The 69540-nt window shown below is 50.5% G+C and overlaps 3 protein-coding genes, 1 long non-coding RNA gene and 1 other non-coding gene across 10 annotated transcripts in view; 4 read left to right on the top strand and 1 right to left on the bottom strand.

The window, feature by feature from the left end:
* Positions 1-6044, top strand: part of Chi3l1 (chitinase 3 like 1) — a 7525-nt gene extending 1481 nt beyond the window's left edge. For all 3 annotated transcript variants that reach the window (XM_055598115.1, XM_055598113.1, XM_055598114.1), the window contains exons 3-10: positions 1-113; positions 598-654; positions 1530-1680; positions 2703-2824; positions 3824-3947; positions 4450-4632; positions 5141-5257; positions 5441-6044. The exon at positions 1-113 is cut by the window's left edge and continues 89 nt beyond it. In XM_055598115.1, coding sequence (XP_055454090.1) covers positions 1-113; positions 598-654; positions 1530-1680; positions 2703-2824; positions 3824-3947; positions 4450-4632; positions 5141-5257; positions 5441-5581 — 1008 coding nt within the window. In that variant the 3' untranslated portion in view covers positions 5582-6044. The remainder of the gene's footprint in view (positions 114-597; positions 655-1529; positions 1681-2702; positions 2825-3823; positions 3948-4449; positions 4633-5140; positions 5258-5440) is intronic.
* Positions 6045-9627: 3583 nt separating this feature from the next.
* On the top strand, positions 9628-16197 carry Mybph (myosin binding protein H). The gene is made up of 9 exons (XM_055598153.1): positions 9628-9847; positions 9930-10064; positions 10728-10895; positions 13150-13238; positions 13535-13730; positions 13894-14033; positions 14526-14685; positions 15695-15831; positions 15948-16197. Exons 1-9 carry the CDS (start codon positions 9628-9630, stop codon positions 16191-16193), a joined length of 1491 nt encoding a protein of 496 aa, XP_055454128.1. The 3' UTR covers positions 16194-16197.
* Positions 16198-17331: 1134 nt separating this feature from the next.
* Adora1 (adenosine A1 receptor) lies at positions 17332-49528 on the bottom strand. 3 transcript variants are annotated; one of them, XM_055598156.1, is made up of 3 exons: positions 49512-49528; positions 47740-48198; positions 17332-19503 (listed from the first exon to the last, which is right to left on the bottom strand). In XM_055598156.1, the coding sequence occupies exons 2-3, from the start codon at positions 48078-48080 to the stop codon at positions 18864-18866; spliced, it is 981 nt and encodes a 326-aa protein (XP_055454131.1). In that variant the 5' UTR covers positions 48081-48198; positions 49512-49528; the 3' UTR covers positions 17332-18863. The 3 variants fall into 3 exon arrangements, with proteins under 3 accessions (XP_055454131.1, XP_055454132.1, XP_055454130.1); XM_055598157.1 differs by lacking the exon at positions 49512-49528 and adding an exon at positions 48946-49161 and having other exon boundaries at positions 47740-48171; XM_055598155.1 differs by lacking the exon at positions 49512-49528 and adding an exon at positions 48946-49161.
* Positions 49529-51412: 1884 nt separating this feature from the next.
* LOC129669721 (uncharacterized) lies at positions 51413-56732 on the top strand. Of its 2 annotated transcripts, XR_008719073.1 has the most exons (4): positions 51413-51518; positions 52538-52628; positions 52917-53023; positions 55918-56732. It is a non-coding gene; the product is annotated as an uncharacterized LOC129669721 (long non-coding RNA). The 2 variants fall into 2 exon arrangements; XR_008719072.1 differs by having other exon boundaries at positions 52917-56732.
* A 10398-nt stretch (positions 56733-67130) lies between these two features.
* Positions 67131-67271, top strand: LOC129669837 (small nucleolar RNA SNORA48). Its single transcript, XR_008719087.1, has one exon. It is a non-coding gene; the product is annotated as a small nucleolar RNA SNORA48 (small nucleolar RNA).
* Positions 67272-69540: the final 2269 nt, after the last annotated feature.

Genomic DNA, 69540 nt, shown 5'->3' on the forward strand with positions numbered 1-69540 from the left:
TTCCTATGCACCCACATCATCTACAGCTTTGCCAACATCAGCAACAATGAGATTGACACATGGGAATGGAATGACGTAACGCTCTATGGCACACTGAATTCACTTAAAACCAGGTTGGGTCACACGCTGACCAGGAAAGGGGAGAAGGGACAGGTTTCTGGGCTGGTCCTAGAGTAGGACAGCTTGGTCCTAGAGTAGGACAGCTTGGTCCAGACGAGCAGTGGCCCGAGGACCCTCCCGGGGGAGGATAGCCAGAGAACCTTGCCTTCAGTGAGAGGATATCCTGGGTGGCTGTGGGCTGTGTTGAGATGGTGACAAGGTGACAGGAAGCATTGCCCTAGGCCCAGGGAAGGGGCCTCTCTCATCCCCACAGAAGCTCTGTGGAGCATGGTGCCACTTGGGAGCCCCGTCTCCCTCCTTGGCTTCCGCACTGTGGGGAACCTCAGAGTCAGCATCATGGAGGCTGTGCTGCCTGGCACACCAGTGTCAGGGGCAGGCACCTGCAAACAAGAATCCTTGTACGGTCTGCAGGCATGGGGTCCCCAGCCCTGTGGCAGCTTCACTCCACCCCTGCTCTCCCCCTGTCCTGCTCCACAGAAACCCCAACCTGAAGACCCTTTTGTCTGTTGGAGGATGGACCTTTGGCTCAGAAAGGTAGGATTCATTGCTGGGGCAGGATGGAGCAGAGTCGAGGCTTGCCAGACTAGCAGAGCACAGAGGCCTCTGGAGTGGTTGCCTTGCAATGTTTGAAAAACCAGGGCCAGAGAGGAGCTTTTCAAAAATCATAAGGTAGATATTTGATTCCCCCAATGCTTTATTTATTTGTTTGTTTGTTTGTTTGTTTATTTATTTTCTGAAAAACAGTCTTGATAAGTTGCCAGGTTTGCCTTGAATTTACTATGTAGTCCAGGCTAGCCTCAAATTTTGGGCAGTTCTCCTGTCTTAAGCCCCACTACCCCAAAAGGGCTGGGATTATAGGCATCTGCCAGTATGCCCAACTCTTCCAGAGTTCTTTTTACTACATCTCAGGTATGAAAACAACGGCCTGGTTACTGCCCTAAAGGCTGGGAGGGGTAGGAAGGAAGCACTGGAGGGGGTGGGCTGAGACTGTTAAAGAGGCCTTGGAGTAGTCAGAGCAGAGCCAGGGCAGCAGGCTGGAGTGGCCATAACAGCTCCAGCTTATTGGGCGCTCACTGTGCTGGAGCCCTGTTCCTTTAGGGGCTGCATGACCACCAGGAGTCTTCCCTGCTGTTATCTTCCCCACAACACCACGTGTTACTGTTACTATTTTACAGACAGGAAGGGGCAAGTCAGGATGTACCCTCCTCAAAACAGCAGGCCAGTCTGGGACACTAGGACTGCCTGTCCTCCCCCAACTTTCTAAGTTCCCAGACTGGGTGCTGTTGGTAGAAGGCTTTCCTAGATCTGTCAGTTTAGGTCCCCTGATCCCAAGCCCTGGAAACCCCGTTGTAGGGCCAGGGTCCCTGGCACAAGAGTGCCAAGCTCTCTGTGGGGTGATTCTGTTCTAGATTTTCCAGGATTGCCTCCAATACTAATATGCGCAGCACTTTCGTCAAGTCAGTAGCCCCATTTCTGCGGACCCATGGCTTTGACGGGCTGGATATCGCCTGGCTCTATCCCGGCCCAAAAGACAAGCAGCATCTTACCACCCTCATCAAGGTGCTTGGAAGACGGCAGAGGTGGGGAGGAGAGCGTCATCATGTGGGCCAGTGAAGCTCGCTTCACCCAGGAACCTCCCAGGAATGAGCATGAGGGCTTCAGCGCTTGCTATAACCATTGTGGGAGGTGGGGCAGCATCCTGAAAGGCCAAAGCTTGTGGCTGAGCAGGTCACCCATTCTACATTACCTACTGCCCGCTTAACGAGGTGTCCGTTGTTATTGTTCAGTCCCAAACTGATGCCACCAGCTCTCCAACATGTGCTATGTACTTAGCTCAATCTGAGGGCCCAAGCATCTCTAGAGTCAGAGAGATGGTGTAGAAGAATTGTCTACAGTGCCATGGTGGATCTCCTTGAACTTGTAATTTCATGTAAAACCAAGTGCAGACTAAAAGGCACATGTCTTCCAAGGTCATCACCTGCCATATGATGACCCCTCCAGGACAGAGAGTCATTAACTGCTAATGGGTATGCATGGGACTTCAGAATAATGTTGGGCCAAACTGTATTGTGTATGCATATATGTATGCACGTTTGAGTGTGTGGGGGGTGGATGTGCACATATAAGGGTGCATGCACATATGTGCAAGATATGTGTGGAGGCCAACCTCCGGTGTCATTCCTCAGGCACTATCCACCTTGTTTTGCTCTTTTGAGATAAAGGTTCTCTTTGGCCTGGAACTTACCCAATAGACTAGGCTGGCTGGCCAGTGAACCCCAGGAATCTCTCCGCCTCTGCTTCCCCAGTGATGGAATTACAAGCATGCACCATTATGCCTGGCTTCGTATTCTCATCATACAGGTTCTGGGGTCAAACTCAGGTCCCTAGACTTGACAGACTAAGCTATTCCCCAGCCCTCAGATCATCCTTAGTGAAAGCACGAGGTGTCCTGAGGATGGGGCTGCGGCAGACCACTCACTCTGCCTGAGTCCCAGGCAGGACAGTGATCACAGCAGATGCGAAGTTCAGCAAGGTGGTCACGTGCCTGGCCCTTCTTGCTTACCTGCCTTCCTCCCAACCAGGAACTAAGGGCGGAATTCACAAAGGAAGTCCAACCTGGAACAGAGAAACTCCTGCTCAGCGCAGCTGTGTCTGCAGGGAAGGTGGCCCTTGACAATGGCTATGACATCGCCCAGATATCCCAGTGAGTCCCCTGCCATGGCAGCCCCTCAGGAGCCTCCACAGGCCACACTTTTCCCACCTTGCCCTAGCATCTCATGAAGACTCAGGAGTTCCAACTTTGGCAAGTCTCCCCCATCTCTGACCCAGTTTCCCATTGGTTAAATGGGCCACAATGAGCCCTCTGCTTCCTCTTAATTTGGAATGATATGGGTTTGGAAGAGGTAGTAGAAAGAATTATACACTGTGCCACCATTCCAGGGTGCTCTCTCCCTTCTCCTTACACGTGACTTCAAACAACCAATATCCAAGTGGCATCTCTTCCAAGGGCACAGGCAAGTCCATGTGAAACCCAGGAGGAAGGAGCAAGGATGTTCACTCTCCTCTGGAACCTTAGGGGCATAGCTAATCTGCTGCTTTCAGTGGTGGATGGGAAAGAGGTGGCACACTCTTTTGTGCTGACTCTGGAAAGCTCAGACCCCTCCTTATGTCTCCAGTGCCTTCCGTGTAGGACTGCTGAGCACTCCCTCCCCATGAGCGAATGTGGGCCGAGCCAGCCTTTGGCGCTGCTCCTTCCACACTCTGTCAATGGTACTTTTAACTGGCTTTTGCCAAGACCAGTGTGCCAGGAGTGGAGGGTGAAGTGAGGCAGAGAGCTCCTGTGAATGTGTGTATGCCCGTGTGTATTCGTGTGTGTTCATCTGTTCCCGAATGTGTGTGTGCACTTGTGCATGTGTGTATGTGTTCGTACGTGTGCGTGGTGTGTGTGTGTGTGTGTGTGTGTGTGTGTGCACGTGTGTGCTGGGAGCCTCACAGATTAGCCCATTCTCACCCTGAAGGTACCAACAAGAGCCACCTGGGTGTGGCTCGAGAGAAATAGGCCAGTAGTCAGGATAGCAGTCTTTGAAGCTACTGGGCTTTGGGTCAATGCTCTGTTTCTCAGATGCCGGCTTTCCACATCCCGCTGGTCATGGCTGTGAAATCAAGGTTGTCTCTAATTTCCCACCTCACCTCCTTTTCTCAGACACCTGGATTTTATTAATCTCATGACCTACGATTTCCATGGAGCCTGGCGCCAAGCCACAGGACATCACAGCCCCCTCTTCCGAGGCCAAGCGGACAATAGAAATGACAGATTCAGCAATGTGGTGGGTTCCTGGGAGGACCGTGGGAGGGGGTGCCAAAGCCCTCTTCCCCGCCGGGGTACCTGTGCTCACCCTTCTCTTTTTTGGTGCGTTTCTTATAAAATAAGTTATAAAAGTCATTTCACAGATTGAGAAACTGAGGAAAGTCTTGCAGCACATAGACTGAGTGGTGGCAGGAGTGGGCAGAGTGAAGAGAGGCTGGGGATGAGGGGAGTCTAGCTTTAGCCTGTCATTTACTCGCTGTGCATCCTGAGCCAGGCAGCTAATTTCTGTGTCTGTCACACATTAATAACCCCTTCTTGTGCCTACAAGGAGCTTTTCAAGAACGAACCTTTAAAAGTCGTTTGTAACTGGCATTATCGGTTCCCAGAGGGGTGGGGATTCCCAGTCGCACCATATAACTGTCAGTGCACCGTCAAGGCAGCAGTATTAACTGTACAACCCTATGTGCACACTAACGGCTCTATGTGCTGGCTAACGTCCTGCTCTCTCCGCCCTAACCCAGGACTACGCTGTGGGGTACATGCTAAGACTGGGAGCCCCGGCCAGCAAGCTAGTGATGGGGATCCCCACCTTTGGGAAGAGTTTCACCCTGGCCTCTTCTGAGACGAGGGTAGGAGCACCAATCTCTGGGCCAGGATTACCAGGCCCGTTCACCAAGGAAGAAGGGACCCTTGCCTACTATGAGGTAATGATGTTTCTTCTCAGGATACCCCTGGGAAGAGGGACCTCCCTCACCACACACACTTTCTCCTTTGGGAATAAAAACATGCTCATTTGCCTGAGTGTTCCCTAGGAAGAGGAATGGGGAGCTTAAGCCTTTTATTCCTGAAAGCCTCCAGCAGGCACCAAGCTCCTAGATTCCTCTGGCCTCAGACCTGGGGCCTTCATTCCAGTCCAGGAAAAGCAATAGTCAAGAGTCTCTGTGGATGTTTCATCTAGGCCTCTGATGCTCCAAGTGGTCTGGAAGTCAGCTCAACTTCCTCACATCCCTGTTTAAGATGGAGGAGGCTGTCAGATCTCTAAAGCCCTTGAGCAATAGCAGTTGAACTCTGGGGATATTTGCATCTATTTTTTTAGAAATTTGCATGAAGCCTGCAGCCTGTAGCTTCAGAAGAGGGAAGCTACAGACTGAAGGATGACTTCTAGTGGCCTGACAAGCCTCCCATGCCACCCTGCCCTGTTCTCTTTCTCAGATCTGTGACTTCCTCAGAGGAGCTGAAGTACATAGGATCCTTGGCCAGCAGGTTCCCTATGCTACCAAGGGCAACCAGTGGGTGGGGTATGATGACCAGGAGAGTGTCAAAAACAAGGTAGGTTTCCCCGAAGCCACACCTCAGAACAAAGAAAGCCAGTTCCAAAGCAGCTAGACTTGATCTCCTGCCTTGAGGCTGAGCTTGGATGTGTGGTGTACCCTGGGGAAAGGCCCCAGAGCACAGTTTCCCCACAGCTCACCCAGAGAGCCAACTCTACCTGTTCTGGACCTTCTCCACCAGGTGCAGTACCTGAAAAGCAAGCAGCTGGCAGGAGCCATGGTATGGGCACTGGATTTGGATGACTTCAGAGGCTCCTTCTGTGGGCAGAACCTACGCTTCCCGCTCACCAATGCCATCAAGGAGGCACTTGCTACGGCTTAGCTGTTCCTTTCCCACATGGAACCCCACACCCTCTGGCCAGAAGTCACTGGTCACCTGCAATGCTACGTCCTGCCCAGCTGAGCCCTGTGTAGGGGCCAGGGTATTGAGATTTGGACTTAGCCTTGATGAACAAAGAAGTAGGGTGGGACTGTGGGGTTGTGAGAGTCACAGTGTGAGGTATAGATTCAGTAAATCCTTGCTAATGAAGGGAAATTCTCAGATTCTTAAGCCCAGCACAAAAGAATTTCTTCAACTACCTTTCCCCCCAGCTCTCCTGACCAAAGGACACTGTTTTGGCAAGTTATGCCATCAAGTAGACAAACATCTTACAAGATGCAGTGGCTATACTAATTATACTCTCTGCAAAGCCCAACTTGAACCCTTTACTTAAGAATATAATCGTGTCTCTAACCCACTTCCCTTTCCCTAATTCCACAGCTGCTCAATAAAGCTCAGGAGCTTACCAGTGTGTTGTACTGGCTGCAGTCTCTATGGGTACGCTGGACCGTGCACTCATCTCCCCTATCTTTCCTGGATCCCTCTCTCCAAGACATGGGGATCAGAGCTTATAGTAGGGAGGTCTTGATGCCCCGAGCTGGACTCTGAGGAGCCTCAGTGGAAAGTGGGATCCTTAGATTGGGTGGAAACTTAAGCTTTGCCTAAGCATGACTGACTGCAATCCAGATGTGGAAGCCATTGTCTAGCAGACTTCCAAACTACAGCCCTTATGGAAAGAGACTATTGCAGGGTCTGGAAAGAAAACTATTAACCCAGTCCATTTCTTCTGACCCTCTAGAATAGGGTTCTCAAGCTGTGGGTCTCAACCTTTGGGGGGGTCAAATACCAGATATCCTACATATCAGATATTTACACTATGACTCATAACGGTAGCAAAATTACAGGTATAAAGTAGCAACAAAATAATTTTCTGGTTGGGGTCACCACAACATAAGAACCTGTATTAAAGGTCGCAGCGCTGGGAAGGTAGAGAACCCCTGCTCTAAAAGGTGGTAAAGATACTCCAGGATAGGGTTAGAAAGCCCAGGGACCCAGCATATTAGACCAGAAAGGAAGCGCCCTATCATGCACCCTTCCTGCTATCCAGGGCTAAGGTCTCTCTGGCCTCATACTCCTAAGTGACCCATAGTTTGCTATCTTAAAGGCAGTCTGGATCTTAAACCCAACTGCTGGATTGAAAGCTGTCAACAGTCTGGTGCTGTCCTTGCACACAGCTCTGTCCTTGTGCTCACTCCCCCTTCTCACTGTTCCCTCAGCTCCTGAAGAGATCAAAGCTTTGCTGTTCAATCTGGCCTGAGACTGCAGGGGAGGAAGATGGGAGAGTATTGGCTCAAAAGAGCAGCCAGTTTTACAGCCTTTGTGCGGAGGGAGCCATTCCCTCAGGGTCCTGTGAGTTCCCAGGAGCCCAGACATGAATCTATTCAGGGAGCCTGGAGAAGATGCATTCTAAACGTACTGGGATTTTATCTGTGGCTCCTTGAGAGCCCAGACATGAACCTATTCAGGGAGTCTGGAGAAGATGCATTCTAAACGTACTGGGATTTTATCTGTGGCTCCTTGACATTTGGATTATCTGCCTTGGGCTAATCATTAGTTGGCTAGATGCCAGTAACTCTGTGTTGACTTCTAAAGAGACCAAGCCAATCCTGCTACCCTGAAATCTGAACCAGCTGGAGCCAGGCACATGCAGCTGATTCCAAGGTTACCACTCTGCTAAAGGCAGGGTGCTGGGCCAGAGTCTTAGGGGTAGAGGATACCTGGCATTTCATGCTAGCTAGTGGGCCAAGCAGTCTCCTGCCCATTGTCCACCCTACCACACAAGGTCTTTAAAATCTCAGGGCTGTGAGCTCTCCTAGGAAGCGCCCCTGCCCCCAGAGACCCCCCTTCTCCCAGTTTGGGACAGGTTCTCAGGGCTGGCTCAGGGTCCTGCAGAGTTAGTCGAGTTAGTCACATTCGCTTATAGCTACAGAGTCAGAAGCCAGTGTGGAGATCAGTTCTCCCTACCCAGCACAACACTGAGCCACCTCACAGAGGACATGGACACCCAGGCAGAGCTGGACCCAGAGGCTCCTCTGGCCCTTCACTGACACTCCACGCAAAAAACAGTTGGGACTGAGAGACAGCCATACTGCTGTGCTCCTGTCCTCAAGAAGGGGGAGAGCCAGAGTGCTATCGACAGCCCAGAATAAATTAGACGTTCATTAATTCCTGAATTGTAGAATACACCATGCCTGCTTAAGAGAGTGCAAGGGATGTTCATCTCATGTAAGAGCTTCTACAGACTGAAGGGGAGACTTCAATGAGACTCTGAAACCTCTACTCTCACATGCATCCTGTCCCCTCACCCAGAGGCTGTCATTTTAGGCTACGCTTGGCCTTACCCTCCTTTTATTTGGCTTACCATCTGTAAATGCACTTTGGAGATGAGAATTCATGTGGCTCTGGGTTTGGATTTCAAGGACGAAACAATCATGGTGTTTCTGTGATTCGCCCTTTGGTCTGTGAGGTCATTTGGCTTCTGTTTTAGAACGACATAAACACTCAGGTGTTTACCCATCCCCTGTACAAAGACAGTCTCCTGAGCCTTGCACTGCTACAAGTGACACGTCCACAAATAGTCTCAACGTGTGTCTTGGGAGTCCGAACGCCGGGTGCCCAGAGCCACCGCTTAGGCACACTGTCATTGCCACCAGTTCCCTGATGAATTGTTTCAAAGCTCCGATCCACACTCCCACCCACAGAAAAATTTGACTGTTCTTCCTACTCCTGACACTCGGTACTTTCTGGATTTCAAATTATTACCAATCTTAACCTCTTCTTGAATAAATAGATCAGTGACTAGGAATTTGGCTCAACCTGCCTCATTCCCCACACTAGGAAAGTCTGTGCCTAGGTTCCTTTTTGAAGAGGTTTAGGAGATTCAAGTTTGCCGGTCTTATCCTCAAGGGTGAGGGTTCTCGGTAAGCTATGGGAAACTGAGTTCTGGGCATTAGTGAAAACAGAGGCTTTCCAGTCTTCCCACAGGAGATGGGGTGGGGAGAGTTGGCCCCTGCTGTGGTTGGAATGTTCCCTCTAAAGTTCCTCTAAGTCACTAACAGTATAAAGACATGGGGACTTTTATAAAAGTGATTAGGCCACAGTATACTTCCCTTGTAAGTTGTTTAATATCATTATTAAGGGAATGTGTTCATTAGTTCCAGAGTGGGAACTAGATAGAAAGCAAGTGTTGAGTCCATTTTCCTGTCTGGCGAGCCCATTCTCTGTGTTCTGACACACAAAGCTCTTCACTGGATGCAGGGGCCATGGTCTTAGACTTCTCAACCTCCAGAGCCTTGAGAAAAACCACCCTCCATTGTCTATAATCCACACAGCCTGTGGCATGATATTCCAGCAGCTGAAAACTAACCAAGATGGTCCCCTTTCCTAGGATTCACACTGGCCTTGGGCCAGCCTCACCTGAGCATCTCCCTTCTCACCTCTGTGGGGTCCTTGGCCTCTCACAGTATACATGAGAGTCCCCAGAGACTATGAGATCAAGGCAGAGTGAGAAGATAAAAGTGGGGGTGCTCCTGGGAAAATATGGTTCAAGTATTCTTAATTCCAGGCTCCACTCCCACGAGACTCAGGCCCGAGGGGGCCCTGAGAAGACCAGACTCATGGAATTGACTTTATCCTCTTTTCCAGATGGAAGGTCTCATTATTCAACCTCTGAGGGGCCCTGTGATGTCCCAGCTCACCTATCTATGCCCTCCCTGATCTGGGCACTGGCTCCCTGGCTGTGAGGTCTAGCTGGGGTGATGGCGAGGTAGCAAACTCCTCAAGGGGCCCTTGTGGTTCCTCCCCCAGAGCTATTCCTGGCGTGGGTGCTCCCTGCCCCCCTGTCCCCCTGCCTGACCTGACCCCACAGCTGGGAATGGTTTGCTGGGGGTGGGGCAGCCCCTGCCTATATAAGCCTGGACCTAGCCTGGAGGGCCAGACCTGCTGCTGACCCTTAAACACTCCTGCCTGACCCCTCAGCCAGCTCAGAAATGACAGGAAAAACTGCCTCTGAGGCTTCTGCCTCAGAGGAGACAGTGCCTGAGCCAGCCAAGGCACCCACAGAGCTCTCTGGAGAGGTGGCAGCATCAGAGTCCACTGGGCAAGAGCAGGCTTCAGAGCCACAGAAGCCTGGATCTCAGGCACAGGACCCTGCAGTCCCTGAAGCCCCCGCCATACCAGCCACCACTAAGCCTGAACCTCCACATGAAGGTGACTAGAGGGCGTCCAGGTGGAGAAGGGAGGCAGGTATGCGGGGGGCTCTCCATCTCACCCTGCTCTCCCCCACCCTCAGATGGCCCCAGTGCCCCACTGCGGCTGACCCTGGAGGACGTGAGCCACAATTCCTTGACTGTAAGCTGGGAGCCCCCCGAGAAGCTGGGGAAACTGGGGCTTCAAGGCTATGTGTTGGAGTTCTGCCGCCAGGGAGGTGAGCGCAAAGGGCTGAGTCCAGCTTCCGCCCTGCTGAGGGGGGCTAGAGCAGCATGGACAAGCACAGTCCCTGAGATGGGTCAGTCCAAGGCATAGGAAGGCAGAAGGAGCAAGCAGTGGCTATAGCTGCCTGGCTACCACCGCCTGCTCCATAGGGACCTCTGAAGACACAGAGACTTCCACCTCTTGGGAGGCCTCCCACCCTCCAGCTCCAGGAAGCCTCTGAGGACTAGAGGGGTGGGGAACCCTGATCTGACAAGAAGGAGATTCTATAGCTCAGAGGACTTTTTCAGGGGTCATTAACTCAGTAGGCAGAACGTGGGGATGATACAAAGGAGGGGACTGTGACAGGAAAGAGTGAGGACAGTTAGGAGAAGTGTAACCTCCCCACACCGACAGCCTCTGTCTGCCCCCATCTTGCTGTGTGTCATTTGGTGAATGTACCCAGCCTTCTCTGCCTTCTGCATCCCTAGCTCTAGCCACCAGCCCAGAGCTCTAGCGCCAGCCATCTTTGGAGTTACAAAGTCAGGGAAGGGGGCATGAGAGACTATTACCCAATAGCGAGGTCAGCTTCTGTAAGTCTCCCTTTAAAAGGGACCCCCCCATGAGAAGATTGCCCCTGCCACATCACTCAGACCCAGGCATTCCCCACTGCCCTCAGCCTCAGAATGGGTGCCTGTGAATCCCCGGCCTGTGATGGTGACCCAGCAGACGGTTCGAAACCTGGCCCTTGGAGACAAGTTCTTCGTGCGTGTGACTGCAGTGAGCTCTGCGGGGGCAGGCCCCCCAGCCGTGCTGGACCAGCCCATCCACATCCAAGAGATCATTGGTAAAGACCCTCCTCGCCTCTCGATCACAGACTGGATGTAATAGGGAAACTGAGGCCATGGTCAATGGAACCAAGGCAGCCATTTCTCCCCTCTCACACTCACATGCACAAGCCACATGCTAACGTGTCTTGCCTTGTGAAAGCTTCAGGTTCTTCAACAGCAAGAAGAAGGTCAAGGGAGCCACTTCCCTGAATGGTCCAGCCCCCCAACCATCAGGGAGCAGCTTCCCGCTGCCCAGGGATGAAGCTCAGGGCTCCCAGTGCTAGAAGCCATCCATTCTTACTTCTTCCTAATCCTAATCTCTAAAGCCATGGAAGTCCATTTTCTATTTTCTCAAACCTGGGTTCCAGGCTCTCTAGAGAATCTGGAACACAGGGGAGGCCTGCTTGCCCCCTGTACCCTGGCTCTAAGGGAAAGAAAAATGGGCTGTGCAAAGGGACCATGACGGCTCCTTCATCCCAAGGGCAGTGCCCCTGTGAGGACCCAGAGGCCAGCTGCTGTCCCTGTTGCTAATATTTCTATTTGCAGGGTGTACTAGACTTCGCCCTTCCCTGATTCCGCTCCCAAAGCTGATCAAGTTTCAGATTGTTAATGACAGTGAGTCATTTGGTCTGATCTCAGGTCTCTGGGGACAGTGCAGGGCCCCAGGGTGAAGAGAGACATGGGCAAGCAGATGGTCTGAGGCCTTCTCCATCTTCCTTCTTGTTTCTTGAGGGATGGATGGAGGTCGGAGATAAAACCCTATTTTTTCTAGTCAAGGCCTCTAGGAAGAGAGGGCATCTCAGCCATAGGAGGAGTCAAATTTGGATTCAAGGAAATATGCTGCTTTACAGTCTAAAGACACAGGAGACCAGAACCAAAGGCTGCCATAGCTTATCCAACCTGGAAGATCCCAAGGAGCCCAGGCACTCCCACAGAGTCACGCAGTCTTTCAGTAGTCTCAGATGCCCACACAGGACTGTTCTTAGACACGGAGCTGTTGGACATCTGCTCTGGTGGTTTTCAAAAGCCAGGATATTATCTGGGTGAGATAGCACCCCCCCCACACACACACACATAAGCAGCAGAATGTCTGTGCTGACTCCGGCCTGGTTGGCAGAGTCCCAGACCCTCCCCTGGGGCCCCGAGAAGCTCAGCCTCTGAGATGCCTCTGAGCCTTGGTGTTGAAGAAGCAAGCCAGACTCCTCACCTACTTTGCCATTAAAATTCCTCTGGCAGGAGAGAAGGGGATTTCCTGGAGAGAAAGTGGGGAGGAGGCTATGAACGGGCTATGAACAGCCAGACCTCTCATGGGCTGGGCAGGGCAGGGCAGGGTATGGGCCTTGTCCAGGATCCTTGGTCTGCTCAGCTGTCCCTTCCTTGGCCACCTGGAGCTGCCAGGCATTCCTAGCCTCCTGGAGCTGTCCCTGGAGCATTCCAAACCATGATCTCCCCAGCCAAGTGCCTGCTCAGCTAATCCTTGGAGACACAGTGTTCCTTCTCACCACATCTCCCGACATGCCTCTGGCCAACTGCTGCCACCTGTTTGCCGCTTAGGAGGCTTAGGCTCAGTCCCCACACCATCCCCCAGGGACAGGAGTGGCAGCTGCTGCAGTTTCCCTTGGAATGTCCAGTAGCACCTGATTAGGCCATAGGCAGGAATGGGTTCCCTAACAGAGTAGGAGGCTGACCTAAGACTTCGGGAAGGACTTGCCACCATGACACTGGAAGACTGAAAGGCCAACAGAGGAAGAAGTTTGTGTATCTGCTCTAGCTTCTGTACAAAGAGCCTGAGCTTCCAGGCAGGCCTGGAGGTGGAGGCTTGAGCCAGTGAGGTTTCACATTCTCAGAAAGTCCTGGGCTCCTGGGGTGCATGCACTGAATCAGCAGTATAGCTCACTGCTCCCCTCTCCAGCCACACCTGGTGACAGGTGCAGAGCCTGTCTGCCTCCAGGGGGAGACAGTGAGCCATCCAGGCCCATCTGGAGCTTGAGAATGCCTGGACCTCAAGGCAAATCCCAGCCTGGCAGGGTTCAGGTGCCAAGGGAGTGCCAGAGATACCAACCTGTTCACACTGTATAGTCCCTGACCTCTCTAGAGCTTACTCTGAGCGCTCAGTTCCCCAAGGGCCTTAAGGGATTTGGGTCTGTTGATCTCAGCATTGAAGGTTGTGCCCTCCCAAAGAAGAGGCAGCCCAGCTAGTGGGGATATAGTAGGTAGGAGCTGCCCGTCTAGCCAGGCACTCACACTTGCTTTCCCTTTCTCCTGCCTTAGAAGCCCCCAAGATCCGTGTTCCCCGACACCTTCGTCAGACCTACATCCGCCATGTGGGAGAGCCGGTCAACCTGCAAATTCCCTTCCAGGTAGGCGTGCCTCACTGGTAAGAGCCTGATGCATAGGGGAGACTTGGCAATGTCAGGATTCTCCAGGATTCTCACTGGAGACTCACAGGGGACCCATACTGATGGCTGCCTCTTCCCCAGTTTTGCACACAGCTCAGCCGTGAGTAGACAGATAGGCAGCTCCCAGATAGGCAGGCCACACACCGAGGACACGGCTCGGGGCAGCAACTGTGGGAACAGGAGGGCAGGAATGCCAGGCACAGCTGGAGTGGGGTGCTCATACAGATCTGTACTCACCCCAAGCCTGTCTTTGTCAGGGAAAGCCCAAGCCTCAGGCCTCTTGGACCCACAACGGCCAGGCCCTGGACAGCCAGAGAGTAAACGTGCGCAGTGGGGACCAGGACTCCATCCTCTTTATTCGCTCAGCTCAGCGAGCAGACTCGGGCCACTATGAGCTCACGGTGCACCTGGAAGGCTTGGAAGCCAAGGCCAGCATTGACATCTTGGTGATTGGTACAAGGGCAAAGGGGGAAAAGGCTGTCTCAAAACCATTGTGTCACCCCCCACCTCCCACCCCGGAACTGTGTGTGAGGGTGTCATGGCAAGGGCCAAATCTTGGGTGTGGAGGCTGCAGGAGGCCTGCCTGCCCTCACTTCCCTTCATAACCTGCTCCTAGAGAAGCCTGGGCCCCCGAGCAGCATCAAGCTACTGGACGTCTGGGGTTGCAATGCTGCCCTCGAGTGGACTCCACCTCAGGACACAGGCAACACAGAGCTCCTGGGCTACACCGTGCAGAAGGCAGACAAAAAGACAGGGGTGAGGCTGGCTGGGATAGGGAAAGAAGTGGTCCAAGCCAAAAAGGTCCATCCCGCTAAGAGGCTCTGGATGGAAGGCCAGGCCAGCCACCGCTGACTGACTCCATGTGCGGCTGTGGGCAGCCTCTGCCCTCCCTCTACCTCAGTCTGCATGGTGCACTGCACTAGGCTGCTTTGGAGCTATCTTGTTATGAATATAAACCATCTGGGAATCTAAGTGCAGGTTCTGAAACAGGTGGTTGGGGCAGGGAGCTGGGAGACCAAATGTCTAAATAGTGCCCAGGTGATGAGGCTGCACACTGCCAGCCACAGAGTCGAGGTTCCTGTGAGCGCCCTAGGAGGTCCTTCTCCCACTTCCTCAGGCCCAGTGCTGGATGGCTCAGCTTCCCAAAGCTGGGACATGCAGTGCATCCCCGTCCCCAAGGGAGATTACAGTAAGCAGGAATGACAGACTGGGTAAGAGCCCAGTGTAACCCAGCCAAGGTCCCTGCAGCAATGGTTCACGGTGCTGGAGCGCTACCACCCCACCACCTGCACCGTCTCAGACCTCATCATCGGCAACTCCTACTCCTTTCGGGTCTTCTCGGAAAACCTGTGTGGCCTCAGCGAGTTAGCCACCACTACCAAGGAGCTGGCTCACATCCAGAAAACAGGTAAGCGGCTTTGAGCCTGGGCAGAAAACCGAATCGGGATTGGTGTGCCAACATCTGTCTCCACTTCCTCTTCCGTGTCCCCACATCCCTGTCAGCTTCTCCCTAGACACCGCTCGCTGGAACATTTTCTGCCTTTCCCCCACCCCACCCCCACCCCCACTCGACAGCTCTGTGTGTGGGTACACACTGACATGGGGTGAGTGTAAACAGCCGGTATGACTGATCGGTTTCAGCAAACATCAGAGCAAAGCCATGCAAATGAGCAGTGCCCCGCACGTGGCTGATAACATTACAGTGGCCATGGGGTCTCCGGCACAGTGCCCCCCAGGCGTAAAGGGGAAGGTGTACATGCTAGGTAGACTGGCAGTTTATAAAGACAGAGACCTCCCCACACAAAGACCTGCTGTGGTATTTACTGTCCCATCAGGCATCTGAGCGGTGGGGTCAAATATGAAACCCCAGGACCTCAACCCCTGCCTATCCCAGATCCTCTCCATGCCACACACACACACACACACACACACACACACACACACACACACAGACCCTGGAAGCCACACTCTTAACCATTATTCATTTAAATTACATTTATTGGTGTGTGAGTGTGTATTCACACGCACGCGTGCATGTGAAAGTCTAAGGACGACTTGTCAGTTCTCTCCTACCATGTGAGTCCCGGGATTGAACTCATGGTGTCGAGCTTGGTGGCAATGGCTCTTACCCGCTGAGCATCTCACTCTCCAGGGAAGCCACACTCTTTAACATCAGCCAGTGTGGCACAGCCATAAGAATTTTGTGTTTCAAAAAGGAAAGCCATCCAGGTCTCAAAGACAGAGATGGAATGGGATGCCCCTTCTGCCACACTCCTCTGTGGCTCTGGTATTCTCACCCACTCCCCTTTCTCTGGTGTTCCACGTTGGCCAGGCTGAGCATCCCAGAGTGTGGGCTTGAGGCCAGTCTTATGAAGCCCCCTGCACTCCTCTAACTTCAGTGTCCCCCCTGAACCCAGATATTACTGCCAAACCTAGAGAGTTTGTTGAGCGAGACTTCTCGGAAGCACCCTCATTCACCCAGCCCTTGGCTGACCACACCTCCACGCCTGGCTATAGCACCCAACTATTCTGCAGCGTCCGAGCGTCGCCTAAGGTGAGCGGTCCTGGGCTGGCGAGGCGGGTAGAGGTTGCGGGGTTGAAACTTTCTCTTGAAAGCTGGTTCCAACCCGTGTTCTTACGTCATTATCCCTCATCTGACCTTACCTCCAGCCCAAGATCATCTGGATGAAAAACAAGATGGACATCCAGGGTGACCCCAAGTACCGCGCAGTTTCTGAGCAAGGGGTCTGCACCCTGGAGATCCGGAAACCCAGCCCCTTTGATTCTGGGGTCTATACTTGCAAGGCCATCAATGTACTAGGGGAGGCCTCTGTGGATTGTCGGTTGGAGGTCAAAGGTGAGAGTCTGAAGGTTGCCATAGTGGACAGGGCAAGTCCCTCTTTGGAGATGGACTAGATGTGGCTTGGAGTGAAAACTGGAGCAGGAGACAAGGGCTAGAAAGGGGCCAAGGACACTTTGTGTGACTTCCTAAGTGGGAAGATGCCCTAGTTGGGAACTGGAGCCCTCGGGCTCATTGACCTTGAACCTCTCCATTCCCTCCTGTCTTCCCCAAGCTCTAACCTGTAGATCTCTTTCAGCCTCTGCCACACACTGAAGAGCAACATGGGCAGAGACTGGGTCTAGGAGACAGGTGAGTGTCTGAACCCACTCCTTCAGCTGCCAGTCAGAGCACAATGCAAAGAGAAGATTGGGAAGGGAGAATCTGCCTCCCGGGCACAAAATGTCACTGGAAAGGGGTGGGTAGTGAGGGAAGGCAGTAGGCAGACCTGGGTGAAATTTTGCAGCTAAAGATAACTAGCATGTGAGTTGAGTTTGGTAAAGATGGTGCTGGGCTGTGCTGTGCTGTTGAGGTCCAGAGGGAAGGGAAGGGTCACAGGACAGGTCTAGTCTTGGCTTTGAGTGACTGTAAACATAGACATTCTCTTTGCACCTTTTTCGTCATCAGAAAAGGAAGGACTCAGCCCCTGCCCTGCCTTCATCATTTGGTGGTTCTGAGGCTCTGGGTAAACTAGGAAGTCTCTAGAGCTGCATTAGGCAGAACTCAGCCTTGGGAATTGAGCCTGAGGAAGGACAAAGAAGGGTGAAGGTGGCCCTCTACCCGACTCCCCAACATCTCTTCTGGCAGCTTGGTCACATAGAAGGTTTCAGAAGAACATCCTCTGCCAGGTCCTGCAGACCCCAGATGTCCCTCCTCAGATACCCAAGACCAAGATACCATAGGAACAGCTAATGGAGAGGCCTCTGGTGCCTGGAGGTCTCCCTCTACCAGAGTCTGGAGTCCAGACCCAGGAGTGGGCCTGGCAGGCCCCAGGTCAGGCCTCCTGGGTACAAGGGTCCCAAAGATGTAGAGACTGGCACCCCCTGCAGAGTTGTACACGGGGTGAGAAGCATTCAAATAAAGGTATGTGGTGTTATAGCCTGGGGCCTCTGTGGCTGTGACTGTCATGATGGATGGGAAGAGACTCGTCACTCTGAAGAGGAGACACTATCAAAATTAGGAGAGCGCCAGCAGGAAGGGTCTCATGACGACACGGGCATTTTTTAGACATGTGAGTGCTCTGGATCTCACTCTCTGATTCACAGTGTGCCACCCTAAATGTGTAACTATAGCAACAGACACACTATCTAGGGAGCCTTCCTTGTTCCATCTGCCTGCACTCCCCTCTCCCAGCTTCTCCCGCACCCCAGCCATTACACCATCGTCTCTGCTGAGGTGGTCTGGTTGCCCTCTGACAGCGCTGGGGTAGCGCCAGCATTGCATGCTCCACAGGGGTTCACAGTCTTTTATTAGACATGGGGGCCTCCTTGAGGGCCAGAGCCGCCCTACCTCCAACTGAGGAAAGAGCCTGCAGTCCAGACTTGGAGTCAATGTTTACACTCAGAACCTGTCACCCTCCCCTGCCTGCTGTCCACACAGGGAAGAAATCCAGGCTCAGCGGGGTATGGATGGGTCCTGAGACCCTCAAAAGCCTACAGCCTTTGAAGACCCTAAAAACTGAGCTAAATCCGCCTCTACCCCCCCTCCCCAGGAGCGTTTTGGATATTTAATTGCCAGCAAGGCAATCCCTCACACTAAAGACAGAGGTCTCCTTTGGTCTGGTCTGGCTCCACAGCAGGAGTGCCTGTGGTCACCTGGGATGCTTTCCTCTCCCTCCTCCCCACTCAGGCAGAATGCTCCCAGGGGTTGTCCTGTCTGGAGCACTCTTCTGGGGCCCAGAAGCAGAGATGGTGTCGCTCAGAAGAGTCCAGGCCTGTCTCTGAGAGTTGGTAAAGTGTGGCGGCCCAGACAGAAAGTTACCTCCGAGACTCCTAGGAAGTTCAGGGCAAATGGGGCTCGGTGCTGCCCCCTGCTGGCTATTGGAGGCCAGCACTTACTGCACCATGCTTGTTCCCAAAGGCTTAAAAAGGCCTGCTGGAGTCCCGGACTATGAATACAGCAAATGTGAGAGAGGATCCCTGGACCCATTCTTTCTGCCTCTCCCAAGTATAACCCCAAGCTTCTCAGGGTAAGGAGTGCAGGCATCACAGCACCTGCATGGATAGGAGCACAAAAATCCTTGGAGGTGGGGCTGAAGTCTTCTTCCCTGTGATTTGCTCTCATTTCCTACAGAACAGGAGAGAAAGCAAAGCCAGGATATACCCATTTCTTCCTATCCCCCTGCCTCCGAGGGGGTCTTATACTCTCCTTAAGGTTGGTCCTTTGGCCACTATTATCTAATAGCTGGCTCCTCCATCTGACAGTAGGTGCAGAATATTCTAGCCCTGAATCTCTGTACTGCTCAGAGAACAGCCAGGAATGGGGCACTCAAGACACCCCTGTCACGGCACCCAGGTCCCTGCCATAGTCTGTCCCACTTCCAAGCCTCCTCCAGATCCCCAAGGTACAGGGAAGCTGGCTCCTGGGAGAAGGGACCCTCCTCTAAGGCACCTCCTCAGATCCTCCGGTGCCCACATTCCACAGCCCAGCTGGGGGAGCTGAGGAGAAACAGTGGGACAGTGGGGACATGGGAACAGAGAGCTGAACAGAGAGCCACCGGGTGTGGCCTGGAGGGAGCAAGCAAGAGTCTAGTCATCGGCTTTCTCCTCTGGGATGTCGTCATCAATGGGAGGCTTGGGCTGGCACCGGAAATGGTCATTCCAAATCTTCAGAAAGGTGACCCGAAACTTGTGGATCCGGAAGGCATAGACGATGGGGTTCATGGCCGAGTTGCCGTGCGTGAGGAAGATGGCGATGTAGATAAGGATGCTGGGTTTCTGGCAGGTGGGGCAGAAGAGCGTGATACAGTTCAAGATGTGCAGTGGCAGCCAGCTGAGGGCAAACAGGAAGAGGATGAGGGCCAGCGACTTGGCAATCTTCAGCTCCTTCCCATAGTACTTCTGTGGGTCCCCTGAGGAGGCCGACACTTTTTTGTTAAGCTGCTTGCGGATCAGGTAGAAGACTTCCAGATAGATGAGGACCATAAGGAGCAGCGGCGGCAGCACCCAGACGAAGAAGTTGAAGTAGACCATGTACTCCATGCTGATAACCTTCTCGAACTCACACTTGATCACAGGCTCGCCCACACTACCATTAGCTGTCCAGGCTTGCTCTACCACACTCAGGTTGTTCCAGCCGAACATGGGCGTCAGGCCCACCACAAGGGAGAGAATCCAGCAGCCGGCTATGGCCACTGCTGCCCGCCGCTGGGTCACCACTGTCTTGTACCTGCGGGGAAGAGCACGAATGAGAAGCGGCCTCATGACCGTATGTGGGCCCCTCCTCCAAGGCTCACCTGCCCCTGCGGGGCTCTAAGAGGAAGCTTCTCCACATCCAAGGCCCTCTGTGTGTGTGTGTGTGTGTGTCTGTCTGTCTGTCTGTCTTTAGTCCAAGGACCTAGGATCTAAAATTAGCCCAGAGTTTGTAAAGTCACCTCATTTCTCCTCCAACAGAGGGAAGAAATCCTGACTAGTGATAAATATAATAACAGATGCCAGTCAGTGGTGGCACATGGCTTTAATCCCAGCACTTGGGAGGCAGAGGCAGGAGGATCCCTGAGTTTAAGGCAAGCCTGGTCCAGAGAGTGAGTTCCAGGACACCCAGGGCAACATAGAGATCCTGTCTCAAAGAAACCAAGAAAGAAAGAAAGAAAGAAAGAAAGAAAGAAAGAAAGAAAGAAAGAAAGAAAGAAAGAAAGAAAGAAGCAAATGGCTCAAATGCAACTCACTCATTGTGCCTTACTGGTTTTTCACTGTTGGGTTGTAACAGCCCTGGGGGTGTCAGTATAAGGACAGCCCACTAGACAGAGGTTGGAAATGGTTAAGAAGCCTTCCTAAGGCCATGCAGAAGCTAACAGCGCTGCCCTGAGCTCCCCGACTGTCTCCATTTGCCCAAAGAGTCAGATGATGAACAAACTGAGAGAGTCCCAAGAAGCATTTCCACACCAGGCCCACTTCTGGTCCTGCTCTGTTAGCCATGAGCATCTCATCTCCTGCCTCCTTGGCTTCCCATTCCCCTTCTAGTCATTACACAGGCTGATGTCAAGGACCCAGTTAGCAATGCTCGACTAATTGGGAGGATTCTCAGGGAAGAAAGCCTGTTTTTTTTTTTTTTTTTTTGGTTTTTGTTTTGTTTTTTTTTTTTTTTTTTTTTGTTTTTGTTTTTTTTTGCTGAGCATCTGCTATTACTTCCTACTTCTCCCATCCACTCACTGGCACACTCGCACTGATGCCGTTCTCCGAGGATCCTCATCAAGGCTTTCTGTGAAACGCACTGTTCTCTGTGCTAGGAACAAGTCATACACTTCTGCCTCTACATAGCTCATATTTGTTTATCCTTTTAAAAATGTGATTGATTTATTTTTTCTTTTACCCTCATTGATGTTTTGCCTGCATGCCTATCTGTGTGAGGGCGCTGAACCCCCTAGAACTATCTCTCCATCCCCTGCTCAAATATTTTTAAGTTTTTATTATACTGTGTGTGTGTGTGTGTGTGTGTGTGTGTGTGTGTGTGTGTGTGTGTGTGTGTATGCTCCTGTGGAGGTTAGAGAACAGTTTGGGAGAACCAGTTCTCTCTTTTCACCGTGTGGGTCCCAGGGATTATTGTCAGGCATGGCAGCAAGTGGCTTCCTTTATCCACTGAGCCATCCTGCCAGCCCTATGTAGTTCATATTTTGGGTGAAGTGACAATAACACAAAAGCAAGGAAATAAGGGTACTACATCACGATGTGCCCTTCAAAGCAAAATGATGCCAAGAGTTAGAATTTTCCATGGTTTCCAACTCTGTAGACACAGAAGACATACACATTTGGAATGACTCACAGCAGACAAGGCTGCCTACCAGCCAGAGGTGACAGCGTCTCTTGCCACGGAAGGTTGAGGGTTTTAATAATATCGCTGGGGGCTTCCCACTTCCCTTAAAGTCACACTACCCAGCAGCCGGCCATAGTGTGCTCTGCCTGCACTCTAGTGTTGAAGAGAATACCAAAGGCTAGGGCTTGCCCAGCTCTGTGCCAAGGAGCTGGCAGAGTGGCTGCAGCTTGCACAATTGTTATTTTCCAATGCAGCAACTGAGAGGGATAGGGTGGCCTCTTGAGCACTGGGCTGCAGAGGGAGGGCCGCAAGTGTTTTCCTCTGTCCTGTGCTGGGGAGATCCACAGATTTCTCTTTCTTAGCCCCAGTTCTTCTGGACCCATAAGCATCCACTGACACCCACCTGCTTCCACGGGCTACGAAGATGGAGGATAACTAAGAGAAGCAGATGGTCCTGTGAAAGGCCAGCACTAGAAGGGCTTTTGGAACCTCATATTTTCTCCCTTCACCCCAACAAAGAAGGGGAGGGCTCCAGCCAACCCTAACACCTTTAAAGCCCTGGCCGCCCCCGCTTCTGTGATAATAAGATTCCTGCATTCCCAAACTATCAAAAAGCCACAGAGCTGGCTCGCTCCCTGGTGCCTCAGTCTGCCACTGCAGTGGAAGCCATTCTCCTCTTTCATATCTGCGGCAGCACAGCCAGGCTGCCGAATCCTTTGTAGTCAAAAGAACTGAATGCAGGCACAGAGTCTGCAGCTTTGCTAACTCACTTCCTCCTTTCTGCTTCATAGGGTAAGGATGATTGGTATAAAAATGAGATAATATATGTTCAAATACTCTGCAAATACTTTCTGAATACTCCACAGCCTGAGCTCTTACCCCATCAAGCTCCTAGACAAACACAAGCCTGCAACTTCCCAGTGCCTCTAGGAGCTCAGCAAACACAGTCCTAGTGCTATTCAAACAGCTCCCCCAGGTTGGGCCCACGGGCATCTTCAAGCGCCCACCCCCTCCATGGCCTTCCCGAACACAGGAAAGCAAATTCTGGGCAAGAATTTCTAGAAAAGAACACAGAAAGGGCAGACCACCGTATGGGGTACCATCCTGACCCCCTTCCGGTGGAAGGTGGTCAAGCAAGGTGAACCTCCTCCAGAGTAGAGGGGCTGCAGACAGAGCAGGAAGGGTGGGGTCAAAGGTTTCTCTCCCAAGCACTGCACATCGAATCTTTCCTTCATATCTTTCTTATAGTCTGTAAAGCCATTTCACAGCCAGATCTCAGGGGAACTCTCTAGCCATGCTGTGTGGGCGTGCAGTACGTAACAGAACGGCAGTAATACAGATAAGAATGTCTATTTGCCCACATCTCCTACTTTGAAGCCCTTCAGGACCCAAGATAACTGGGTCAGTTAGATGCAGATGGAGGCAGATTCAGAATACCCTTTGCTTTAACATGGGAAAGACTGTATCTTTTTAAGAAGGACACCACCCAAAAATGGAAGATGAACCAGGTGACCTCAAGTGCTGAGAGTGGGGTCTAACCCAAGACCCACATGTGGACACTGAGGACAGAGGAGATGGACACTGACAGTGTCCCAGATGGAAGAGAGTACGCCTGGAAAGGGGCCTCCTCCCCCTCTGCCCCTTACCCTTCTTGACTGCCCAAAAGCCCCTGGGGTTAGAGCTTTCCTGGGGCTCCTCCAGCACCGGGTCCCAGCCGACCCTGCAGCACAGGGTATCGGCTCTCATCTGTTTTTCTTGCTATTTTCTCCTTGGTGGGAAAAACTAGACCCAGGACCTTGGCTGAGGTGGGGCAGGCTCTCTGGGGCCAGGGGAGACACTCATATCTCCTTCTTCCTGGGAATAGGGAGCTGATGCATGGGGCATGGCCATGGAAGATGTCTCCCATGCTTGGGGAAATCTCTCTTAAGTCCAGACCCAAGTCCTCGCCACACCCGGGGGCTGTTTTGGGGAGTCTTCAGTCTCAGACAGTGGGAATGTGAAAACAGTAGGGCAACAGCCCCCTAAAGATTTAATAGAAGTTGCAGCAATGGTGGCCTAATCTTCTATGATTCCAGCCTTTGCAGGGAGATGCAGAAGGATCAAGGTCATTCTCAGGTACATGAGAAGCATGGGCAAGCCTGTGCTACATGAGATCCTGTCTCAAAAAAATTTTTTTTAAAAAACAAGATTTAACGGAAGGCTTTGAGCTGAGTATGGTGACACACAGCTGTACTGCTGACTCTTGGAAGTAGAGGCAGAAGGATCATGAGTTCACGGCCAGCCTGGGCTATGTAGTGAGATCCTACTTTACTATCGACCCCAAATGTAACTCACATCACGGCTCCATTCTTCTACATGTAGGTTCTGGGGATCAAAGTTAGATCTTTGGGCTTGGTAGCAGGAGCCATCCTCTTTACTCTCTCTCTCTCTCTCTCTCTCTCTCTCCCTCTCTCTCTCTCTCTCAGCCACGTCACAGGTACTCAGCATGGTATCTTTAAAAGCCAAGACAGTACTAGCACCATAGCATGTGTTAGTGGGCATCTCTTTGTCAATGGCAATAATGTGAAAATACTAAATACCTGGAGTAATGGGCTGGGGACAACTGAGATGGAGAGGGAGGACTCAGGAAGGAAGTAGAAGGCTGCCGGGGAGCTCGCAGTGTGAGGTGGAGAGCTTCACACATCTGGGTCCAAACAGGGCAGGACAAGAGGAAGCCGTGCTCCTTCCCTGGACAGCCGTCAGGGCTGCCACGTAACAGGAAGCTGAGGGAGGGGTACCCAGAAATAACACGTGGCAGGTGTGGATAGGACCAGTTCCGTTGCTGCTTGGAGCTGACCTTCCCTGCTGTCTTCTAAGCGCCGAATACCTTTGCTGACAGCTTCCACCCCTCTTTGCCAGGCCCTAAGTACTATGGCTATCCCCATTTGGTGACTGCATTAACTGAGACTCTCTAAGATCGGGACACATGTCCAAGGCCTCCCAGCCTGGGAGGAGCAGAGATGTGTCTACATCGAAAGCCTATGCTACATCAGCTGGGCCTCTCTGGGAGGAAAAAGCTGAATGGGTGTGTAGCATGGAGCCCAGGAGACCAGAAAGGAGCCCTGAAAGCTAGAACTGAGCAGGAAGAGCCTTTAACTGAGACAAAGAGCTGAGCTGAGAGCCAAATGATCACCAGCAAGTTATCCAGGCAAAGATCTGGACCAGTGCCTCCAAGATAGAAGGTACTGTGAGCATGGAGGCTAGGACAGCCTAAGGAACAGAGAGAGTTCTGCACGGGTAAGTCATAGGAGAGAAGAAGCTGGCTAGTTCAGTGGAGATCAGGCCAGGGGCTGTCACCTAGGGCCCTAGTAAAGGCTCTAAGGTTTATTCTGAGCGCAGGGAGACCTTTTTCTGCAAAGGAATGGCATAATCCATCTTGGGTTTTAAATGATAATACACAGTGCTGAGTTAAAGTATGTAGTGGCAGGAACCAAGGAAAAACAAGAAAACTGACATGGCTACCAGTTCCACCATGCAGGCAGGTGATGGTAGACACAGTGTGACGGGGGGGGGGGGGGGGCAAAGGGTGTGGCTTTAGCATGGCCTTGGGTGAAGACCGACAAGACATGCCGCTACGTGTGAATGTCTGTGTGGAGGAAGGAATCAAGATGACTCCGAATTTCATCCTGACCAAGTTGGGTAACTGGCCACTATCTTTCAAGCGCCCCTGACCCTCTCACCTTGCACTGAACCCCACAGAGCTCATCTGAACTATCAGGAACACTCATTGTTTGCATATCTGGGACACCCTATCAGTTCAGGGTCTTTGCACTTCCTGCTCATCTGTGAGTTGGGGGGGGCTCTTTCTCCCCCATCAGGTCTCAGATAAGATGTTATCTCCTCAGAAAAGAATCCAGATTTATCCTGGGGAAAAGAATGGTCCCCACACCCTGGAGGTTCTTATATTGAATTATCCTGATGGAAACATCACTGTCTGGCTTTATTTGGGTATTGATAGTATATGTGTGTCCCTCTAGTACTATGCAAAGGTCCCTTAGGAGGGAGCCTTCTCCAGCTCACACTGCACCCCAGTACCCAGAACAGTGCTCAGTGACCATGTGTTGAATGGACAAATAAGTACATGGGAAAACAGATTCATGAATGAATCCATGCATCATTTAATCCAGAATGACCATCTGAGAAGCCACCAGGTGACACATCCTAGGGAGCTAGAAATGAGGACACAAATGTCGGGTGCTCAGTTAGAAAGTTAGCAGGAAGCCAGGTGTGGTGGTGCACCCACCTGCAATCCCAGAACTTGGGAGGCAGAGGCAGAACTCTGTGAATTTGAGGCTAGCCTGGTCTACATAGGGAGTTCCAGAACAGTGGGAACTACATAGTGAGACCCTTTCTACACAAAAAAGTAAGCAAGTAAACAAGCAAACAAATAAATACAAAGTGAGAAAGTCAATTGGCTAGGCAGCCCAGAGGAGGACCACAGAGGAAAATGTCCTGGCTTGTTTCCTGCTGCACTGAGCCTAGAGGTCTGGGGCCCAATCAGACAATCACTGACTGCCTACCTAGGCCCCACGACATAAGGGCCTCTGGTAAGAGAAGTAAGTAGGTGGTACCAGTCAGCCACCCACACACCCTGACAGCTTGGAGTCCAACGCTGCCCCTATGTACGTCGAAGAGCAAGTTCAGGGCCTTCCAGTGTGCAGTATAGTGCGGCAGTGGCCAGCTAAGACCCACTCAGAGCCCTCCAGCGCCGGCTCCTCATGGGTCCTTTGCCTTTCACTGTTCTCTCTCATGGATGAGATCACTTCCCCTTGGAGGCTGTAGGCGCAGCAGGTGGCCTCCTCCAACCACAGCACCAGAGGACTGTGAATGGGCGCCTTTAGGAATATATTTTAGGTTGATACAGAGAATACGAATAAAAAAAGCTCACAGTGCCATCAGAGAAAGAACCCAGCATGAGACCTAGGCAGGCCAAGATGTTGACGGAGAGGAGAATGGGGAAAGGAGAGAGCCCAGGGCTGTAAAGAATCCCCTTTGAGTGGCCAGTCGGGAAGGTGAGAAAGACCTTGCTGTCACTGCAGAAAGACAGGAGCACCCTGGTCCTGAAGCTGTCCTGGGCTTTCCGTCCTGGTTTTGCCCTGCTCTGTGGTCGTGGCTGACCCCTGGTCCTGAACAAGCTAAGCTGGGCCTCAGGAACAGTGACATGCTAGAGAGCCCGACAGGGAGCAGGGAGCCAGCCTCTTCCTTCATCCTAGCCTGTGGACCTCAGGCAATGCTTTCATCATTTTTTTGGCTCTGCCTCTCTCAATACAGGCCCACCACTGTCCAGCTCCCTTCCTGTCAGCCCTCAGCCTTCAGCCTAGGGGTCTCTTTCTGTTGTTGCTAATCCCTGGGTTAGTGCAACATCCAGTGGGTATCTCAACTGCAATCCCTGTGTTCGGAACACCTGAGAGGGCATCCGGTTCGACCCCAGGAGCTTAGGAGGGGAGTTGCAGCAGGACGAACTGAGCTGTCATCTCAAAGAATGGCTGCAAGATAGGAGCTGGCTGTGAGTGAGCTGGCCAGGCTCTGAGGTAGGAATTGACTCAGAAGAGAGGGAATGCTGGCTGTATGGTGAGGCTGAAAAGATTGAGTGTGGTTTATTCGAGTGCCCGTCAGCTGCTGAGAGCCGGACAGTGTCCTCAGGCCTGGACACCTGTTTCCCATCTCCTGATCTCGGTGCAGGCACTGGGCTTTGGGACAGGGAAAGGAGGGTTGGATGGCCTGAGCGTGTGCCTCTCTGCACTCAAGCATCCCTGCATCAGGGTTGTTGTTCATCTTTCCTTCCATAGCCTTTGCCAAGATGGATCCATATCTCACAGCTCTGGTCCCCTCCTTCCTGCCTCCTTTCTTAGGGACAATCTCAGCCACTTGTAACTGGAAACTTGGATTTCAAAACCGGGGAAGTAAGGCTTTCAGACACATTAAACTACTTCCTGCAGAGAAATTCTTCCTCCCAAAGGAGAACAGGAAACCAGATACAATCAAAGGCGCGAGGCACACACGGGGGCCAAATATTTAATAGTAACATTTCCCAGAGGAGTCTGGCTCAGGAGCTCAGGGCTCAGGGAGAGGGCCAGATGTTGGGGACTCAAGAACCCTGCTTGCTTGATCCCTGTGGCATCACCCACCACCCTGAACATCAGTATCATCTGACCCCCAATAGAGAGAGATGCGCTGGAACTCCAGGGCCAGCTGAGAGGCAGGAGGGTCTCTAAACTTCCTGACTAAAAAGAGCCGAATAAACGGATTAGGTCATTAGTGTAATGGGCCTTGCAAATAGCCCCTGGTCACTTGCTGAGGACAAACAGCTCCGCAGCCCGGTGGGGAAGACAATCAAGTCTCCAAGTGTGATTCAGACACAGCCTCTATTCTGAGCTACCGACCTTCCCTTCTTCGGATTCAGAGTCCCTCTCTGGGTGCCGAAGGTGAAGGAAAAATGCACTCACTGTGCAAAAGGAACTCTGGGTCTGATGGGAGACTCCCAGTCCTAAGAAGAGCCAGCTGTGCCGCAGTGCTCAAGGCCCGAAGTCACTGTGCAGTGAGCCCCCGATTCTGAGGTCATACAGATGCCTGGCTTCCCCACCTGCCACAAACCCAGTGCACCTTGGGATGAAGTGGGCATCTCCGGATGTGTTCTGCCATCCCTACATAGGGGCTTGGCTGTACCCAGTGGCTCTGATGCACAGGAGGCTGCAGGAATGGGGTATGGAAGGTAGGTCTCAACACTGGGGAAAGTATAGTTTCAAAGTACAGTTGTTGAGGGCACCCTTTCCTTTCTCTGTGGTCCAAATGTTCCCTCAAGGAGGCCCAAATAATGGACCTTAGAACTGCATGGGCAACTGTGAGATGCAGCCAACTCCTCTTCCCTCTGAAGGCTCTGGCCAACCCAGCTAGCACACAGGACAGGTGGAACAAGACAGTGCTGGCAAGATTAGGTTTCTCGGAGTAGGAAAGTAGAGACACCCCAATATTGCTAATATTGGGAACCCCAAAAGCACACTGTCATCCTTAAAATAGCTAGTGTGACAAGGTCTTAAGATCCCAGTGGTGATCCAGGCTCTGCAATCAAGGCCTGGGTGAGATCTTCCTGTTTGGAATACCTGTGTACTCATCTGGAGCACAAGGAATGGAGGAGACGTGATCCACTGATAGGTCATGCTTCCCTTCTAGAATGTGCCGGCCTTTCTACGGGGAGAGCCCAGCCCAGCACTAGTAGAAGGATCAAGGCACTCTGAGATACCCTTTCCCCCAGTTTGCAGCTTCTGATGACTCTTCAGAGGCTGTCTGTCCAGGGTTTCCCTGCTTCAAACTGTCCCACAGAGAAGAAGACAGAGGGCAGGATGGAAAGAAAAGAGAATGGATGTGTGCTGAGGGATGAAGCGGATGAATAAATGCATGAAGTCCAAGCCCAGGCTGCGGCCTTGAGGAGTAACAATTTCTCCGGACTTAGAAGATGAGGCAGTGGGGCCGGTTAAGTTTATCAGCCAGCAGCTCTGGGTAACTGTTATCATGCCCAGCATGCTGAAGAAGCTCCCCCACCCCCCACTGAATCTGTGGGAAACACAGCTTCTGAGGAGATACAGAAGAGGGTTCAGGGACACAGACAAACAAAAAGACACTGTTCGGCTTTGGAAGGGCAAGCTCAGAGCTTCCGTTTCTGTTTCGCAGCCAGTTCTCTCAACCATTCTTCCAATGCTGGGAAACCAGCATGTTCTTCCTGCTCTATCTGAGTGGGAGGGACTTGGGAAGTTGTTTACCTCAGTATTAGACACACCACCACCACCACCACCACCACCACCACCACCACCACCATGCCAGGATCCTGAAGCTGTGCCCCCTGGAAAGTTCTCTTGGGTAGTACCTAGTATGCTGGCTCAAGGTGAAATGGCCACTGTCAGAGTGCCAGCCCCCTTTTCCCACCTCCCATCAGGCTAACATTTGGCCTGCCTGTGAACATGGACTGTTTCCACCATAGCACTGTAACTTGTCCCTCCTGGAAGTAGTTTTGAAGACTCTTGATAGGTCCAAAGGTCAAGGATAAGATCAGGGAGGCAGAACCGATGAGCCTGGAGTCACGCGAGTTGAGGCCCTCCAAGATATCCCATGGCCAGGGAGCTAGGGATACTCTGCTCTAAGGAGGCAGCTACTCTCAAAAGCTCCTAGCATCTAGCTGTGTGCTCTGGAAAAAGATCTGACATACGGCAGATCGAGGGAGCAGGACAGAGCAAGCTCTCCACCTTGGAAAATTTCCCAAAGAAAGAATCCACCTGCACCTCATATCTCCAGATTTAAACTCAGTCCCTCCTGCTATATCAGAAGGCATGGCTCTTGGGCCTGGAAAAGGGGTCATAACCTTCTCCAGTTTCTGGGCTTCCCCTCCCCTGCAGCCTAGTCTAGAGGTCAGAGCCCAGATTACCAGCAGTTGGAACCCCAGCACCTACATATTCTCTACTGTCTTTACCAGGTGTTTTCCTGATGCTTTCTTTGTAGGCACAATGCCCCACTGGCTAGCCATTCAGAACCCTGCCTTTCCTAGCCACTCGCTGCTGCCCTGAGCTCTGCTCCCTGCCTGTGCTCTGGAGAAGGGCAGTCTAGCTACACAGATGCCTCAGAAGGTGGAGACGGCCAGGCAAAGGCCTCCTCCAAACAGCACACAGAAGGAAATGGGCCAGCAGATCCTTGGATCCAGCAGGAGCTGGTGCCCTACTCCTCCCCACGGGACAATCAGAAATACCAAGTGCCCAATGACAAAGCCAGTTCAGTGCGCATTCCCTAGAGCAACCATGGAACCCACACACAGTAGGTACCCAGCAATAGCCAGAAAAGGCAATGGAACGGGAAAAGACGCTCAGTTAAAACAAAAGAGGTGGGTACTGTTAACCTGGTCAAAAGTACACAGCTCAGGAGGTCTACGGGCCCTCTGGAGGACCCAACTATTGTTGTTTTGGAAAATGGAGACGTGTTGTTAAACTACCTTCTAAATATTTTTGTCTATGTTCATAGATTAGCATAACTGTCAAGCTTGGCCAGAGAAGCGGCTCTCTACACTAGGCAGCAATTGATGCAGAGATTCCTAACTGGCTGAAGTACTGAGTATAAGTCTATTGTTGAATGCCTAGCACTAAATGGGACATGGAAAACCCCAAGGCTCAGGAAACACTGTGGAAGAGTGGGCGGAAAGAACGAAAGAGCCAGAGGATGATGGGGAGCAGTGCTGTGAAATGCTCTCTTCTGGCATGACACGCCGCCGCACTCAAGAACTCCTTGCAGCTATGATGGCCTGCACAAGGTCAAGTCAACAAAGTATGTCAGCATCCAAGCAGGCAGCTCCTACTGCACTCGTGGATTACAAAGCAAGAGCAGAAGACATGAAGATGAGGGAGACATGTCTATTGGTGTCCGGGAGAATGGAAAGGGAAATTTGGGGTGGATATGATCAAGATTCATTGCATACATGTGTAAAATTGTCAATAAATAAAAGATGTTCTTTTCAAAAAAAAAAAAAAAAGGAAAAGAGGCAGAAAGAAGAGAAAACGGAACACAATGACTTAAAAGACAGCCACAAATATAGCATATATTAAGCCAACAAAATCAATAATCACTTTAAAATATGACTAAAATGGAGGGGGCAGTAAGAAGCCAGCCTGAGACTCCTCCCCTTTCTCAAAATCAACGCCCTTCTTGGCAGGAAGATGAGCCCTGAACCTAGCTCTCATACAGAGGTTTCCTCTGTACATTTCTCTAGATTCCCATTTGAAGGTCCTACCACACTCATCCACTAAATTGACTCCATGAAGAGTCTAAGCACAGCTCATCCTTCTGCAAGACCAGACCCTCCTCTTCACTGTCAGGTCTGAGTAGAGATGGTAAGCAGCCTTCTGCCCTGCCCTTCAGGTGCCCTGTCATTTCCATCCAGGGCATAGAGCTGCACATAGCTGCTGGCAGGGAACCAGAGCAGGCAGCTTCTCCGGGAGTTGATCAATAAATCCACTTTCAGCTGTTTCTTCCCACTTCTGCACAGCCTCATGAATCACAGGAGCCTGCATGACCCCGGGTGAGGGAATCTGGGTTATGAGGTGGGGGGGGAGGGGCTTATTAGATCAAAGCCTTTCTTTTCCATCCACCATTCACGAAAACTTCCGAAGTGCCTTGCTCAGAGCTGGAAAAAGAAAATGCTGAAAGCCAGCAGTAAGAAGCCTTGGGGACCTCACCAGGCAGGATTTGGGCAGGAGGGTTGATGGGTGTGGGGGGTGTATTCAAGCAGTGGAAGCAGGCGTTGGGGGGTTGGCGCTTTGCTTCCTAGCCAGTGTCCATTCCTAAGGCACCAGCTCTCAAGTCCCGCAGAAGACTGGCTACCTCTCCATACTCTCCCAGCCTCGCCGGCCAGACTTCTGTAGCTGGTATCCACAGTCTCTAACAGGCCAAGGCAATAAGACTTTGCCATGGGCTTTTACAGGAACAGAGGGCCTGGGTATAGTCAAACCTGCTACATCAGCATCTCGGTGGATGACATCACTTCTCAGAACCTTAGTCCCCTCATCTGCAAGGTGGAGCTGCTACCTGCCTCCCCATGGCTGTAGCTGTCATCAGCACCAGAGTACATAACAGCCGCTCTGCTCTTCCAAAGCTGCACCAGGAGGCAGGGACCCATCTCTGTACAAGAGCCCCGGCGCCCTGTCCAAGTTCATGTGCCCACTGGCTGGAACTGGAACCGCAGCTCGTCAGGCACCTCTGAAGCTTAAATTTGTTGTTTAACTTTGTTTCGGGATGATCCCAAATTTTATTTATTTTTAACCAGCAAATAATAACCAAATACATTGATAGGGCACACAGCAATGCTTCAGTATAAGAATCCCTTCCGTAGTGAGTGAATCTCTGCTTTCAGAATTGCTCAAGAGGATTCTGTTTTGTGTTTCACGCTCTGACATTCCCAAGAGGCTCTGAGGAACAGGAGGTTCAGGGCTTTGCTCTTTCATTCCCCGGTGTCCAGATCGTCTGAGCTTTCCAAGCTGGACGGTGGATATGGGGCCCTTTTGAAATCAGATTATGAATCAGCAAGTTTGGGGTGTGGCTGGGTCCTGCATTTCCAACAAGCTCCCAGGAAATGCCACGACCACTGGTCCCTGACCTGGCTTAGTTTAGCAAGGCCCAATGGCACTCAGCCCAACATGTGACGCAGAAGTGGCTCTCCCCACCCCAGTCTGGGAAGGAGGTGAGGGAGGAAGCTCAGAAAAATAGAGGTACCGATTTGGATCATGCCGAAAATAGGTACTCGGCAGAGCCCTGCAGAATGTGGGGAGCCAGGTGTGCTCATGCACACTACTCTTCCAAGGCTAGGAAGGATCAGGATCAAGGCTATCCTCTGCTACACTACATGTTTGAGGCCAGCCTGGCCTACATGAGGCTCTGTTTAAAAACAAACAAAACAAAACAAAACAACCAGCTACTCTTGGGGCTGTTTCTCCCAATGGAAAACCATGTCTGAATATAGGGAGGAAAGGGTGGGGAACCAGGACAGCAGAAGAGAGGGGGCAAGGGCTACCTTATCACTGCAGTGCATGGATGCCCACATCACCTTGCAAGGCAGAACAGTCCTGTTAATACCTTTTCTTTTTCACTAGAGACTAAATTTGGGGCTTCCCATGCTAGGACCCTATTGCTGAGCTATACCCTCAACTTTTTTTGGTGGGGGGCATATCTCACTAAATAGCCCAAGCTGGCCTTGAACTTACATTACACTCTGTAGCCCAGGCAGGCTTTGAGATTGGCATCTGCCTGTTTCAGCCTCCTGCATTTCTATGGTTACAGGAGTGCTGCAATCTCACAGGCAGAATAACTGAGGCTCAGGAAGACGCGAAAGGTGAAAGGCCCAAGACTAAGACTTAGCTGCTTCTCACCTGAGCTGAGGCTGAGCCCTGTTTCTCCCCAGAGATGGGTGAAAAAGAGAGTGTCCCTGGGTCCTCACAGCATCCAGGCTCAAGACCCAGCCAGACCCTCTGGGCTGCCTCACCAGCTCACTCTCACCCTTCCCCACCCCCAGGGACCTCGTGGGACTGCTTCAGCTGCATAGTGCAAGCAACACCTCCTGATTTAGCATCCTTGCACTTATGACTGAAAGAGCCATGCAAATGAGCCCATTCAGGTTCTGGGGCTGGAGAGAAAGCTCCCAGGACCTAAAGGAAACCAGGCGGCTGGTCAGGCCATGCTCAATGGCACGCATGCCCATCAGCAGGCTCCATCTCAGAAATGTCAGCCTTTCCAGTGAGGCTGATTACTCTTGCAGACTGCCAGATTCTGTGCTCTATATTACTCCTTCTCAAGCTAGACGGCCCCAAGGACAAGGCTCTGGTTCCCCAGGGTCTGCAAAGCCCCAAGGATAGTGGTCTAATCACAAATATGACCAAATCCCAGTTTTGCTACTTGTAAGAGTGATAACAATTTTCAAGTTGTGTTCTACCCCTGGTTCTCCATTGCTGTATTTGTAAAGGAACGACAGTGTCGGCTTTGAAGGACTGAGTAGAATCAAACATGCTAGCAAACAAATCACAGAGCTGAACGGGACATTAAGGAGATAATCAACCCACAGGGGCCCCTCCCCACTAGACTCTAAGCCTCCCTTCCTGTGCCAGGCAGACCCGAGGCTCTTCAATCTGCCTGAAGGAAACAGCAGGTGCCTACTGGTTGTTTCGGGGGCAAGTGCCCCCAGCACTGTCTCAGAACAGTGGCAAGAACACATCCTCATCTGTGCCAATGGTTTGCTGTGCCTCCTGGCTCTTCCCCAAGACCACCTTGTCACTTTCAGGTGTTAGCATGCTTGTGAAGGAGCTTCTTCAGCCACACTGTCCACTTCAACCACAACACACACACATGCGCACGCACACACATACTTGCATACCCCTCCACAGTCTTCTCTGCCACCAAGCAGCAGAAAGCAGGTCAAATCACACAGCTGCTCTCATGTATGTTCCTTCCCACAGTTCCACAAAGTGCAGATGATTTCCAGTTGATACTGAGGCTGTGAGAGGGCCGAGTAGTGGCCCTGGGAGAGCAGTTGTGCCAGCTGATCCAGAGCCTGTGCTGCTTATCACTCAGATGTCCTCGGGTGCCTCTCTTTATCAGACCCTACACGCCCAGGCACTGGTCCTTGCAGTAGCAGCCCTGCAAGCATCAGGCAGGATTCAGGCCTGGCGAGTCCCATCTGCTGCAGAGCACACAGGTCCAAAGGTCCATGTGGGCAGATGGCAGCCTAGGCCCGGAGTTCATGCCTCCTGGAATCCAGACCCACAGCTCTCTCTATGCCAGGCAGATTGGGGAAATCACCTTTTCCTAGTCTCTCTCTCCAGTTCACAGGGCATCCCTGTTCTTGACTGACACTGGGTTTTCCCTTGAACTTTGCATCTTTTCTTTACATCATGACTATGGATAGGGATCGGAACCCAGGCACACTGTAACAGAGTCCATTCCCTGTGTGTGTGGACTCACACCTATACCCTGTACAGAGGCCTAGCGCTATGAGGTCCTTCAGATGATGGGCTCAGTGCCAGCTTGATCATGCAACCTCTGTGGGCCTTCTACCGAGTGAGCTTCTGACTCCTGAGTTTTGTTCTTAGTCAGTGGAATTAGTGAAAGTGTCCAGCCTGCCTGCTGGTTGAGATGGAGCCAGAGCCTGGAGCTGTCCACAGTTCCAGCAGGAAGCAGAGAGCAAGGCAGAGCCTTAAGGCAAGGGGCTTTCTCCCAGCAGCAGCTCCTCTGCCAAGCACTTCCCGACATTCCCTCCCATCAAGTCCAGATTCTTTTGTCCTTCAGATCTCTGCTCCACTCACATGTCTCCAGCCTGGCAGCCAGGCATCTGCCTCTCCTAGTCCCTCAGTACCAGACCAACAAAGCCATGCAGGCTAGGGATTCTCCAGAGATCAGCCAGGGGAATCAGAATGCCACCCACCCCTTTACACACCAGACCCAGCTCATCGCTGAATAGAGCCATTCTCCCCTCCGGTTCCTATGCTCTTTGCCGTGGTGGTTGGAACGATGCCCATTCTGTAAACATAGGCACTGATGCCCAACGAAGGGCTGATTTACCCAGGATTGCCCACCAGTAAGTGTTAAAGTCAAGGCTCCATTCAAGGCTTTTCGCTCGTCCATTCAGTCGTTCTGTAGCGCTGTGTGCCTTAGCTTTGCTGAATTTCTGAGCCTTAGCTTCTGTGTGTGAATATGGGGATATGTAATGCTAGCTGGATAAAATGTTCTCACAACGTCCTAAATAACCCATGAAAGGTGTATGACCCAAGACCTGGCCATCCTAGGTTCCAAGAATGGCCCACCCTGTTGCCATGAGTCACTGCATACAAAGAACAGGCAGGCACTGTGCTGTGTACTGTGCTTATAGATGAACGGGCTTGCCACCTCCTCACACACCGATGCTCTTAGCCAGTGCATCTCAGAGGGCCTGTGTGAAGGGGAGCAAGGGGAGCTGGGGAACATTGAGACAGAAGAAGGAAAGCGTCCTGGAGAGGGGCCATCTGCAACACCGAGGTCACAGATGGGGGGGAAGGAAGCAGAGAGATAACGCAGTGGGTGAAGATGCTGGCTGTTAGCCTGATGAACCGAGTTCAGGCCTGAACCCACATGGTAGGAAGAGAGAAGCAAATCTCACAAATTCTCCTCTGACATGCATGCCCCAGTTTACCTGCAAAAAATGTAAATAAAAAGGGGGGTAGGTATGAGAAGCTCATACATGCACATGCATAGGTTATAGGTGATCTTGAGCTCAAATATCTTCCTTTTACTCCTTCAGCTCCACAGCCTGGATAAGAAGTGCCTGGCTGTTGGGAAATTGGTCCACAATAAACATGAGCATGCAAATATCTTCATAACACCTGACTGGAGTCTTTCGGTAAATGAACTGGAAGTGGTATACCTGGGTGGTATTGTAGCTCTATTTTTACTTTTTAAAGGCACTTCCACACTGATTTCCATAGTGGTCGGACTAGTTTATATTCCCAGGAATAGAGTATGAGGGTTCCCATTTGTTGTGTTTGTTTTCTTCTCATCAGTGCCGTTCAGACTGGGATGAGATGGGATCTCAGTGTTAATGGCCAGTAATCTTCCAGTTTCTTTCCTGCTGTTCACAACTGCTGAGTTACAGAATGGATGCAGATGCTCACAGCTGAAGAAGATGTGGCACCCATGTGTACAGACACACGTGAGGTCTTTCAGCCATAAGGAAGAATGATGTTACGCCATTTTCAGAAAAAGGAACACAATTGAAAATAATCATATTAAGTGAATTAAATCAGATTCAGAAAAACAAACCACACGTTTTCTCTCATTAGTGGTTCTTAGATTTTATAGACATAAAATTATATATGTACAGATGACATAAAAGTCTCAAGGAAATGTGTAGGAGAATAAGGGAAACTAATGGGAGAAAGGTAAGGGAAAGGGGGTGGGAAGGCAGTGGGGAACGAGAGAAGATGCTCAAAGTACATTCATACACACTTGCATGAAAATGGCCTTATATAACCCAGTTTAATAAATAATGTCTAAAAAGTGTAAGAACACTTATACCAGTGTAAGAACAGTAAACAATACAAAATGAGGGGATGAAGAGAGAGTTCAGCAGTTAAGGAACTCTGGCAGAGGACCCAGTTTCCATTCTCAGTACCTACATGGTGGCACACAGCCTTCAGTGGTATCTGTGGGCACCAAGCACATATACAGTATACATACACACGTGCAGCAAACATTCATATATAAAATAAAAATAAAATAAATCTTTAAACAGTAAAATAAAAACATAGGACTGTCTGAGGGACAAGGAAAGTCAGCTTGGAGTGCAGGTAGAGAGCCTGGAGTAGCCTGCCTGTGTTGCTGTGACGCAGGCTACGTAGGCTTCCTGGCAGTGTGCCAGCTGGCGCTTGTCAGTCTCCTCACTAGACCACTGGTCTGTGCCCTTGAGGACTGATGATGTCAGGAAACACTCAATGACTTGATAAGGAAATGATATTCCCACAATAAGGAAAAGCAAGAAGAAGGAGCAGCCTCAATGGAATACCTGGCTAGGCTCTCATCTAGACTCTGGAAAATAATGAACTGGGGTGCAAAGTGAGCCAGGAGTGAACAAGCACACTAAAAAAAGATCTGGATGCTGAGAATATTATTCTCTGATTGGCACAACTGGTAAAGGTAATTCAGGGGTTTCATGCCTCCACACCCTCAAACCCAGACAGCCACCCGTCCATGAGGCCCATGGTGTGTGGGGGGGGGGGCTGTTTGTGTGTCCTCTACTGTAGACAGAGCACTGTTGGCAGATGCCTGCTGAACATAGTGAATCCCCAGACACAGTGAATGATTTCCGGCCCAGACACAATTCACAGGACTGCCAACCCATGCTTCACTCCCTGGAAGGCTAGCTCCCCATGGGAGGTCAAAGTTCTGGGGAGGATGGTGCAGGAAGGACTGTTTACGTTCTAGAAGCAGAAGGTGTCACCACACTTGGCTTCATACACAGGCGAGATTGAGCCGAGAGCCCAGGGCCCAGGGTCCTCATGCTGCCGTTGGCAGGGGGAGCCTCACTCCTGTGCACCCTGGCTCTGCATTCTTAGGAGCATTTTCCTAAGGTAACTCTGCCCTGTGCAGGTGAGCATGGACTATCTGTCTGTCTGTCCACCTTCCTCATGCCTTAGCTGCTCATTCCCCAATAAACAGTGTGTCTTCAGAGACTCACTTCTCTCTCATGTTGCTGGCATGTACCCTGTGTTTAAGGATGTGTTACCATTTACACAATGTTGTCATCCTCTCAGCTGCCGTGGGGCATTGGGTAGCCAAGTGGCAGCTACTGCAGCAGAAAACCCTTCACCAGTGGGAAAGAAGGTAGCATGACAGAGTCTAAGACTTGGCATAGGGGCGCACTGCGTCTCAGCCACACTGGCCTACTGCAGCAGCCCTTCTACACTACAGCAATCTCTTTTGGCCCTGGGAGCTGAGCAGGCTTTGCAGAGTGACTCGCAGGATTGGTGTCTCTGAAGACACACTGTCCAGGACAGGATTCTCTAGGATGGAGACACATTTGGGGTAGGAAGTAGTATCCCAGAAGCCACTGAACCCATCCTAAGAGGAGTCTGCCAAAGGGTCCCCCTACTCTGCAATATCCTGGGTACTTTGGAAGGTACAAAGCCATATGTCCCCATTGTCCTTCCTCAAGTCTAAGCTTAAGAAAGCCAATGGTCCCCCGAGAATAAGGTGGGAAGAAGGCAGCTGAAGGGGCTGGAGGTGCCCAGGAAGCTAATTGGGAGTGGAAAGATCCTAACCACGAAGAGGGAAGCAAATAGGAAGAGTCCTTGAGAAATCAAAATCCTCCCTCAGTTTCTCCCTCATCTACAACAACAGCACGGTGGCCCTCTAGGAGTCTGGCACCAATACCCATGCACTTGATCCTTTTAAATGCCTTCCAGTGGTTGTTAGGTGCCTAACAACTAGGCGTCTAACCCTACTGTGCCTATGGCTTTCCAGTTCCAGCCTACTTCATGGCCTCCTCCCCTTTTAAAATGTAATTTGAATTATGCCATTCCCTACTTAAATCATCCAGAGGCTTCATTAAGCCCTTAGAATAAAATCTAATCTCTTGACCATGAACCAGCCTGTAGCCATGATAAGATCTTCATCTTACCATGTATCTGGTACTTCTAAGCTGCTGAAAGATGAACTCTCTGCCTCCTCCTTGCCTGTGCCCATGTAATGACCATGACTGGCATTAAACTCAGATTTGCAAAACTGAGAAAACATCAAACTCATCCTCACAAGCTTCAGGGAGTCCATCATGCTGACCCCAGAGATGACAGACCTCTGGATTCTAGTTATCACCCATTTCCTAGAAAATTAAGTGTTTCACATTTGCTACTCTCTCTAACACCTCCTCCTGCATCCTTACTCTTGACTGATGTCCTTGCTTCCCACTTCATGAGAAGACTGCTGCCAGGGTCTGTATCTGGGCTGCATGAGCCACTCAAGAGCCTCCCACATCCTGTCCACAGCCCATCTCTTCAGTGCTGCCCTAGCTCCAACCCTTCTTGCTACACAAGGACATGGCTCCACCCTCAAGAGATCACTCACCACTGGACCATTTCAGCCAGCATGAAGACATCTTGACCTCCCCCTATCTCCAGAAACAACACAAAACAAAGTGCCCTGTTCCCACTTCTGACTGTTGCTGTCCCCATGACTTTGCTTTCTTTGCAACAAAATTCCTCAGATGGTAATCTGTACCAGCAGCCTCCATTCTATTTTTTTTTTTCCTCTGAGGAACCTTCTGCAATCAGGCTCTCTATCCACCTCATCCACTGGCATCACTCTTGTTCCTGTCACCCATGCTGAGCTGCCATGTCCCACAGTGATTCCCTGGCCTCCTCTCACATCACTCAGCAGCATTCGGAACAACTGATCTCCTGCTTCTCTTTGATATTCTTTCCACATCTGGTGTCCAGGACCCCCCATTTTTTGGCTCTGTTCTCTTCTTCCACCTAGGCTCTCCTTTGGTATCCTTATTGCCGTATCTTCTTCCCCCACTTCTCAGTGCGTAGACATGCCACAACCTATTTGCTTAAGACTCAACTCCTATTGCTTCTAAAACCTGACGCCCCTGAAGCTCTATCCATCTTGGATGACGCCAACTCCATCCTCCCAGTGGCATAGGTTGAAAAGTTGTTGTGTTGGCCATCCCCACATTAACCTATACCTGAATCCACAAACACCAGACTTAAATTATGTAGCGCATTAAGAGCTAAAATATGCTGAAGAAACAACCAGGATGAGTAAGGTTGGGGTGGCTAGGCTGGGGATGGGGAGAAAGGGTTACAAGGCAGACAACATGACTTCCTTGAGAAGGCATCTTTGAGCAAAGCTCTAGAGGTGAGGGGATATGTTACACAGATATCAGGAAGACACAGCATGCGAGGGAAACAACCAGAACAAAGTCCCGGGTGTAGGGATGTACTTGAAGAGTTTAGGCACCGCAGGGAGACCTGTGTATAGAGATGTTGATAAAATGGAGGGTGGGGAAGATAGCAGCCATCAAATCCATAAGCAAATCCACTGGCTCTTTCTTACTCTATCCAGAACCTCAACAGATCATAGTACATTGATAAAGTGGAATTCTAACAGGAGCAAGGGAGGAACCTACAAGTTCACCCAGAAACAGAGCCTTCATTCTGGGCTTCAGAAGCCAGACACAAAAGAGTATTCACTGCTTGTTTCTGTTTATAGACGCTTAAGAACAAACAAAATAAATCTGAGGAACAGAAGTCAGAGGAGTGATTATTTTGGGGAGGATACTGACTGGCAGAGGTACAGGGACCCTCCTAAGGTGCTGAGAACGTTTAAATTTCTGTCTGAGGGGTGACTAAGAGCATACATATAATAAGAGCTAACTGAGCTACGTACTTGCAATGTAGGCACTTACTGCGATTTCTATTTCAATAAATCTAAGAGTGCACTTTCAGAATCAACCACTGCTCATCACTCCCTCTGCTACTGTTCAGAAGCAAGCTTCCTTTGTCCCTCATACCTGAGCCAAGTGATAGCTCCTGACCAGTCTCTAGTTTGCTCCCTGCCCCTGAAACACTCAGCAAAGGAGCCTCAGGGAACAGATGATGTCTCTTCTCTGCTCCCACCTGTAAAATAGCTCCAATCTCCTTCAGAATAAAAGTCTCCAGAGGCTGCCAAGCCATTTGTCAGCCTGCACTCCTTATCTTCCCCTCTCTCTTTTATCATCACATCTCCGTACACAGGTCTCCCTGCGGTGCCTAAACTCTTCAAGTACATCCCTACCCCCGGGACTTTGTTCTGGTTGTTTCCCTCGCATGCTGTGTCTTCCTGATATCTGTGTGGCATGCCTCCTCACCTCTAGAGCTTTGCTCAAAGATGCCTTCTCAAATAAGCCATCTTGTCTGCCTTGTAACCCTTTCTCCCCATCCCCAGCCTAGCCACCCCAACCTTACTCATCCTGGTAAATTCTTCAGCATATTTTACCTAGATTTGACTAGATCAGTGGTTCTCAACCTGTGGGGCATGACCCCTTTAGGGTCACCTAAGACTATAAGAAATATTAGATATTTGTATTAAGATTCATAACAGTAGCAAAATTAGAGTTATGAAGTAGCAATGAAAATAATTTTATGGTTGGGGACCATCACAACATGAGGAACTGTATTAAAGGATCCCACAGCAGGAAGGTTGAGAGCCACTGGACTAGATCTATCTACATTAGGGTCCTGGCTAGAAATAAGTGAGAATGACCAGCCACCCTTCTTTCTCAAAAGTCAGACAAGTTCTGAGAGCAAGTGACAGGAAGACAGTCCCAAACTGTATCTTTGCATGTGACCTGGGCTGAAGAGAGTGACTGTGGAGTAGGGTCCAGCTGCCAGATCAAGTACTGGCCCTCGCTGGGCAGTCTCCTGCCATCCCCACTCCCAACACAGGGGCCAGGAAGCTCTCCATGGCTAACTTGGTCTGTAGAAAGCCATGATCTCAGCAGCTGCTGGGAGTTCCCAGGCAGAGTGGAGCAGGCTGCACACCCCTCTGTGCCTATAGCCCAGCCAAGCACCTGGTACTGCCCACCAACCCCACACCTCTGTGATACTGCTTGGTAAAGACTCGCAGGCAAGAGAAGTTACCCAAATCTATTCTGTGGGGTCAGCGAGGTTCTTATCTACCTGTCCCAGCTCCTGGTCCACCTTCAGGCCAATGATTCCAAGGGGAAAAAATGAAAAGACTATTTTAGCTGAAACTTAAAAGATGAATAATAAAACAAGTGGCAGCATCTTCTGCACTCTAGTGAGGAAGCCCAAGTTAAAGGAGGGATTCCCGGCCCAGGATCTGTGTGTCTCAGCATCTTTCCTTTCAGCTCTGTCCCTTGTGCCTATGCCCTCCAGCACAATAGGGCCAACCAAGAAATACCACACCAAGCCCTTCATTCTGGAGGCTGCTCTCCTCAATAAAAGGCAAAGAAACAAAATGGCCAGGCCTCAGGAAGTAGAGAATGGATACTAAGGACCAGCTCCTGAGCGAGTACAGTCCTGCTCCAATAGCTCAGTCAAGAGCAAATGGGATGAGGAATACCAGATGCCTCCTGGGAAGTTGCACAGTGGGTGAGATGTGAAAGAGAAGGAAGGATGAAGGGAGTTGGAAAATATTTAGCCTCATATGGAAATACTTCCAGACAGTGGCAAGCTATTACTAGGAGGTTCAGTCCAGGGTTCTAGATCTTGGCTCTGACCCTTGAAACAATGTAAATCAGTGAAACATTTTGTTTGTTCGACATTTTCATTTCTTTATATTTATTATTCATTTATTATCTCCCCAGCACATGCACAAGGGTGTGTGTGTGTGTTGAGGTACTCAGGGTACCTGTGTGAGGGTCAGAATACAAACCGGATTTCAGGAGTACATTTCTTCCTTCCAATACGTACACCTCAGGAATTGAATTTAGGTCATCAGATTTGGCAACAAGTATCCTTACCAGCTGAACCATCTCTCCAGCCCCTGAAGTATTTTTTGTAATAATTAATAATAATAATACTGAAAGTAGCCATCTACTACCCAGATGTGCTACCCAAAGTGCTACCCAGATGTTAATTTATCCCAAAGATGTTATAGCATGTGTACCCCATGCCAGATGTGGAAGATACTTGAGTATGTAAGCAGAGTGTCCTGGAACTCTGGGGCTTCCTCAGACCCCAGAGAGCAGTTTTAAATAGAAAGCTCCCTGGGCCTGAAGTAATATGGAAGGAGGCACACATCCATTCTGAGCACCCAACAGACAAAGTGAAGCTGGCTGGCAGGGGCGGGAGGTGGATTCCCCGAGGACAGGCTATTTTAGCTGAAACTTAAAAGATGGATAATAATACAATCTTATACTGTAATAAAAACTCTCACAAAATAATTTTAGTTGACATGCATAAATGTTTGTAATGTAATGTTAAGTAAAAAAAATGGGATTTAAAGCCATATATAGATATCTATATGCCATATGCAGAAATAATACAGCTAAATATATACACATATGTGTGGAAAATTTTTCTGGAACACCAAAATGTTAACAGTCGTCCTCTGTAGGTGGAAGAAGTACTGGGGGATTTGTCTGTCTTTATTCTTCTCCACATTCCTCGCAATCAGCATGGTGCTTTAACACTCTCAAATAACATCAGGGTGCAGCCCCTCAGGCTCCAGCCCAGGGGCCCTGGGTGGGCTTCACCACAAAGTTCCTCAGTATAGTAGCCTCACAGGCACACAAAGACTTTTTGGAAGCCATCCCAATGTGGGGAGAAGGAATGCTTTCACCCCTGAAACGAACCCAGACACCTCTTCCAGGAAAACCATGTACCTTGGTTCAGTTGCATCTAACATAAGCACCTGCAAGCTGCCCCAGCACGAACAGAGAGCGGCCTCCCTCGTGGCCCACAGCCTAGCACTCATCCACTAACCCAGTCCACTGCAGCTGCATTTTTTGTTTCCACACTGAGAAGAGTGTGATCTGGGAAGAGCATAGAGTGCCCAGCCAGTGACCCTGAACAAGGCCCCGCTTCCCTGGCCCTTGGTTTCCTCTCGATGGCTTCCTCTGGCTGCTTTTTTTTTTTGCCTCATGCACTCTATCCTATGACTAACGCATCCTTAGAGCAGCTGGAGACACCCTGCTTCTTCTAGAAGCAGATGGAGACTCAAAGCAACTGTCCTGGGACACAGAGGTCACAGATGGCTGCTCGGGTGTTGGCAGTGCATTAACCATTTTGGTTGTCGAATAAAAAGATAAACAAGGCCTAAACCAGATCAGGGGTTGCTAAATCAATGGCCTAAAGCAAACAAATCTTAATCTAGCAGATTTCTTTTCCTTTCCAAGCTCAGCCCAACATGCCTTACCTCCCAGACAAGCCTCCAGGTGTGGACAGCAGCAAGGCTTCCAGGAACTCAACTGTCCAGTAGAGGGGGGGGGGGGCGGCTGAGTGTGAGCCAAGCCAGTACACAGTGCTGGCAAAAGCAAGAGGGGACGAAGCACCTGGTGCTTTGAGGAAACAGGGGCCAACAAGACAGCTGCTTAGGTCTGAGCGTGTGCTTACAGGTTAAAGGCATCTGTTAGTGGGGCCTGGACAAGCAGTTTGCCTAGGAGAATTACTGAATCTTTCAGGCCTCTCACCTCAGTTTATCTGAAGAACTGTAGAACGAGGCTGGCAGTAGCCTCCACTACTGAGAGGCTCCAAATGGTCAATGGGATAAAATATACACAAAACAAAACACAGCTACCACATGATCAATCACTAGGAGTGGAAAAACCCAACACAAAACCTGCCCAGGGTTCCCAAGACAGCACTGGCAGAAACCAGGAGGAGGAAGAACCACAGAGGGTTAGAGCCAAAAGGAACCTCGGTGACCTTGAATGGATCATATTTACAGCAGAGAGAAACGTTTGCGAAGGTGGAGCGGCTTCCAAGGCTGCAGTTATCTGGTAACACAGCAAGGTCCAAACTGAGGTCTACCCCCCGGACCCTGCCAACACTCGCTTCACTGCAACCCACCTGGCCAAGGACAGCATTCTCACAGAAGCAGGGAGCACCTTGGAGCAGACACTAATTTATTGCAGAGTGCCAAGACAGCCCTGGGTGAGGAGTGGGAAGATAAACAATGAAGAGTCCCTGGAACGAGGAGTGGGGGATAGCTTCTCAGTTACCAAGCATGGGTAGGTAGGATGCAGCACGCAAAAGACCACAAATTATTGAAAATCAACTACTCCAACTTCAGAAATAATGTGAGTGGGCCACACTGTATGAGGTGAATCTCTTTTTCTCTGTCAGCTTTCTGCGAAATGGAAGGGAATAAAACCTGTGGCTGACCCACCAACCTAATCCTTAGTCTATGAAGGTCTGCCTGACTTCTACATCCAGATGCCCAGGCACTCCTCGCGGACACTTAGTGGCATTATTCTCTGGGCCAAGGGCCACATCAACCTTTGCCTAACATGTCAGGGCAGGGATCCAGGTGCCTGAGGGCTCAAAAGCCTGGCATCTCACTGACTGCAGCTACCCAGAAGGATACAGAGCATTCTGTACCTCTCGCCGGGTACCTGGGCAATGACAGATCTGGTCTAGAGTGATTGGCACCTTGGCCGAGGAGTCTCGTTAGAAGCTAGGCTTTAACTTGAAGTTCTTCATGGTGGGGGGAATGCTCCCAGGAACACTGCTGAGCAAGTGAGGACAGCTGTGGGAAGATCTCTGAAGTAGAGTGGGGGACCAGTCTAGTCTACAGCAAAAAGGATAAAGGTTATCCCCCCCCCCCCAAAAGCCTTCTTGAGACTCACCCATGTGATCTGGTAGTCCAGTCATTTCTATCAACATTTACAGGGTGCCAAGAACTATCCATTGCTGCTGGGCATTCTGGGTAATTCACAAAAACAGACAAGATGTGGTCGCTGCCCAGGCTATTGCCTTTGAGGAACTGGCAGTCCGTTAGAGCAGGGAAAACACATACAGATATAACTTAACAGTCTTCTGACACCTTCTTGGACTGTGTTGTGCACGTATCCATTTAAGAGAACACATGCTTGGGTTGGGGAAACAGCTTGCCTGTTCAGCCCCAATTCAGCCATCTATTAATAATAAAGCTAAACTTGCCATTTATGGCCTGCAAACAATATGTCCGGCATAATGCTAATTGCTATATATTCTTCTAGGAACCCCAGGCAGTCATTCTATTATTTCTGTCCCCCTTTATAGATGAAATTAAAGTTTCAAGAGGTTAAATAGGTGACTCTCTCCAGGTGACACTGCTAGTCATTTGTAAAAGCATTCAAGCCCATGCCTGCATTAAATTCTACTTGTGTCCCACCTCTAACTCTCAGAAGGCAGTTCACCAGTACCGCCACCTTCAAAGCGACAGCAGCTGCCTCTAGGAGGAATGAGCCTGCAGTTCCTACCATTGTGGCCACCTCCATTCCCCAGGCCCACGGGGTAAAGAGGGCACATTCTGAGGCCTGTGACCTCCATGCAGCAGGATAGAGCCTTTAACTTGCCTTGGCACCCGCTCAGCAGGCAGCCTCCCTTGAGCAGCCTTCCTCCGTCTGCCCATCTGTGTGCATTCCTAATGTGGCCACGCTGTTGTAATGGTTGGGCACTGGGGCCCAGCCCATCTAATGGACCTGAGACCAGCTTGACTGATGCAGGCCAGCAACAACCAGGGTTTAATGGCAGCATGAAAGGCTCTGGGAGCTGAACTTATGTGGCCTCTGGACTGTGTTTCCTTCTCCCCTGAGCAGCAGCAGCCTGCACCCCACCAACCCTGTGAAACTTGGTGGCTGTGAGGGAGGCTCATCAGGGATGGGAACAAGAGGCTGGCAACAGGGTCCTAGGCACAGGAAGCAGAGGGAGGACATGGTTGAATTGAGCTATCCACACCTGGCTCTGGGAGATCCTCTGAACCTGCTTCCCCTCTTCCAGTTCCTGCTCCACCTCCCTCACTGGACCCAGGGAATGTGTGACACGAAAAGAGGCTGGAAAAGTTAACATGCATAAATGTGACCAAAGGGAGAACTCTGGGTGCCTAGGACTGCCCAGGCAAACTGCCAAATGAGATCAGAGGCTCCATGTCCCAGATATGGGAGCTAGGAAGCTGCATAGATTGGCAGGTGCTAGAGATGGCTAAAGCTCACCATTAGAAAATCTACTGGCAACAAGAATTCAAAGGGGGGGAAGCACACTCAAAAGAGTGTCCCAGCAGCGCCAGTTCCTGGCAGTGTGCCCAGGCACTTGCTGGCACTTGGTGACCCAGGCACTGCCTGGTGCCAAGATTATGGCTTGGTAGGCCTGGGCAGGCAGCCTTGAGGTAGATGGACCCCCCACAATGAGGACTGCCACCATTAAGCTTCCTACTCTAGGCTGCCTAGAAACAGCAAAAGCACCTCTACAGGCGACAGCCAGAACAGGATGGGCAGCCACCAGCATTCTCCCTGCTTGCAAAAGAGATCCCCTCAGTGGGAGCTGGGCAAAAGCAACTAACCCTTTGGGCTCAGCAGGACAGACTGGAGGGTGGAGCTGGCTGGTACAGAAACATTTGCAGAACAAGTGAGCTAAAGAGTGTCTTCCGGAAGTCAGCCTGGTCTGGTCCAAGAAGCAGCAGCACCCTTGGCACCACTGTGCCACCCTCAACATGTCCTCAACTCTCCCTGGAGCTCTTCTCTCCTCCTCCCTGGGACTTGTAGAACCCAGATCATTCCCAACCCTACACTGACTGTCCTATCTTAGGGCCCTCCAAATGCTCCAACCCCACTCCAGGCCCTACCTCATCAGCTGCCTCAGGCTCCCCGCTTGCAGAGGCTACAGCACTGAGGTCATGGACACTGTCATGATGGTACTTCTCCAGACACCCAGCCCCCTCCTGCCTTTCTAACTGCAGGTCAGCTGAGCATCCCTGACACAGAGCCCGGGAAAGCAGGGTAGGCTAGGATCCAACGGCCAGAGAATACCTACTGGCTGCCTAGGAGGCTTATGCACTTTAAAAAAAATCTTCTTTAGCTCATCCCTAAGCCACCCAACACAGGGTTTCACAGAGTACCTTTAGTTGCTATGAACTCACCGGAGAGGGATCTTGACTCTGAGGTACCGATCCACAGCGATAGCAAGCAGGGCCAGGATGGAGCTCTGGGTGAGGATGAGGACAGGACAGGCCACCATGAGGCAGGTGTGGAAGTAGGTCTGTGGCCCGATGTTGATAAGGATAGCCAGTGGGATGACCAGGGCGCCAACGGCCACATCAGCCACCGCCAGTGATACGATGAAACAGAAGGTGGCATCTCGAAGCGCCTGGTTTACCTTCACAGCCCAGATCACCAGCACATTTCCGGGCACAGAGACCAAGGCAATGAGCACCTCGATGCCAATGTAGGCAGCCTGGAAGGCTGAGATGTAGGGCGGCATGGTGGGCAGGAGCTGGGCACATCAGCAGACAGGCGCCCTGGGGCACGAGGCCAACACCTGTGGCCAGGAAGTCTGCGGTGCGGGTGCCAGCCTGGGAAGGAGGGGGACATAGGCAGCCCTGCGAAGATGTGCCCCAGTTAGCAGACGCAGTGCCTGCCCAGGCTGGCCAGGCACTCGCTAGCTGCTTAACCTCTGTCCCCTCCCCTTGTCCTCAGAGGTTCCATTCAGCAACTTAAAATAGCAGCACTCACTCCACCACTGGCTTCTGTGAGGTGTGAGGTGGCTTCCAGCACACCCACTCCGGAAGGATCCCCTATGCATCGACAATGCCCACAGGTGTCCGCCGACCCGGAGGCAGGGAGCTCACCATCCTGCCTGCCAACCAGAAGGGGATCCCAAAGGCGTTGCCCTAAGTTCCCCGGGAAGCTTTCCGGAACCGAGCCAGGCAGGGCTGGGCTCTGGGCACCGTGCGCGCATCGGCTCATCGTTTCTCCAGGCTCCCGCCGCTGCGCTCCCAGCCCGGCCTTTCAAGCAATCACATGGTGCCGCAGAGGTTCAGCCCCGGACGCTTTTAAAGAGGTAGTGCCCCTGTTTCGTACCTGGGACTGGATGGCAGGCGTGAGTCTGAGGGACTAAGCCCAGAACCTGGCGGGTCTGTGGGCTCCCGTTCCCCGCTAGCGCGCACGCCTACCCTGTGCCCACCCACCTGGGACTCCGCTAGTGCCCGACTCTTAGCAGTCTCCTGGTCCCGCTCCAGCTCTGCCCAGAATCCTGGCCCATCGACTGCCCCAGGGCGGTCGTTCTAGTCGGTTCATCCACCCCTCTCCTGCACACCCATGGTGCACGAACTGAGGCACAGACTTACCCAAGGTCACACCAAAGCTGGCCGAGCTGCTGGCCACCTGAACTGTCTACCCAAGTAGCCCCAGACCTCGAAGCCTGGATGAGTCGCTCCCTTGGAGGACGTCGGGAGAAGCCAGGGCTAGCCTGTTAGTTCCAGGAGGTGGTAGCCAGCCGAGACTCTCCACTCTGGCGCCAGCGCCTTCCTCGCCCCCCGGCGCGGCGCGGGAGCTGAGTGACAATCCGGCTCCCGCACACCGGGAGGAGGGGGCGGGGGCGGCGGCGGCACCCGCGGGCCCCTCCCTTGTCGCCCTCCGTCTCCTCCCCCACCCCCTCCTCTAAACAAAGGAAGTGATTCTGTGTGAGAAAAGCTGGGAAAACGTGAGCTTCTCGGCTGGTGTGATGTATGAATCCAGCCTCGGGACAGTACCGAGGTGCCGCCTCCCGTGTGCCCTTCCTCCCTCCCTTCCCAATGCGGCAGGCGGCAGCCCGAGGCCAAATCACCTGCGGGACTCAAGAAGGCCCCTCTCTGACCTCCTACAACCACCAACGGGTTGGCATCTTGGCCTCTCCCCTAATCCCAAAACCTACTCTTTTCAGGAAACCAGTCCCCGCGCTGTCAGGAACGCACAGGCTTCCAGCACACACGTTACTTTGCAGGCGGTATCCTGAGTCATAATATCCCTTTCTCATCCGTGTTCAGAATGCTTTTCAGGCTCTTAGCAATTTCCATTTTGCAGATGGGGATGCTGAGGCTCAGAGGAAGGGCCCAGCTGTCAGCGTCCCACTACTATGCTCCTTTCTCCACCCCCTCTTCCCGTCCTTTCTAATCCAGCACCTAAGACCACGCAGTGCCTAGTCCAATCTCCTGTGTTCCAGAAAAAGAAGCAGGCTGGGGGACGAAAGGAACTTGCCAAGGACTCCAGCCAGCATCGGCTCCTTAAGAAGACCACGCCCCCGCCGGGGCCTTCCCCCACGGTGCCCCTAGCCCTCACCTCATCACTTCCAGTTTCACGTGCACAGCCCCAAGCCTTCCCTCTCGGTGCCTTACAGAGATGCCACCCCGAGAAATCCTGTCTGTGTTGGGAAAGGGCCTGCAGTGCACAGTCACTGGGAGAGCTGTGTGTGTCAGGCTTGGGGGACCCCCAATCCTACTGCCCCTTGGTGGATCTCGGGGTGAGGAGGAGGGTTCTGCCCGCAGAAGGAAGAGCTACTTGTGCTGGAATTTGCTGTCGATCACAGTAGGGTGCAGTTTCTAGAACCTGGGTAGCTGGGAGGAAGTGTGAGGGCTATTCGGGTTTTCTTCAGAGGAGGAAGCACAATGAAGGGAAAAAAACATCTTCGTTTTCCATCCTCAGAGAACAAGGATCCATGACAAAACAGCAGTCCTTCCACAAAGGCTAGCTGACAGGTGCCCTTCCTACCTACCTTTCATTCCTCCCTGCTCCTTAGAGCAAGCTGACATTCTGCCCTGCCCACACCATGCCAACATGAGACTGAGGTCTGTGTGGCATCTCTGCCTCTTGACCCTTTTTTTCCTTGGCTCAAGGCCTTTAAGGCATAAAGCCTTTCTCTTAATTAATTTTCTTTTCTTTTTTTTTTTTTTTTTTAATACAAAGACTTGCAATGTGTCCCAGGATGGCCTCATTAGTCATTTTAGCTCTGCCTTCCCAATGCTGGAATGGTAGATGCAATCCAGCAGTGCTGGGCAAATGAATGTTTTGCTGTTTGGTTAGTTAGTTCTGTTTGGTCTGGTGCTGAGGACTAGAACTCGGACCTTGTGCACGCTCGTCAACTATTCTACAGCTGAGTTATATCTGCGGTCCTCTCCTAAGTTTGCGTTTGCCTCTTGTCAATTTTATGGCAAACCCAGCTTTGGGCAGCCAGCGGCTTGGGGGAGAGGAGGACACTGTGGGAAGGACAGGCTGAGCAGGAGGAGCCAAGTGGCTGGAGTAGGCGCTGAGCCAAAGATGTGATGCCGTTTTTTCACACATGCCCCAGATCTCTGACTAGATGCCCCTCCTCCCACAGCCACATGGCCTTCCATGGTTCTCCCTGCCTCCAGCAGAGCCCTGGTTTCCTTCTCCGGATGCCAGGTGGGCCAGGAATAGCCCCTCCGACTATAAGAGCTGCATAAGCGGCCTTATGGAGAGTCTCTACAGAACAGTTACTTAAAAGGAGAGCAGGAGGCCAACAAGATGGCTCAGGAGTCCATGCAGTTGCTGCCAAACCTGGCAACCTCAGTCCGATCCCACAGCAGCCACCACGTGGGAGAAGAGAACTGTCTCTCTCAGAGGCTGCCTTCTGACCTCCACATGCGCACTGTGGTGCTCCCCACACAGGCACATGCACTAAATAAATAAAATGTCATATAATCTTTAAAAAAAAAAAAAAAAAGGCAAGTTGGCAGTGCCAGGCCAATGGGGAAAAGGGGAGGGAAGGAGAGTCCAAAGTTCAAAAGGCTGAAATCTGCCCTGTGCTGATAGTGGAGCTATGTGGGGACCAAATCCCACAGGTACTAGGCTTGAGTGCTCTTAAAGGTGCCCAAGTGAAAAGCTTTAGACTAAGCATGCGACTCTGAGGCAAGACGGCATCACAGTAAGTAAAAAGGCTCCAGGGCCCCAGTCTTCACCCAAATTCCTCTCAGTCCTGTCTTTTTCCTTCCAAGTCCCTGGTTTCTCTGCTGGCACTGTGGGCCTGCTGGGCATGGCAGGCATAGAAGTAAGAGGGCAGAGGTGGCAATGCCCTGCTCAGCAGTCTTGAACCGTCTCCTTTCTGGAGCCCTCCACATTGCTCCCAAACTCCCCCAGAAGCCTGCCCACTCTTTTGGACACCAACAAGGAGAGAAAGGCTGAGTGTTGAGGTTTGGGTGGACTCATGGGAGACACTGTAGATTCTCCTCTGAGGCTAGGCACAACAATACATGCCTGTTTTTTCATCTTTAAGGCAGGAAGAGCAGGAACTCAAGACCAGCCTAGGTTATACAGTGAGTTCCTCGCCAGCCTGGGTTACACAGTGAGACCTTATCTAAAAAAAAAGCTAAAACCAAGCTGGGCAGTGGTGGTTGCACACGCCTTTAATCCCAGCACGTGGGAAACAGAGACAGGGGGATCTGAGTCTGAGGCCAGCCTGCTCTACAGAGTGAGTTCCAGGACAGCCAAGGCCACACATAAAAACTCTGTCTTGAAAAACAAAACAAGAAAAGACAAAACAAACACACATACAAACAAACAAAGCAAAGCTAATGCCCTCTCCTGAGGCTAGGGGTATAGTTCAGTTCAATTGTAGGGTGCTGGCTTAGAATGCAAGAAATCTGTTCCTTTTTTTTTTTTTTTTTTTTTTTTTCACCATAAAACAAAAAGAAATAGAAAAGCAAGCAGATTATTCTGGTTCCTGTGTCAAAGTTTTCAGAATGATTCTGGGCACTGCAGGGACAAGGAGACTAAATAAGACCCTGAAGTCAGAACAAAGAGCAGAAGAGCAGGGAAATATGTACCTCTCCGGTTCTGCCCATCCCAGTAGCGACTTCCTAGAAGCTCCTTCGTTTTCCTGTCTCAGACTGCTCTGCCTTTGAAGACCAGAAATGTAGGTCTCTTCCTCCTTTCTCTTTTTTCCAGCTCTGAAATTTCCCAGTTCTGAAATTCTGTGAAGGGACACACCAAGTCTATAGGAGCCTGTATCTGTGTGTGATGGGAACATGGGCAGAGAGTAAGTAACGGGGCCACTTAGTTCTGGTCATTCCAGATGGCACCAACTGTTCCTAAATCCTGGAGAAAGGGGCTGAGGTGCCTTTTTAGCCAGTGTCATCATTCATTCACCTCGTTCTCCTCAGTGACTGTACATATCAGAGGGTAAGCTGAGATAAGAAGGCAGGGACCTCCGGAAAAAGTTCACAGTTACAGACACAAGCACAAATGACTCCCATTTATAGTCCTCTCTGGAGGATGAGGGCATGCCTCTGACCTCTGACCTCTGACCTGTCTTTCTTACCTGCAGCTGAGCTTCTGCAAAGGTGGAACAGCAAAGGCAATGGAGGAAAGGAAGGCCACGCCCTCTCATGTACGGATCTAGAAACACTAAGGACTTAGCAGAGGAGTCCCAGGGTGAGGAAGGAAGATTAGGGTTTCTTGGGGTCTTGGGGAGCCATTTTTGCTTTAAGCAAAATTTTCCATTTTACATATGGGTTGTTGTTGGTTGGTTGGTGTTTTTATTGTAGTTGTTTTGTTTAGGGGGGTTTTGGGGGTGGATTTTCTTATCTGTTGTATGACTATGTTTGAACATAGATTTTATTTGCCATATTGGAAAAAAAAAAACAAAAAACTGAACATCTGAGTTTTTTAACCCAATGCTCCCATGGACAAACCAGAGAAGTGAAACCCAGATAGCGAATAAACTTACCCAAACTTCCCTGTAAGCCAGGGCACAGCTGAGGCCTGGGGAGGAACCAGGAGGTGATATGAGCTCTGGGCCCTATTATCTCCCAAGCTCTGGGCCCTATCTGCCAAGTTCCCCGGGGGACAGAGAGAGTCCTTGGCTTCCAGCTCTCTCCATCTCACAGGAAGAAAGACAGGATGCAAGCATACCCTGAGGGAGCACAAGAAAGGCTCTGCACACATTACAGCAGCTTGCACTCATGACTGTTTCCCCACGCTCAGCATCCTTGGCATGCTCACCACATACCTGGGAGCTAGCAAAGTTGGAGCCCATAGCCCCAGTCACAGACAAGCCAAGACTGAGCAAGGCCGAAGCAGAGCCATGTGCTTGACTGAGCTAGAACCCACACCGCAGAGGTGTTGTGGCTCAGGAGGAGCTGAGCTCTCCCCGAAGGAGAACCTCTCAGCAGACCACCCATTCCTTCATTTACTCAGCAGTGCTGCCGGAAGCCCACTGTGAAGATGGGGTGGGTCGCCCCACCTGCTTGGGTGTGCCAGAGCTCAGGGTTGTGTGTTCTAGGTGCCTCAGATTAGGCACAGAACTTGCTGAGCAGGCACTGGCTAGAAGGTTTCCAGAGAAAGGAAGTTGAGCCTGGGCTTGAGAAGGGACAAGATGCTCTGTTTGTGGAGAAGGATGGGTGGCAAGGGAAGGCGCTTTGTAGGTAGACAGAACAAACAGCGCATGTAAGGGAAGGTATAAGTTTGCTGTATCTTGGGCAAGCTGAGGGGCTTGATAGGGCACCAATCCTAAGTCTGGGCAACATAGTGCCAGTGAGCAAGCCTCCAAGGTGGGACACCAATAGTGCCAGAGGTCTCAGCTCCACCTATAGCATGGTGAGTCCAACAGGTCCCATTTTCTGAGCCCAGCTCTCTTATCCAGGAAGAGAAATAGCAGCCCTATCTCTCCTATGATATGAAAGTGCATCCCAGCATGTAAAGCAATCAATCATAGACTACTTTGTTGGCATTTGAAAGTTCTTGAGGCTTTTGAATGGGGGACTGAAGGATCTGGAAGATGCTACTCTATTTCTTGTGGTGCTGGGGACTGAACCAGGGCCTGTGCATGTTAGGCAGCCCTGTGCCGTGGAGCTTCAGCCTAACCCAAGACAATGTCACTTAGAAAAACAATCCTGGGGCTGGAGAGATGGCTTGGTGGTTCAGAGCACTGTTTTTTCTTCTGAGGTCCTGAGTTCAATTCCCAGAAAACCACATGGTGGCTCACAACCATTTGTAATGAGATCTGATGCCCTCTTCTGGCATGTAGGTGTACACACAGATAGAGCGCTCATCTACATAAATAAATAAATCTTTAAAAAAAAATTTAAAAAAGAAAAGAAAAACAATCCCAAAGGGCCTGGAAAAAAGGAGGTGGAGGCTGGCCACCTGTCAGCAACAGTCACAGCCTTGGTCTGAAACTATGAGAAGCGGAGCAGGAGAGGAAGCGGAGGGAACAGAGAAGATGTGCACATTTTACATGGGAGAATTACGAGGCTCAGTGGCTGGCCAAGCACAGTGACCAAGGAAAAACCAAGAGGTAGATATGGGTCCAGAAGAGACACTCGTGGTGGATGAGAAAGATGCTGGCAGTGCAGACCATGGGTAGTTCAAGTTGGATGTGGCCCTGACAGGGATTCTGTGGGCCTTTGGAAAGACCGGGAGCCTGGATTATCGATCTGGTCATCTCAGCCCAGGTAAGAACAGAGGCCTCAGGGAACAAGATTTCCCCTGGAGGAAGCAAGAGTGCTCAAGGAAGGGTGCTAGGAAACTGGCTGTGTCATGCCCCCATGCACTCACCCTCCCACACACACACACATACTCACCCAGGACCAGGACCAGGATCAGGAGGGAAAGCTTCCAGAAGGGAAGAGGAGGCATTTCAGGAAGAGGGGTGCTGAGTAGCCTGAAAGGGAAACAGTCATATTTGGTGACAGGAAGGGAAAAGAGAGCTGGAAGAATCCTGGTGGGAAAGGTGGGTGTGTGAGGGCCTCCCCTGGGTTAAAGCTTGCAGAGGTAGTTAATGGTGGAAGTCGTGGGTGCAAATGAGTCTTTGAAGGAGCTTGGCAGGGAAAAGAACAAAAGATGGATGGTTAGCTGCAGGAGAAGGAGGTCAAGAAGAGGTTGGTTTCAGCTGGGGGAAGATCTGAGCATGCTCACAGCTGCAGTAAAGAAAGCAGTGGCAAGAAGAATAAGGAAGAGATGCTGCGCGCAGGCCAGGCTCTCTACACACGTCTGCAAGCCCATGGGGACCTAAACAGGTATCAACAGCTGAATGGACCCTGTACTCTGTCTGGTGTTCTACCTGCTCACAGACCTGGAAATCCCTGGCTTTCTCCCATCCCATAGGTCCCTAGTCCTTTGATGAGTGTTTCTGGGACACTCCCAGGCCTTTGCCTGAAGCCCATATCTATTGACATATAGCTAATAGTTTGCCAACAACATTTCACATCAATAAAGACTTCCTTGCTCAGCACCAGCGCCTCCTCTTCTGGTGACCAGCCCACACCGCAGCTCTGCTCACCAGGCACCAGTCATGAATTTCTTGATTTCTCTGACCTTATCTGTAGCCAAAGAGGACCTTCTGGATGCTCCTCCATTTGTCACCCTTCACCATCCAAAAGACAGCAGCCCGGCTCTACCAGACTCATGAGAACCCATGCCACCCCGGAGAGCCCACCTTACCCTGAACAGAGAACCTTCCTCAACACCACCTGTAAGAAGGCAAGAAGTGACTTCTGCTTCCCCTCCCCTTCACTGGGCAGAAGGGGAAATCAAGTCAGGGAGGGATCACGTGACTTCTGTTAGTGGCTAGGCAGGCTGGCTTCCAAATGCTCTGTGCCTCCGCCGCTCCTCTCCACCCATCCGAAGCTGCCCTTTGATAAGGGCCCAGTACATTATGTGTGCTTCATCATGAAGAACCAGCCCTCAAGATGCGGAAGGGGAAGACAGAATAGATTTGTTCACAGCAGTGTTACTCAAAATAGCTTAAGAGAAGAAACCATCCAAATGTTCACCAACTAGAATTACCAGAATATATTCAGGACACCCAGTTTTTAAAAAATGTTAGCAGCGTTATTGGGAAATCATTTATGTATCATAAAGTTCACTCATTTAAAGTGTACAGGCAGGGGTTCTGAGACTATATTTACAGGATTGTGCAACTATCAACCATCATTTCACTTTCGAACATTTTCATCATCTTCCTCTAAAAAAAATCCCTGGGCCCACTACCAACTACTCCCCCTCCCCGGCCCCAGACAATACCAATGTTTTGGAGGAGAGATTGAGATGATTCTCACTGTGTAACTCAGGCTAGCCTCAAATTTGTGGTCTCTTGTTTCAAGTCTCATGAATTTCTGGGATTAAAGGACTGGACACCATATTCAGTGACAAATTGTTCCTTCTATGGATTTGCTTGTTCCAGATACTCATTAATGGTCCTTTGTGATTACTTTCCTTCAAATACTTCAATACTGTCAAGGCTCAGCTGAATTGTAGCATGTATCAATTCTCAACTTCTTCTTCTTCTTCTTCTTCTTCTTCTTCTTCTTCTTCTTCTTCCTCTTTTCTTCTTCTTCCTCTTCTTCTTCCCCTATTATTTTGGAGGTCAGAGGGATAACTTCTGGGAGTTGGTTCTGAGGATATAACTCAGGTCATCAGGCTTGCACATCAAACTCTTTTACCTACTGAGCTATCTCACTAGCTCAGTACTTAGTTTCAAAGGCTGAATAAGATTTCATTTCACACACAGTCCACATTTTGATTACCCAATCTTCAGATGGACATTTTTTGATGGACATTTGGGGCTACTGTTAACAATACTCCTACAAAAGGTCAGGTATAATTGTGTGTATGGACACACATACACACACACACACACACACGGCTCAGGGAACAAAACAGAGGGACTGAAAAACAACAGTAGCAAGGAGCACAACCACCTTACAGTGGCATCTACTGTGGTGCCCTGTGTACCAGTCTGAGGCATGAGGGCTGACACTGGAGCCAGAAAAGCTTTCATCATGCCAAGCAGAGCGCCAACTGGGGTGGAGCTCCATTTGCTCAGTTGAGGCCCTAGGGCAGTAAGCTTGTCAGAAAAAAAGCCTAGGACACACACATTTTCATAGGCTGTGTTCCTCTCTAGCAGGCATGGAAGTCAAGCGTGCAGGCGGTGAGCATTCACTTATTCCTCACTCCGTGGAGTCCAAACCGGTCACACAGGCTCATTCCTTCTGCCTATCCTGGCCCCCATTCCCTGATCTCAAGAACAATTCTAAATGCCATTCTACAGACACTCCCTTCAAATCCACCTCACCTCAACCCTGAACCCGGAAGGAATTTGCACCCGGAGCAGGGACACTTGCCTAAGGCCTGGAAAGAGAGGTCGACTGTGGCCGGCAGGCCTTCTGCCCGGTCAACGGACCCACAGACCAGAAATCAATTCCTATTCCTAAAAGCCACTCACTCAATCTGGTTGCTTGTGCTGGGACACACCTAGCTCGATGGCTAGGTGTCTTCATTTTCCCCTCTCAAATACCCAGGGTGTCACCCGTGGAAGGCAAGCTCACTACCACTGATTTATCAGCCCAAAGTTGGAGGACCTCATCACACAGGACCGGCGACTGGAGCACAATAGTACGTGGCAGATGGTTTAGAATGAGGTGCTGCAAGACAGTGGAATCACGTTCTTTTGGGGGCCTCTTTTGCCCCTCGCGGCATCGCGGGTGACATGACAGCGATTCTCCTCCCTTTTCGCAGCCCACAGTGGCTGAGAGGCTGTGGAGCGCAATTCAGCGCCCTTGTCTGGAGCTCGAGGGCCCCCTGCTGGAAGCATTGGAGCCTGGGCGGGGCGTTGAGCCCGAGGGCTGGCACCCCCAGGTGACAGTAAGATGAACGTCCTGATGGGACGCAGCTGCTGGGACTCAGCTGGAAGGCCCAGGGGAGCAGTCCTAGGAATGCTTAGCAAGCATGCCCCTCCGGTCTCTTGATGCCCAGTCCAGAATCCTTTGTTCCCATCTCTCTGTTTCTTCTGGTGTTTTCAGGCAAAATCTCCCGAAAGTGCCCAAAGAGCATGTGCTGGGTGGGAGTCCTCCCCGCCCTGGGGAGATTTCCAAAGATGGGTTTCCCAGCATCCTCTCCTTCCTACCAGCCGGCCTCAGGAATCTGCTTTCAGCGCTGACCTTCCATCTCTGGTACTTCGGAGAACACTCATCTGGGCACAGAACCCTAGGTCACACAGCTTTCCTCTAAGCTGTAAGCTTGGTCTCTAGGGCCTAGTAAATTTGGTCCAAATGTTCCTGCCGAAAACATGACCAAGAAGCCTCAATTTTCCTGTCTCTAACACACAAACTGTAGAGTTTTCTGAATGAGCAGCTGGGAGAATTTGAAGTAGCACTGTAAAGTTGATAGGACTTGAGCATTTAACACATATTTATAAGTGTTGGTGTTTGCACAGTTCTTTGGCCTTCCTACCCCAACACTTAACAAAAAAGAAAGCAAGTGAGTACAGGTAGCGAGTAGATAGGTAGGAGTTTTCCACAGAGAAGTATGGCATGGCCCTGCCATGCGTTTGAGATTTCCCCGACCTAGCCACCTCCTTGCTCTTCTACCCAGTCTCCAGAGGGAGGAGTGGCAGCTGCTTCCCTCAGCTGCCCAATCCCTGACCAAGCCAAAGGCCTGGCACAGCTGCTGGGGTGGCCCAAATGCCTCAGGTTTAGGGCTACCAAAGGACAGCTGGGACTTAAGGAGGAGGAAAGGGAACTAGAAGATGGCACCCTGCCCGCTCAGTGTGTTCCTTCATCCTGCTGCTTCCTAGACCTTTCCTAGCAGCCTGAGACCTCTGACCTCATTCCTGCCACAGCTGTGAAGGGGTGGGGAAGCTGTCCTCAGCTCTCTGGGCCTCCACCCTCACCCTTTTTCCTGTTCCCTCTGTCGCCCACATGCTGTCCAGCTGTCACTGCCCCAGTGCTGGGCACTCCGCCCACCTGCAGCACTCATGAATCGCCAGCATTCACACTCTGACCCTCAGCCTCCACCTGTTCCCCTCGGTCTGGGCAGCAGGGCTGTGTGGCCCCATCTGTTGTCCTCCATCTAGGACTCAGGGCAAAGACTCCACTTCAAAACTCCCAACTTCCACCTGCCTAGAGTGGGTTGGAAGGCTTGGCTGAGAGACAGCAGTATCCAATAGGGGGATTTCATCCTCCTTCTTCTCTGCCAGGCCACCAACACTGTCCCAAACAACCTACAACCTATCTTCCTACCTGAAGAAAGCAAACAGCCTACTCTCTCCAGAAGGACCTTTGCATATTTAAACACATTCTAATCTCATTTCCTCAGAGCCAGGCCCTTTACAATGGCAAATAGGAAAACAAGGCAATGGGAAATTGTATGTGCATATGTGTGTGTGTGTGTGAGAGAGAGAGAGAGAGAGAGACTGAGTCATCTCCCAGCCAAGAACATGTTAAGATGAATTCTTTATTCTGAAAGTAACATGTTAATGTACTTTTCTTTTATTTATTTTTTGAGCCCGTTCTCCTGTCGACCAGACAGGCCTTGAACTCCTGATTATCTTTCCTCAGCCTCCCAAGTGCTGGGATTACCAAGTGTGTACTACCAGGCCTCTCCTGAATATAGTTTTCTTAATTAAAACAGTGAAGCCACTACAGTTCAGCTCAAATTCCCTCTGACCAATTCCCATCCCACACCCTTCTGCTGCACACAGAGGGGACCACTGTGAATGCTTTGGGGCATTTCCAAGCATTTACTGTATTTTGTATAACTTACACCCATGTGTTATACACATATACATTACAGCACTCACATTCTATGCAGGTTTGGGTTTCTATTGTTCTTACGTAAACTGTTACCTACAAATAATCTACAAATGAGTTTGTTGTAAAAAGCTCTATCTACTTGGGCCAGCAAAACGACTCCATGGATAAAATCACCCAGTGCCAAGCCTGACAGGCCAAGTTCAATCCTCATGCCCGAGATGGTGAAAAAAGAATTGACCGCTGAAAGATATCCTCTGATCTTCACTAGAGCTTTGGTGCGTGCACGCACGCACGCACGCACGCGCATGCGCATACACACACACACACACACACACACACACACACACACACACACACACACCAAACAAATAAATGAATGTAAAAACAGAATTTTAAAGATCTACCTGTCTACATCAGTGCACAAAGCTCTGCAGTCTCTTCAAATGCCACAATTTGTCCCAGCACAGGCATGGCATCAGGCATCATTTTGTTAGCATTCCCTTTTTTTTTAAATTTTTATTATTGTCATTTATTACAATTTATTCAACTTGTATCCCTGCTGTGGCCCCCTCCCTCATCTCCTCCCAATCCTACCCTCCCTCCCTCTTCTCCTATGTGCCTCCCGTAGTCCACTGATAGAGGGGGTCTCATCAGGGCTGGCTGTATTGTCTTCCTCTGTGGCCTGGCAAGGCTGCACCTCCCAGGGGGAGGTGATCAGAGAGCCAGCCACTGAGTTCATGCCAGAGAAAGCCCCTGCTCCCCTTACTAGGGACCCCACTTGGAGACTGAGTCTATGGGCTACATCTGAGCTGGGGTTTTAGGTCCTCTCCTGCATTGTCCTTGATTTGGGTATCAGTCTCTTCAGCATCCCCTATTAACAGCCATTTACCTCACCTTGTTTTCTCCCATCATAAACAAAGTGTCTCTGTCACAAGTCTGAGCCTTCTCCAACCCAGTCATTCATGGTCTTGCCTGGTCCTGTGTTCCTACTCCTTGAGAACAAAAAGGATTGCCATTTACACTGTTTCACAATCACAAACATTCTTAGGGCATTTTAAAAATTAATTTTTAGTCACTGTTTTACTAAATCATATAGGCTAAAGAGATGATTACTCTTTCCACACAGAAGAAACAAAGATATCTGGAAAAAGAAAAAGGGATGGGGTGAAGAAGTAAAGAGGAGGAAGAAGACAAAAGAAAAAAGAATATGCTTCATAAGTTGGGTGTAGTGGTGCACACCTTTAATCCCAGCACATGGGAGACAGAAGCAGGCAGATCTCCATGTATTCGAGGCCAGCCTGGTCTACAGAAAGAGTTCCAGGACAGCCAGGGCTACATAGTGAGACCCTGTCCTGACAGAGAGAGAGAGAGAGAGAGAGAGAGAGAGAGAGAGAGAAGAGGAGAAGGAGGAGGAGGAGGAAGAACTTCATTATACCAGCACTGTCTGCAACAGTACAGCAACTGCCAGAAAGGAAACAGTTAAGTGAAACTTGATGTGTCCACTCAAGTGGAATATTATGGGGTCATTAAAGTGATAATTGTGAAGACTGTGTAGGAGCATGGAAAAATGCTCCTATATCAAATTTAAAAACAGACTACAAAATGAAAACTTTGTTATGGTTACAAGTATGCAATAGGATGTATGCACACAAAGATGGGAGAGAATATAGACAAACGAAGCCAGCCTTGTGGACACCATGGTGGAATCCTGGGTGCACTGATTCTCTTGCTTACTACAGATAGTCAACTGCTACAATACTGTCTGTGTAGCTGATGGCTAATGTTTAAGTGAAATAGCAATGGAAAGACAAGAGAGAAGGAAAGTGGGGGGGAGTGCTGGTTTTATGTCAACTTGACACAAGCTACAATCATCAGAGAGGAGAGAACCTCAATTGAGAAAATGCCTCCGTAAGATCAGACTATAGACAAGCCAGTAGGGTATTTTCGTAATTAGTGAATGATGGGGGCATGGTTCAGATCATTGTGGGTGGGGCCATCCCTGAGCCGGTTGTCTTGGAGTCTATAAGAAAGCAGGTTGACCAAGCCATGGGAAGCAAACCAGTGAGCAGAGCCCCTCCATAAGCTCCTGCCTCCAGGATCCTGCCTTGTGACTTCCTTTGATGATGATCAGTGCTGTGAAAGTATAAGCCAAATAAACCCTTACCTTACCAAGTTGCTTTGGTCATGGTGTTCCATCACAGCAATAGTAACCTTAACTAGGATAGGATGGGAAAGGAGGAAGAGGAAAGAGGGCAGAAAATGAGAACAGGGACTACAGAAGAAGCTGAGTTTGGAAGGTTGAGCTATTTAACAACCGTTACAGACTGTCATTTAGATGCTCCTATTTTTCAGTCTGACAAAGCTCTCACTGTGCACAGAAGCTTGCACCCTTCTCTGGCCCTCCCTGACTATTTCTTCTAGTACTCTCTGAAGTCTACCAGGGAGCTAGGATAGCACACACAGAAGTGTGTGCTTCAGGCCCCCAGAGTCTAGTGGAATGGGGAGGGGCAGAAGCATAAACATATGGACAAACTATCATAGCTATTGGAAAACACCAAAATAATGAAGCGGAAGCTGTAGAGTTCCAGAACGATTCTCAGAGTAGACATTCAATGTGACACTCACAATGGGAAGGAAATCTCCAGGCAGAGCATTCTAGGTAGAATGCTTGTGTGCAAAGGCACTGGGGTCTAAACATACCAGCAGCACACACCTTACCATTGAATATGGCTAGACACAGGGTTCAGGAGAAATGGGGGTAGAAGAGGAAGCTTTGAATTTATCCACAGGGCAAGGAGAATCATCAAAGAACTAAAGCAGAGCAAGAGCATGTTTGATTTGAAAGAGAAAGACAGGGAGGGAGAGGGAGAGAGACCCTGAGCTGGTGATATGACTCAAAAAGATGCTAAGTCTCATGACCTGAGTTCAATCCCCAGGACCTAATGGTAGAAGGAGAGGAGCGACTCCTGCAAGTCCTCTGGCTTCACACACACACACACACACACACACACACACACACACACACACAGTAATTTTAAAACTTTACAGAGTCCTTTGAGGCAATGAAGAAAGCAGGCAGGAGTGGAGGAGAAACAACCATTAGGAACTGAGAAAGATCTCTACCTTGGACTTAGCCAGTCAAACAAGTGGGCTCCAAGGAATTACTTCCAAAAATACTTCAGCAGAAATGATAGCACATTTCCATTCATCCAGTGAATGCCTTTGGAAAGGCAGAAGTCAAGGGATAGCAGAGGGGAAGATAGACAGAAAAACAGACCCTTACAGATGGAAGCCACACAACAGAATCAAGCCAGTGCAGCTACCACAGACATAGATAATGGGTGGGAGATGTCTAAAGGCAAGTCTGGTATGGCCTGTAGGTTGCAATCTCTTGTTTTAAGGAGACAGGAGAGAGGAGCTGTCAACTGAGTGGGAGCAGGAGGCAAGGAGCTGTCTGGAGGCAATGATCATTATTACTTGGACTCCTGTCTCCATCCTGTTCTAAAGCAGGGTGTGACTTTAGGAGCTGTGGTCCTCCCCACTAATGACTTACATGGGAAGTGCCCAGAACACTGCCTAGCACAGAGTGTCCGATAAATACTAACTCAAACAACACACAAATGTAAAGCAGGATTCATATTCATCGGTGCCTTTTTCCATCTCGGCATGATACATGCCCTGCCCCTGAAAGCCTTCCATAGGAGGCTTTTCACAAAACTGGAACCCTGTTTATTTTAAAAGTACTAGCGTGACTACAAATATGCAAAAGCCAAGCTCCCTGCATTAAGATGAAGGTCTGCAGTGAACAAAAGAGACAGAAGTTAGGGGTCTCAGTGGTCCACCACCAGGGGAAAGATGGCCACACAGCAATGTGTTTTATGGTTCTGGCAAATCACACTCCTTGCATGATGCTATTGAGGAAGTTGCCAAAATTGTGAAAGCTTTTGTTCTTGTGTGTGGTGCTTTGAATGAGAATGTTCCCTATAAGATCATGTCTTTAAACACTTGGTCCCCAGTTGGTAGCACTGTTTGGGAAGGTTTAAGGGTGGCCCTGCTGGAGAAAGTTACTGGAGGTGGGAATTACTTTTGAGGTTTCAAAGGTTTCTCAATTGTAGTTCTCTCTCTCTCTCTCTCTCCCTCTCACACACCCTTCCCTCTCTCTGCTTTGTGTGTGTGTGTGTGTGTGTGTGTGTGTGTGTATGGTTTGAAGGTGTTATTTCTCAGCTTCCTCCTCCAGCCACCATGTCTATGCCTGCTACCATGCTGTCACCACCTTTGTGGGCTCTAACCCTCTGGAATAATAAATCAAAATAAACTCTTTCCCCCCCCCCTACAAGTTGCCTTGGTCATAGTGTTTTACCACAGTAACAGAAAGGCAACTAAAACATTGTACTTCAACTATGAGTTAACTGCTTGAGGAGAGGCTGAGGCTGAGGATGGAGACATGGTTTATGTTGATAGTACTGGGTGGGTGAGCTCATGGAAACTTACTAGAAGGATTTACTGAGATGCTACACCAGAAGAGCCATGGGAAATAAAAAGTTTTCAGGCACCCAGCGGAGCAAACTGCAGGTTTTAGGGCTATTGGAGACATGTAAACACTCAAATCCTATTTGACACATTGCCATTGCTGATGTCCATGTTGAGTGGGTGGCTGACCCTGGAACCATTCTTGTTTCTCCCCATCCCCAGCTAAAAGAAATGTAGTAGCATTTGCTGAGCACAGAGTCATACATATGACAGAAAGGGGGCTCAGATTTGACAAGTGTGAATTTGTTTCAGGCTTATTTTATTTTTTTAGAATATAAAAAATTCTTTGACAATTGTGTCTTGGACATACCCACCCCCTCTAGTAAGTGTCTCTACATGTGCTATTAGTTCATTTGAACCTGTTGAAGTTGTGTCTAGTTTATTATCCTCATCACACAAATATTAAAACAAGAAGTTCAGAGAGAAAGCCTTTAAAAATGGCTTTAAAATACCTTTGGTGCTCATGACTGCTTTATGTATAATCGAGAGGCTATATCAGAATTTCTAGGCTCAGCTTCATGTCTGGGCAAATTAATAAGGTAAAGGTAAATTGTGCTTTCCCGAAAAACAGCTCGGCCAGCTGTAATGATGAATGCCTGTAACTCCAGCATTCAGGAGGTAGAGGCAGGAGTTCCAGGCCAGCCTAGGCTAATAGTGACACTGTTTCAGAAAAATAACAGAAAACGGATGAGGAGGAAGAGGTGGGGGGGGGGGAGTAGAAGATGGAGAAGGAGGTACCACCTTTCCTGGAAGTTTAGAGAGCACTGGGTAAGTCCCAGACCCCGACACCCATTGTTTTCAGCTCCACTTCTCTCCCACGGGAGCCCCATCCTGACAGCCATCACCACAGCGTGTCTGGAGCCTGTGCTGAGATGTGCTCGAAGCACACTCCCAGGCTCCTTTGGTTCCGTACACATCATGTACTTCATGGATCTCTAAGGTTGACCGGTGCCTCGCAGGGATCTCCAGGAAGGCGCCTCCGCATGCAGCTAAGCCCAGCTCTCCGGCACTGCTGGGAACAGCCAGATTCACAGTCGTTAATTTTTAACAGTTACAGACGTCAGTTCAGAGGGATAGCAGGGTAGTTTATCGATTGACCCTCTCAAGAGAGACAACAGATACTGGACAGAATACTTGAAACCTCTTTTCAAATGCATCAATAAACCAGGACAGAATGAAAGATAAACTCCAAATCCTAAGGTCACGTGAAAGACAAGTGTTGCACCAACATCGTGCACATCGACCTTCTGTTTTCACCTCTCAAGGCAGCAAGGCTTTGTCACTGATGGGCTCTCTGGCAGGCGAACCCGCCCTCAGCACAAACCAGTGAAGCTGGGACCCAGAGGCTACAATTCAGTATAAGAGCAAATTCAAAATGAACCAGTACCCTTTCTGCCTGCCCAGAACCTGGAACCCAGCAGAAGGGTGGAGAACCTCCGTGCCGAGAACTGCCAACTAACCCTGCACCGGTGGGCGGTGATCCACAACCATAAGCCACGAATTCACGGTCCTGTGACCCTGGGCTGGCAGCACCCACCCATGCCTGACAATATCAAACAACGGGCACTTGGGTGGAGAAAGAGAATCCCTTCAGAAACACTTCCGAGGATGATGACAGTCAGCTGTCTGTCGTTGTTACAACATAAAAAGAGGTGGTGTTTATTTTGGCTCACGTTTCCGGATATATGAGGCTGTGTAGCCTCAGCCCGCTCACTTCGGAACTGTTGCGAAGAGTGCAGTACAGTGTGGTGAAGCAAAGCTGTTTACCGCATGGCAGCCTGGGAGCCAAGAAGAAAGGAGCAGGGATCTTATTCCAACCTCTAGGGCTCAACAACATCCCCAAAGCACCATCAGCCAGAGACCAAACCCTCAATACACAAGCCCCTGGGGGAATAGTTAAGATCACAACCACAATAATGAGCTTACAGTTAATAAATAAGGAAGCAAACAAACCTGAGGGGCTTGCTGACATCCAGCCTGGCTCCAGGACCAGTGAGAGACCCTTTCTCAGGGAATAAGGTGGACAGAGATGGAGCTGGACTTCCGAAGTCATCCACTGGCCACTGCACGCACACTAATTTATTTTGAATATCACACACACCAAATAATAACAATAATTTAAAATATTTCAAAACACAAGGAAACAAAACAGCACAGTAGTTCACAACCCAGCAGCTTGCATGGCAGACCTGAGAGAGTAGGTGGGAAATGGAGCTGACTTCAGTGTGTAAGGACAAGGCTGTTGTTAAACATCCCACAGTGCCCAGGAAAACCCCTCCCACTACAGATTTAACTGGTCCAAGACAGTCATGCCCAGGTTGAAAAACCCCAAGGCTACATATAATATAGATTTATTTATAACCTAGAGGAACTCATGTACATTTGTTCAAATATACACTAATGTTCAATGACTATTCTGCCCTTCAAGAAAGGGGAAAAGTTAACATAAATATCGACCAAGATAAAATAATAAGTTATCCCTCCTGGCGATGGGCTAAGAGACACCATGTTGGTGATGGTGTTCTATCAGTCAGAGGCAGAGCAGAGGTGGTCCTTTGTTCTTCCTAGCTTGGTGCCTGGCTTGGTGGCCAGAACTGTCATATGCCTAGGACTCATAAAATCAAATCAAATCAAATCCAGGTGGCACAACGCAGGAGGAGGAAGACAGAGACCTTTGAACCACCCTGCCTTCCAGTGCACGGTACAGATGGGCCATAGACACCTGCTTGCCACCACAGCATGGATGGAGGAGGTCACTCAGGGGCCCTCCAACTGCATGGCCAGCCTGCAGCAGGAGCCATCACAATGTGCAAGTATGTGGTGGACAGACAGGAGGGAAAGAGAAGTGGAGCAGCGTGAGCATTATGAAGGGAGCTAGATCTGGAGACTTGAGGGTGGAGTGAAGTAGCCTGTGTGAGTGGTGAGCCCCGGCATCTGAGGCCATGGTGAGGGTCCAAGCCTGAACTGCTGCTAAAGGCCATGTCTGAGTCCATGGCGGTGCAGCCCCAGGGGTCCACATCAAGGTCCATGGCTCATATTCCACTAGAGACCATGGGAATGTCTCTGGTCAGGAAGGCCACCAAGGACCACATGGCTGTCCATGTGTCGGCTGTGTAGAACTGACCCTGTCCCTCATTGGATGTGGCACTCTGGAGAGCCTGCCGAATCTCTCAGCCATGGCAGCACTGGGAATAGTGGGCCCTGTACCTCACCCAGGCAGCATAGTGGAGTTGAGCCTGGTGGTGGGGTTGGGGGTGAGTTGGCCCCAGGGGCATGAGTATGGGAGAGCTGACCCTGACACTCATCAGCTGTGGGGTGGCATGGGGGCAGAGGTGATGACCCCTCACCCACCCCCACTCCTCACCCCCTCCAGCAGTCAGGAAAGCTGCCCACAGGGTCATGAGCTCAGAAATGCTAGTCTTGCCCCTCACCAGTTGCAGCACTCAGGAGCGAAGGCCCTCTACCTCAGCTGTGCAGCACAGCAGAGCTGATCCTGGTAGCAGGGGGACAGTGAGCCAATCCTGAAGGTGCTATCAAGGAAGAACTGGTCTTGCCATTCTTCTGCTGTGAAGTGGTGTGGATATAGGAGCGATGGCTCCCCCCCCCCTTACTCCTCACCACCTTCAGCAGACTGGAGAGCTGGCCCCAAGGTCATGATAGCCCCTCAACAGTTGCAGCACTCGGGAGAGCAGGCCTGGCACCTGCCTGGGCACCACAGTAGTGCTGGCCCTGGCCAAGGGGTAGTGGGTGAGCCAGCCCCAAGGTCAGAGTGAGGGAGAGCTGGCCCTGCCACTTGTCTGCTGTGAGGTAGTGTGAGTGTGGGGGTGATGCCCTCCCTGTTTCACCCCTCACCACCTGCAGCAGTCAGGAAAATTAACTCTGGGGTCATGGGAGCAAGAGAGCTGGCCCTGCCCCTCATGGGAAGCAGCACTTTGGAGAGTGGGGTTTGTACCTTGACTGGTCAGCTCAGAGGGGCTGGCTCTGGAGGCTTGAGTGTAGGTGAGCCAACCCTGAGGGCATGAGCACAGGAGAACTGACCCTGCCTCCTGCCGATGGTGACACTGGGTGGTCTAGCCAGAGCTGTGCTAGAGAACTCACCTTTATGATGCAGGTAAGGGAGAGCTGGTGGGTTGACCAGCTCAGCTACCACCTAGGCCTAGATCCAGGGCTGTGAATTGGCCCAGCCCAAAATCTATATCATCTGCAAACAGCTGGGACGCATGAAAGGGCCAGTCCTGCTGATCCAAAGCTGCAAGATCTTCATGACACATAGCAGCAACAAGATAGCTCGGAGGAGAACCGATGAGCATGCAATATTGATGATGTAACAGAAGCCAGAGATAGATCTTGAACCAGACCAATGACTCATTGCAATGAACATTTACAAGTGAAGATGTTTGGACAGGGTTATACTGAGAGACACCCTGTGACATACTACAGCTTCCACAATGAGATGTTGTCTATGCTGTGTTGTTGTTGTTGTTGTTGTTTGTTTGTTTGTGTGTTTTTTATTTGGGGGGAAGTTGCAAGGGTGAAGGGTGGCTTTGAGGGGATGCGGAGATGAGCCGGATTGGGGTACATGATGTGAAATTCACAAAGAATCAATAAAAAGTTTTTTTTCATGATAAATTATAACAATCAGGTAACACAATACTTTGCAGTTAAAAAAAAAACCGATGAAACATGGGTGTAAATGTGGGTTAGCCTTTTTAAAAATAATGTTAAATAAAAGAAGCAGACCCAAAACACAGACACAATATAAGCAAACATAATTGGAACAGCTGATTGAATTACCGTCAAGGAGGAAATAAATGATTAGATGACCATTAGGGCAGTGGTTCTCAACCTGTGGGTCCCAGCCCATTTGTGAGTTGAATGACCCTTTCA

Source organism: Psammomys obesus, unplaced genomic scaffold (assembly GCF_907164565.1).
Source record: "Psammomys obesus unplaced genomic scaffold, mPsaObe1.curated_primary_1811, whole genome shotgun sequence".
NCBI lineage: Eukaryota > Metazoa > Chordata > Mammalia > Rodentia > Muridae > Psammomys > Psammomys obesus.

Bases quoted from the DNA above. Each gene is read 5' to 3' on its own strand.
- Mybph (XM_055598153.1), top strand. From the start codon at position 9,628: ATGACAGGAAAAACTGCCTCTGAGGCTTCTGCCTCAGAGGAGACAGTG. The intron at 9,848-9,929 runs GTGACTAGAGGG...CCCCACCCTCAG, and splicing joins GCCTGAACCTCCACATGAAG to ATGGCCCCAGTGCCCCACTG. The intron at 15,832-15,947 runs GTGAGCGGTCCT...CCTTACCTCCAG, and splicing joins GCGTCCGAGCGTCGCCTAAG to CCCAAGATCATCTGGATGAA.
- Adora1 (XM_055598156.1), bottom strand. From the start codon at position 48,080: ATGCCGCCCTACATCTCAGCCTTCCAGGCTGCCTACATTGGCATCGAG. The intron at 19,504-47,739 runs GTGAGTTCATAG...TCTTCCCCGCAG, and splicing joins AGAGTCAAGATCCCTCTCCG to GTACAAGACAGTGGTGACCC.